Source organism: Ascidiella aspersa, chromosome 9 (genome assembly GCF_963924565.1).
Source record: "Ascidiella aspersa chromosome 9, kaAscAspe10.2, whole genome shotgun sequence".
Classification (NCBI taxonomy): Eukaryota; Metazoa; Chordata; class Ascidiacea; order Phlebobranchia; family Ascidiidae; genus Ascidiella; species Ascidiella aspersa.
This window is the reverse complement of record NC_139455.1, coordinates 13,306,741-13,367,688: the sequence shown is the minus strand read 5'-3', so window position 1 is coordinate 13,367,688 and position 60,948 is coordinate 13,306,741. Positions and strand designations below refer to the sequence as shown.

General features: G+C 35.3%; 3 protein-coding genes across 4 annotated transcripts; all 3 read right to left on the bottom strand.

Annotated features, from left to right (window-relative positions):
- Positions 1 to 1,520: 1,520 nt before the first annotated feature.
- LOC146133068 (transmembrane protein 163a-like) lies at positions 1,521 to 5,950 on the bottom strand. The gene is made up of 9 exons (XM_083397377.1): positions 5,727 to 5,950; positions 5,613 to 5,667; positions 5,271 to 5,414; positions 4,860 to 4,903; positions 4,503 to 4,594; positions 4,340 to 4,439; positions 3,803 to 3,923; positions 3,277 to 3,418; positions 1,521 to 2,049 (listed from the first exon to the last, which is right to left on the bottom strand). Exons 1-9 carry the CDS (start codon positions 5,814 to 5,816, stop codon positions 1,989 to 1,991), a joined length of 849 nt encoding a protein of 282 aa, XP_083253503.1. The 5' UTR covers positions 5,817 to 5,950; the 3' UTR covers positions 1,521 to 1,988.
- Positions 5,951 to 7,724: 1,774 nt separating this feature from the next.
- LOC146133067 (polycystin-2-like protein 1) lies at positions 7,725 to 31,046 on the bottom strand. 2 transcript variants are annotated; one of them, XM_083396535.1, is made up of 21 exons: positions 30,859 to 31,046; positions 28,981 to 29,082; positions 28,778 to 28,897; positions 28,042 to 28,155; positions 27,382 to 27,512; positions 27,006 to 27,140; positions 26,761 to 26,879; positions 24,814 to 24,901; positions 21,363 to 21,502; positions 20,897 to 21,008; positions 20,619 to 20,735; positions 19,421 to 19,608; positions 19,043 to 19,207; positions 18,759 to 18,879; positions 18,367 to 18,465; positions 18,164 to 18,297; positions 17,861 to 17,978; positions 15,791 to 16,002; positions 13,646 to 13,793; positions 10,613 to 10,748; positions 7,725 to 9,322 (listed from the first exon to the last, which is right to left on the bottom strand). In XM_083396535.1, the coding sequence occupies exons 1-21, from the start codon at positions 30,923 to 30,925 to the stop codon at positions 9,213 to 9,215; spliced, it is 2,676 nt and encodes an 891-aa protein (XP_083252661.1). In that variant the 5' UTR covers positions 30,926 to 31,046; the 3' UTR covers positions 7,725 to 9,212. The 2 variants fall into 2 exon arrangements, with proteins under 2 accessions (XP_083252661.1, XP_083252662.1); XM_083396536.1 differs by lacking the exon at positions 24,814 to 24,901 and adding an exon at positions 24,633 to 24,711.
- A 7,145-nt stretch (positions 31,047 to 38,191) lies between these two features.
- LOC146133066 (glutathione S-transferase 3, mitochondrial-like) lies at positions 38,192 to 44,470 on the bottom strand. The gene is made up of 3 exons (XM_083396621.1): positions 44,298 to 44,470; positions 41,846 to 41,968; positions 38,192 to 39,834 (listed from the first exon to the last, which is right to left on the bottom strand). Exons 1-3 carry the CDS (start codon positions 44,415 to 44,417, stop codon positions 39,661 to 39,663), a joined length of 417 nt encoding a protein of 138 aa, XP_083252747.1. The 5' UTR covers positions 44,418 to 44,470; the 3' UTR covers positions 38,192 to 39,660.
- Between the last annotated feature and the right edge of the window lie 16,478 nt (positions 44,471 to 60,948).

Sequence of the window (60,948 nt, the reverse complement as noted above, 5' to 3'; positions counted from 1 at the left end):
ATACATGTTTGATTGACATTGGTCTATAAACGATAACGATTGCATAATAAAAAGGAGAATGGGTTATTTTGAGCAAGTTAATGAAAAAAAACTTGTAAATAACAAAAAGAACACAGATTTAAAAATTGCCCATACGGATTCCTTACACGAATTACACATTAAAAATTGCCCTTACGGATGCCTTTACACGCTTTGCCTTCGTGCAGATATTTTTCTGACTCGTCAATATTATATTTGCGTAAGTAAAACAAGTATTTTTTATGCCGTCAGAGTAGACACTAAATTGTTGTCGCATAACAAAAGTTCGGGAAGTTCTTCATTATCTAGATAACTAGTAATGTCGTGAACGATTTTGTGGTTAGAGTTTTAAATGACTGTGATTTTTGTGTGGTTCCACTCCAATAACTGGTAATGGGACCGCCAAAAAAGTTCCGTTTATCATTGTTGGTAATAGATCATGAGGGGTTAAATATCACAGGCCAAGTGAATTTACTCAGCAAAAAAAGCCTTTCTGGCGTATATGTATTTTTTAGCGTATAGCATTTATGTAAACGTGTAAGGCCTACTACTATTTTTTTTAAATCACATTGTTTGTAAATCTTTAAGGATACTCTTTTTGTAGTAGCCTACTATTCCGAAAAAGCAATTAAAATTATTACATTGCGTGGAAAACATAACCTAGTTATACTACAATCAGTTTAACTACGATAAAAATTACACTACGGTTTTCTTCAAATAATATTAAGAACACCCAATTACCTAATGTGTCCTTGAACCTAATATAAATAAATTTAGGTTATGTTTTAATATATTGCTCAAACTACATATTATAGAATCGTATGTATGTATATGAAATAATTTAAAATTTGGTCAACAAATCGTAAAGTAAACAACAACCTAAGTTTTAGGAGATCGAAACTTGCTTAACCGTCTAGTACGTTACTCGTGTATCTCCGAAATTTCTTATACGTACCATTAGGGTACGCGCAGCCTACCCCATATTGAGAATATAGCTACTTTAGTCTAAATCTCAAAGCACTAAGCCACATAAAACACGTGGCTCTATCAATTTGTTACGTAGATAGTAACACAAAAAATGCTCTTCAAATAACGCAACGCACATTATTTGGGTTACGGTGCGGGTAAGTGTTTGGGTTTGGGTGGGTATTATTATTAATAATAAAATATAAAAATACTTAACTCACCCATATCAAAACGCTAACCTGCACCCTAACCCAAATAATGTGCGTTGGGGTATGCGATATTTGTAGACCGTACTTTTTATTTATTTGTTTGCGTTACTTTCAACATACCAAATTGAAGTAGTCCCTAAAAAACTTTTAAACCTAAACCCAATTTCCTCCCCTAGTGCGCAAATATGACTACTTGTATAAACGCAGCAGAGGACCTTCCAGAAATTTTCTTTCCGTAATAATGCAAACAGCATCTGACGAGCATATAATAGAAGAACCTACTTGAACGTAACATTTAAGCGAAAACCTTTGTTGACGTGATAACTAGCAATAGTACAAGTAACAGCAAATTTACTCAAGGCGAAGGAGTATCAACGATCGAATTAAACAAAATAATTTCTTAAAGCTTTTATCGGACTGAGGTTTTGCAGCACGGAATTTCCAGCGATAACCCTCCTTTGAGAGGTCATATATATATATTTAACAATTGTGACCTAGCAGATGGGATTAACTTTGATGTCGCACGTAACTTTTTAATGTAATTCAATTTGGGAATTATTAAATGATTACGAACAGTAAATTATATTTTTTTGTTAAACTTTGGCGATAGGACATTAACACAAATTTTGTTTTTATAATTTCCGTCCCACTTGCCAACATAAAAATAGGTTTGCCCGCATTCTAAAAGGTTCGCCTACTCCTGATCTATGGTATAAGCATGGAAACAAAGTAAGAGGAAATGCAAAAGAACAATACTCAAATCACTAAAACGTGTTCAAAAAGCGTGAAATGGCATTACTTGGTTTCTAAATAGCTGGTCGTTTTACGAAGCTCTGGAACGTGTTTCGTCAGGAGCCTGAATAACATTTTATAAGTCAGTTATTTATGGTATTTCACACTTGTATAGCATATTTTAAAAACAAATAGCTAAACCGATAAACAGCATTAGCGCTAGCCAATTCATCAACATCCTTTGATTATTTCAATAATTGATCAAAGTCCTAAAGCAAACATCGGCGTGAATAAGCAGCAATACGGAGTCTAGAACCATGTAGCGCTCGCGTGGCAGCAAACAAAGAAGTTCAAAGCACAATACTGGCTGGCAGCGGAAAACTACAGTTGTGGATAGTTGAGGCGTTAAATCTCAATGAGCCTTAATACGCATGTTGTCTAACCCAAAGGTTTCCAAAATGTGCCCCGAAGCGCATTGGTGCGTCGTTTTAACTTTCCAAGGGCGGCGCACAAATATCAATTATTAATTTCTGAAATGTCCTTTCGAACTTGTTTTTACGAAGAATTACAGTAATTAATTATGATTTTCTTAAACAAACAAAAAAATATTTAACTCAAAATTAGTAAAAGTTCTCGCTGAGTGCGTCGCAAGCCAAACAAACTTGACCAACGGCAAAAGTTCAAGAACCACCGGTCTTAACTCTAACCAATTCAAAAAATAATAAAAAACTCTTACATCATGCTTCTTATTCTTTATTACTTTGGTGGATGGCGTTAAACGCAGCTTGTTGTTGTCTATGTCCATGTTAGTTTTAAATGTATTTTATTTATTTATTTTACATTTTTATTTTTTACGATTTATTTGTACAGATAGACTGATTATGTCATTCACTTATATGACAAGATGTATATTTATATTAAACGTTTTAGACCTTGCTGACTGATTGTTGTTCGAAGCGATGCGATTTTCAGGCTATTTATAGATTTTTAGAACTGTTATCGTCGGCATTATGTCTTCTGTTGGAGGGCCAGATTCTGTAAAAGCTTAACTATCATTGTTATGATTTAACAACCATTTCGTTATCGTAAAGTTTTAAGCCTATACCCATTACAGCAAGTGACAATCGTGGGTCGCGAATAAACCAAAAAAAAACACTGAAGTAGCGAATCGTGAAAACGAGGTGCCCATTATTACCGGAAAAGCCATGCAATTTACACATATTAAGTCTTATAGCTTATACAGGAAAGTTAACAAAAAGGTCATCGCAATTTAACAAAATTTGATCCGTCTTAAACTAAGCATTTGGTTTAAAAACGCATGAAATAATCACTGAGACACTGTGTAACTTACCAGAGTCCGTAAACTAGTAGAAGCAAGCTGACCAAAAGTCCTACAGTTGAATCGAGGAACCACATGTTATGGTTGGATTTGGTCACCTCAGAAGTCACAACCATCGACAGCGCAATTACAGCACCAGCCATTGAGTTCAGAGCTGAAAAGTTAGGTTTGGGAGCTTAAGTGCGCCGAAGCGCTTAAATTTGCTCATTCATAATTTGACAAAATGTTTTTTTGTTTAAACAAAAGACAACAAAAGTAAATATTTATTTTATAGGTTGGCCAAATGTACATATTTTGAAATTAATTTAATTTTTTTAATTTAGTTGGCCTGAATTTGTAAAATATTGAGCTAACACAAAAAAACGACTAGCACGTTAAGGAAAAAGGAACATGAATGTCATATAGTCAAAATATAAAGGAGGAACCTTATATCGAGGCTAGAACGGCACCATTCGTTTTCAGAACTTACTAATTTCTTCTGTGTTTTAACGCAAATGTTGTCAAAAATGGAACAAATAAGGTGTTTGCTGCGACTCACCATCAGTGAATACGGTCCAAGTAGAAAGATGCTTGGCAATTATTATTTTGCAAACAAACAAACTTGAACACAAACAAGTTGTGATAATAGAGGTTATAACAAGGGTACTGAAGCCATCTTCCTAAAGTGCAAATGCGGTTTGGTAAAAACTTCATAAAAGCATAATGCAAAACACTTAATATAAAATATGACTGTTTGCTTCTTTTTTCAAAAGTGGTATAATAACGTCAACTACATAGGCGTATATGCAAGATTGTTCAAAGTAATATATGTTCCTAAATTTATCTAAGAATTTATAGCTTTACAAAAGTATGCTGAAGTAATTACAAATGAAATCATGTAACTAGTAACATGGCTTTAAACAGCAAAACATCATCTACCAAAATAAATAATTCCTGTATAGCAGTAAAAATGGAAATTAAAACATAGTTGTAGAGTAGACGAAGGTACAAACAATTGTGTTTTTAATATAAACAAGAACACAATTTCATTCATTTCGTACATAACTGACGTACACTCATATTTTAATTGACGTACACTCATATTAGGAGTTTCTCCATCAAGTAGACCGTATATCGCTTTCCCGGCAATTCCGATAGATGAAACAATAAATAGAACTCCAAGCACAATACAAGATCTATAAATATAGAAGAGACACTATTTTATTATCTGGTAACCATTGTTTTAAACAAAAACTTACATGTGTTCACGGCGCATCGAAAATGTGTTATATGAACGGTAGAATCTCCACAATACAACTGCTGATGTAAGTAAATCTAGTATCGCGCTAAACTGCAAAACATGCAAATTTTAAAATATCGCATCTAAAGGAAAGTTGCACAGACTTCCTTCCATAGAATTGAAATTAGCTATTTAAATAAGGCAATCGCCTTAGGAAGGATGAATGCTGGCCTGACAGTCAAATAACGATATAAGGATTTTTTTGTATTGCAACTATATGAGTGAATATCCTGCTGTCATACAACTGTATAATCGCTATTAAACTCTTATTAGTAGTGGTAAACCTAATCAAAATTACTTTACGCCACAAACTTACCGCAAGTCCAAAAGCTGCAGAACTGTTCTCTTTTTCGGCGACCACTAAAATATAATTTTAATACTTGAACATATAGGAGAACTAATAATTGAAAAAAAGTGCGTTAGCCAGCTAATATACTAAAAATAAAAAATAAAACGACTATAGATAAAAATTATTAAATCTAGACGTCGCTAAAAAAAAAATTCAAATAAAATTGGGACACAGGTAAAGTTGGAACATAAGTAGTAAAAAAAAAGTTGGGACATAAGCATCAGAAAGTTGCTTATTGCATTAAAATTGCCCAGAGCAAAACGCCAAAGTTATAATGTCAGTCGAACTATTTTTAACAATAATTCTTTTTTGTGTGTGTTTTTAAAGAAATTTTAACTCAGACGTCTTTAATTTTACAAAATTAACAATTTAACCTACCAAATTCAAATATACCAATCGTAAGGGTAGCAATAATTGATATCCAAGAAACGATCATGGCTGCCCTTCTCCACTTATTTGCCTCCTTTGATGACATTTCTACTGGATAGTTATCTGGTGCGGTGTCTTCGTCAGGTATAAGATCTAGCATTAAGAAAATAGTACGTTACTACATTTCAGTTATATAATACTTCTTCGACAGATTTTATTCGAAGTTAAATGAGCATAGGGAAAATTTTGTCGCTGACTAACCGCACTTTTACTTGTAAAACATAAATGTTTCGCTGACTACAGGTTTTAACGTATAATTATTCAAAACGGTAAAAATTATATTATACTCACATTTCTTATCAGTGAAATCGAGCTTAATTTTTTCTGATGATTTTTCGTTGTTACTCTGAAACACCACAAAAACGGTTTGTTGGTTGAAAAAAGGTGTAAAAACTTAACACTTACGTAATTTGTGTTTGCACTGTGTGTAACAACATCGGTAGTTCTTGAAGTGGCGTATTTTCCATTTTCAGTGCTAGGTTTGCCAAAATCCATTGAGATGCTGTTCACATTGGTCGAGATGATTGTTATGACTCTTTCATTGGCCTTATTAAACGATATATACTTGCGGTATGTGCATACTACCTTTGCATACTATTCGTAGAAACACTTCTTACAGATTCCGTTAAAGATTGTATCTGAATGTAACATTTTATATTACGAAAGAATGGCATAGGCCTATCACTAATTTTATAAAAAAACGTCGTAACGTGATGTTTCAAAGATAAGTTATTATAAGAAATCTGAGGTTTTTAAACGATATTGTGCTCAAACATACTGCTGAAGTTTAATTTTAATCTCGTGACATGTAGGCCCTAATCAACTTTAGTTAATTTCGTTTAAATTGACGCAAGTTTAATGTTTATAGAGACTTCAACTTTCAAAGTGGGGCACGTTAACTGTATGTCGTGAAGCATTGAGCAAATACTAAAATTTGATATTTGAATTCCCTGTTTTAGCTGTCACCACAAAAAAATGCAACAAGAGCTAAATGGTCGAATTGCAAATTCATTTTTTATCACCGCGATTAAGTTTAGATAAGAAAGGGAATTATGTACATCGCCTTTGGAATATAGCAACACTGCAACAGGCAACATAGTTTGAAAACCTTTACAATAGTTAAATGAGCAGTCAGGGAAAATATCGAAGTATTGTATTTCCTCATCTCCTATTTTTTTCTCCGATTTTCAGTTTGGTATATAGGTAAAAAACATTGTTGTTTAGGTTGAAAACAATAAACCCCTACAGTACCGGTAGTTGAACTTTCGATCTGATTCTGGGGAATTAAACACAACATTAGGTTGTAATTTTTGTAAAGTAGGATTTTGATGTTGAACATGGATTGTTGTAAAGGTTAATATGGATACCTGGACCTAAGTTTATTTTGTTACTTTTAAATGATTGATTTAATTATAACATATAGAAAAGTTCAAGCAAAAAAATCGGTTGAACCGTAGCACATCGGTTGCGCTAAAGTGGCTAAACTAAAGAGATTGACTTTAACCTTTTCAAAGGACAACTATTGAGCTATTAACATGAAAAACACATGCTAATAAGATAAACAACACAACCGCCTACTACATTATTCTTTCTTGTCTGAACTCCATATGAGCGTGTTGTCGAATTCGCAAAACGCGTTATCTATTAGTCCACGGCTAACTATATAACTATTTTAAATAAAAAGGCTTTTTTACAAGTCATCGAGTAAAATTCACAGCATGAACCCACTAAATTCGCTAGTCCTAAGATAAATTTTCAGTGGAAATTCCTAAAATCCACCAGGCCACTTCATTTTTGCTTACAATTTAACTGATTAGCTGGAATAAGACGGGTTGGGATTGTTATCAACAAAAGTGCTACTTACTGCAATACACTAAATCACGCCATTACTAATTGAATGCAACGCTCCACTTCAATCGAGGCAAATATATAGAGAGATAGGCTGCCACGTAAGCTTTTAGCAACTTAGTTTAGTTGTATAGCTATTGACGGCTCAATGCAGTAAAACGTATTCCTTTAAGCAAGGAGTTCGTAGTCGTAGTAAGTGTTAACTGCTCCGCATGCTGCTGCTTTCCGGAGTTACACCTCTGTTATGAGGATAAGCTCACAGCAATATTTGGTCATGCAAGAATGCACTTTGATTGGCCGCTGGCGTGGGCTGGAAACAATTGATTAAATCATGAAGGCCAATTTACAGTGAAAAGAATAATTACTGCTGCGCACAAGTTGAACAGAAAGCAAACTAATGCGTCGATACTAAATATAGTTACTAATTCTGATTTAGTAGAAAAATAATCTTTATTCGTATTAAATGATTTTAAACGTACTTATTCTGAATTATTTTGTTGAATGCACCTCACGATGTGTAGATCCCTGATCAAAACAATAACTCAACACTAAATGCAAGTTGTTTACTACGGACATTTATTCAGCACCGAACTACAGTACGTTGAGCATAGCACCCGATGAGCACCAATTGTACAAATATACCGCAAAAAACTCGCATGCCACGAAGGACAGTGAAGCTAATCCCTCTCAAATATGAAACATTTTTTAAATCAACAACTATTAAAGTTTATAAAATCTCGTACATTAAATCTCCGTTAAATTACACAAAATAAAATAATATAAAAGTAATTGGAGATATAAACAAGGGCGTGATTAAGCTCAGTTTGTATATAATTTTGACCATAAAAAAAAGAAAAAAGTTTAAGACGAACAAAATACTTTTTAACAGACCGGGGTGGAATATTTCTTTAGATTGTCATGTGTTTAGAATAAAGTATGGCGCAACTATTTGTAAATCTAAAACTAATTTTAATCGATTTTAATCTACACAATTAATCAAGGTAAAACATTCTTTATACAATAGTTCCGTGTTAAAATGTAAGAATTTATGTCATTTAGATGTAAAAACTTGATTTTTCCAAAATTAAATCAAAATTTAATACTGCGTATTTAAGACATTTAATTTGTTCCACATTCGTTGGAAACATAAACGGCTATGAAAATGCCAAGTGGTGTCGTTTAAATATAAGTTTCGGTAACCTTCAATAGATTGATCAACTATAATTAATAAATAAAATAGTTTAACGTCTAGTGGAAACAACGACAACACATTATGTTGAAAATACATAATAAAATATATTAAGATGTTTATGTGAGGTGGCCTAGAAGATGTGTTTGACTTTTACGTCACAATATTAAAATGAAATCTTGGGGAAACGCCAGCTATATCGCTCTTCTATAAAAACTTGATTAGAAGTTATCACTTTCAAGGTTAAAAAAATTACATAAGATCAACTTTCTTGGGCAATAATAATGGACTAGCAATGCAATATGAAAGTATAAGTGCACGGTGGTTTAAACTTTTAAGTAACGGTGACTATGTATGTGCGTTTGTTGGTTATGTACTAAGCAGTCAGTAAGTCATATACCAAAAGTAATGCTGTTGAGATAAGAACAAAGCGATGTGCAATAGGTACAAATACGGACTTACAAAACAACACCTCGGTAAAAAACAGATATATAATACGGTAAAATCATACATAGCGGTTTACGCAGTTTCGCAAACTAAAATCATCGACTTGGTCCCTTAGACAATAAAGTTGCACACCCAATTGTTTGTTAGATAGTTTGGCAAAACACTCAATTCTAAAAAAACGAGAAACCAAAGCCAGTATAATGGTAAAGAGATCTGAAAACGCTAACGTGGTTTGTGCATTACGCAATGACTTGGAAAGAGCTACACAGCGAACTAAGCATGACAAAACAAAATACATAACAACTAGCAAAGAACAGTGCTAATAGTGTTTGAACGATGATTGGTACACGTATACGCAGGATTAGCGTGACAACGGCCTGTACACAAGGGACGAGTGGTTGGCCAACTCAGGCAGAACTACTTCCAACATTTCCTCCACGCACACGAGCTTGGGATACGCTAACTCCAGATCCACGAGAGGTGGATGCCCCAGATGAGGATGACGTCAAGGAACGACCTGAAGGGACATATTTTGCTGAATATTGAAGCTTTTTCGGGTTTATCAGTGAGAGGTTAGGATTTGAAATTATTTTTTAAGCAGTTAGTGAGTAGGGCTTAGACTAACTTAAAGGGTCTCAATCAGTGTTTTTTTTAAGGTGTTTTGGGGGACCGAAACGGTCCCCCAAATTTCTCCAGCGGTTTCCCAAATTTTGGACTTGCAACTTTTTGGTATTTAAATGAAACACTTGCGGTCTCTTAAAACTACTTAGCGGTCACCCAAACCAAACCTTAAAAAAAAAAACTGGTCTCAATCACGCGGCCCATAACGCACTTTGAAGTACCATATTATTTTTTATCTATTTCAGTGCCTCGTGTGTTTAAGTTCTTAAGCCAATAACAAATATCCCATGGTAAATTTAAACCTAATATTAAAGTTTGCTAAGCGTAACATCGTTTATTTAGAACATCGTTTATTTAGAGATGGCAAACTTCCAATCTTCCGTACAAAAAATGTCACAAATTACACAATTAAATTAGGAAGGATTTAGGGGTGAGCCACCAGGCCATGACCCTTCAAAATATTTTTTTGCTATCTTAACCTTTTCACACTTTGTGCAAACCTTTCAGCCCAAGGCGCCACTTATATGATGGAATGGAATGCTGTTTTGCGAACTTAAACCGAAAGAACTTTTTTACGCCTTTTTTTTGTGTGATAAAGGGATACCGCCAAAATATGGTGATTAAATCGTAAATGACATCACAACTTTGAAAACAGAATAACGAATTTGCGTCTGTAACTTTTTACTTGGTTTCTGTACAGCTTTTGTTTAGCCTCAAAGCGTTAAATCAATGCCCTAAAAACTTGTTGCAAATATCATCTTGGTAAACAACATTGTATTGATCAATGTACTTTTATATATGTCCAATGCGTCAATTATCTTTCTACACTGAAAGCTTGGCCAATTTAAACCAAATGAATGCATTTTTCGCACCTCGCGCGAATACACTTTGCTCGGGAACGTGTGTTATTCTAGGATTACTTGTTTTATGATGTCACCTTATGGCGTACAGTTTAGCGGCTAAACTAAACTTTAGCCCGATAGCTACGCAAATAATATTACGCCTCAGGCGATGGCAATTTTGTACCACCCTGATCTATAGTGTATTGGGGCCCGCGGGTTAACATGGCTTCGTTTAGCCCTCAGAGCAGTTTGAGCTCCTTGGGCTAACTGCACACCCCTCCAAAATACTAACGTAGAAAAGGTGGGTTTCCATACTTTATGTTTATAGATATATTTAGGCGCACCGGATGCTGGTCGATTGACACGACGACTCGATGATGAGAGCGACGCATCTGAATCCCACTGCTCCAGCTCCTCTCGCACAAGCCGCTCCATCTGCTCCCGACGCAGCTCATCATCCGATCTTCCCTGCTTTTCATCCTGCATGGTTATAAAAAAGGTTAAACGAACGTGGCACTTACCAAGAAAACAAAATCAAACCTCCTCTCCTGTAAGGCAGACGAGCTTTCTTCTTTCTTATAACGCTCTTTTTCTCATAAAAATCCAACCGGATTTAACGTTACATAGAACTTAAAAAACAGTATATAAACTGTTAATATAGCAAACCAGTTATTACACAACTCATGCTCCTTTGAGTAACAACTAGTTTCTTTCTGTATTTTTTCTTGTGTTCCTCTATTCTTCATTTGACTTGACTCGTGCCTCTCTTCAGACGAACAAAAAAAACGTTAGCAAAAACATAACTAATTTGAGTAAAACTTCTGAAAGTTGACAACACACACAAGTGCGGGATACTTTATTTGCTCTCATAGTTTGTTTACTACGCTTTATTTTGGGGCGCCCTATTCTTTTCACTCTTTTGTTTCTTCTTTTTTTTGCGCTTACTTTCATCTCTTTGTCTTCTCGATTCTTCTAACTCGTCAGTCTGCAAAATAATGCTCACCTAGTTAAACATTTTAGTTGATCTTCGTAAAAAATGTAGACAAGCAGTCTTCCTTGTCAGAACGTATGTCGACGTACGATAAGAATTCTGTTTATGAAAAAGTTTCTATTTGGATTTTTTGTTGTTGTTTTCATGAAGTGGTTTACTGTATATATTTCAAATTTATAAAGATCGTACTCTGTGAAATAAACTACGAAGCAAGATTCAATCTGGCTACATCAGTAATGTCAGGCAATGTCTATTTAAACTACAAATTACTTTCTATCAGTAAAACAGTCTTTCAGCGCCTAGGGACTTAACAATTCTCACATCTTAAAACATCGTTTAGTTTCCTCAGTAATTCTGTGTCATACAAGCTTTCTAAGAAAACTTTTTTCATTTACTTTTTTCGTTTACAACACACTAGGGTCATCTATATTCTATTTGATAACACGTTAACGAGAACTTAATGTGGCATCTCAAGTTGTTGATCTTGGTTGATAATTACATCATCGATAAGATTAACTTTTGACGATACCGTGTGATTGATGAACAAATTCAGTTGCGAAAATTAGGATTTGCACGAACTTATAAAACCAAATAAATTTACCAAATCTGCAACAAATTCTTTTATGGTATGAAAAGCACTTAGCGGGAAGATACATGCTGTAAAGATGATATTTTCAGCAGGCTAAACCAGTGCTTTCAAAAATTTTCAGTTTGCGACCCCTTTTAATTTCCTTACAACTTTTCGCGACTTATCACGTTTAAAAAGAAAAGCAAAACGTTTTTAGTTGTCTATTTTGCACACATTTGTTGAGTGATCTGCGACATAGTGCTTCATTGTGATTTTTACAAGTTTTACATTGCCGGATTAAAAAAAACGGAAGTAATGTAGGTCTACTTGGGACCATGAGAGAACCACCAGTTTACGAAAGGCTGATTTCAACAGTAATACCCAAATATTTGATTATATTTTAGTATATCTAGAGCAGGGGTTCCCAACCTTTTTATGATGCCGTACCACTGGGACTCTCTGTACTGCCCCGCGTACCACTTCTTGCAGACTAATTTGATCGAATTATTATTTTATCTATTTTTAGCTCACAACTAGCAATATTCAACGCTATTTGTAGCTTAAGCTATAAAACTGTAGAGGGCATATATTAAGAGCAATCATTTGACATAAATAACGCCCACTGTCCCACAGTGTTGTACGGCTTTTTAAAGCAAATGTGCTCCTTGTTGACAATTGACATGACCTGTATTTTGTAAGATCGTAATAACACTAAACAGCAGGAATAGTTACGTACCAATGAATAGACTTCGGGATTTTTTTTTTGTAAACAAAACCAGATAAACAAAATATAAAGTTGCAAATCCAAGTTTTTGTAAAAAAACGGAAGCTACTCGCGTAGCACCTGAAAGACCTTCGCGTACCACTAGTGGTACGCGTACTACAGGTTGGGAACCACTGATCTAGAGAGACAAGTGGGTCAACAAAAATCTGTGATGGACCACGAACGTGCTACAACTTATAATGAACTGTGAATAAAGTTAAGTTTTATAGGGAAAATAACAGATGTTTTTAGTCAGGGCGCATTTATTGTCTGAGCATTTAAGTTTTTGTTTAAAAGTTAGTAAAAAAAAATGCCATCTTTACACGGTCATGCATAAGTAACCCCCAATATAAGTTTTTTAGTAGTTGACAATTATTCACAGTGTTGTAAAGTTGGATTATTGCATAACTTTAAAAAGACTGTCTTGGCCAGGTGATTTCAGAGTTAACTTTACTAACAGTATCTAAGAAAACACAAAGCATTTAAAACAAATATAAACATACTTTCAAAGCGGACACCAAACATTGTTTCCTTTTTTGCTCAAAATCTCATTTTCTTTCTAAAAAAGACAATTCTAGTCTTTACTTTTTATGTCAAAAAAAAAAAGTTGGTGTGAGGGGCGGCGCTAGTCTTTAATTCTAAGGCAAGCCATGGAATCCACTTGAGTATCTGTGATCTAGCCTTGTGGAAGTAGTACTGGCCGACGATTACGGCTTACTTAAAATAATATACTGGATGCCTTCAGAAAAGCTATTGCTGAAATGGGGTTGTCTTATCAGAACGGAAAAAGGGAGAGCGAAAGCAAGGCCAAGGTTAGAAAACGCTAAGTTCTAACTCACATTAGGGCGAGGTTTCGGGAATCAACAGCCTGGACCAAGCACCCAATCCACGAAATGCGAGTTATTCGGTATCGGATCACTGATTTTAGTATTACAACAGAAGATACTTTTTTTAGATGAAAGTTGAATGGGAAAACAACAAACTAACTGTAAGTGCCTAGTTTTAATGTAGACAAAACTTAGTTTTCTTACTGGAAAGGAAAGCCTGGCATTTACCTCTGTAATGTTGTCGAGCAGCTTTCCCATGGTCTCACGTCGCTTTAGCTTGGCGCGCTCCATCGCTTCCAATTTAACGATGACGGCATCAATTTTGGAAACGATCGATCCGATACTGTGCTCCATACGATCAACGCGGCGATTCAAGCTGCCGATGCCGCCAAAAATTATAGAACGTATAGATTAACACAATTTAAACAGGCCACATTTATGCAAAATATGAAAAACATTTGTGGTTCTCAAATATACTACAAATTTAACTCAAAGGTAAAACAAAAGTAAATTATTTAAGTTTTAAATTTACATTCTTATGAGTCTAGTTCAGACCTTTGCAAAATACGGCATTTTAATCCGGTGCGCGGATTGTTTTTCCTAAAACATTTTTCTCGGAATTATCTACGCTACGCTATAGTTCTATAGTTTGGCAACTGGCTATATCATCACGTGTTTTTATTAGAAAAATGGTAACTATAAAAAAATACACATTATATATACGCATCTTACCAGGTCCGGATACAGGCGTGACGTCTTTTTTTACCGGTTTGAACTACTTTAATTCAGTTTGTTTTTTTCTAACCCACCTGCTAGTATGTTTAACGCAGTTTTTTACAAAATTAATATACATGCATTTTTGGGATTCATAAACAAAAATTACTTTAGCGCCCTTTTAAAATTTCCCAAAACATCCTGATTCACATTTTTTAACCTTTAGCTTGGAATCTTAAATAATGCCATTTTAGTTTGTCTTGTCTGACTAAGTTATGGGCTGACACATCTGCATGTCATAACTCCCAACAACTTAACGTTTTGTGTTTTTTTACTTCGCGCCAACTTTTTACATTTTTTTCTGTGCGGCCTTACAAACGTTCAATAGCCCCAGGGCCCGGGTCAATAGCCCCAGGGCCCACAACTTAATAAATGGCAATAAATCGAACAATGTGTTGTAGTTAGTGCGTTACAGCTCCGAGTGCAATAGCAGGTTTCTCAAGTTCATATTGTAAATAGGTTTTGAAAATTAATATACAGTTATATTTTTCCCTAAAAGTTAGGGATATAAAATTATTAGGCAACAAGGTGTTATTCCTTTTTGTAAAAAAATATTTTTGGAGTTAGTTAATTAATTTCGTACGGTGTGTGCTATAATATTGTGTTAGATCAGGGGTCGGCAACCTTTTTCTAGTCGCGGGCCAGAATCAAACTCAGAAAGGTCTCTGCGGGCCGCACAAAATGTTAACTTATAATTGTTTTATAACATGTTAGAACTGTGAATCAGGCGGGGCTCGGATCGTTTTTCCACTTGAAAATTACATTTAAGGAGGCAGTAAAGTGTTGACGCAAAGCGAAAAAAAGCGTTTGTATGTTTTAAAATTCGAGTTCACATGTCGTCATCTATACTACTCATGAAAAGTGTAATAAAACTACTTTAAGGGAACGCGATAAAATTGAAAGGTAACCTAGCTCAGTGTTTGTTAACCTTTTGTAGTGAAGGCACACCTGGCGAGCGAAGCGAGCGCGATTTTTTTTGGTTTACGAACATTTCTTGCAAGTTTTTATTACATTGCCGAAAACAAAAAATAAATAAAATGATAAAAAATATATGTCCAATATTTTAGAATACGCTTTTTTTCGCGACGCAACGGTAAAGAAGCGCTGATCTAGTTGAAAAGACAGCATCAAAACGTAAACAAACCGGACGTAGAATGATCATTAGAATGATCACACAAAATTTTTCGCACTTACGTAGTTAAAATAGTCAAAAAGTATGTGAAATGGACTCGTGTCTAAGTTGTCAAAGAGGCGGCGGGCCGGATGAATTACATCGGGGTTGCCGACCCCTGTGTTAGATCATTGGTCGTAATTTTATGTCAAAATAATTAAACAACTAAATGAAACACTACTAAACAGTTTGTCTCCAATCTTGCCGGCAAATATACTGCTACACTCATAAAAAGTTAGGCGGCCTATCACTAAGCATTAAACAAGCCAAAGAAAGTATTTGCCGCAAAAAATAAATGAATAACAAGAGGCAGCCAGCAAAAATTCAATCGCTATGTTGGCCCCTATTTTTATCTAAAACGATTAATAAATCCGGAAAAACGTAAAACTCTGGAGTCGTATGCTTTGATTGTGTAAAAATTATCTTACATTTGGAAATCGTCTTTAGAAACAAAGTTCTTGGAGCTCATTCGTCGATCGTCATCATCATCGTCATCGTCGCTCTCATTGGCGGAATCGTTGCAGCTGACATGACTCATAGCACCCTTTGAGCGAGCAGACACAGGTCGTCCACCGCCAGGCGTCGCCCTATTGTCGACTTTGTCGCGTTCGATTTCATCAAGTTCGTTGCTTAGTTCGGCCTGCAACATGAATGTAGTTAAACAACAAAGGATTTAAATATTTTAGGCGTGGACAACACATCGATCGCCACATCCAACTGGTCGAATGCATCGATCATGTTTCCGATTTCTAAAGCAAAGCGTTCGTCAAGCAATATTCATACAAATACAACAAAAAAACAGTCCATAAACTTGGATAATCTCAAGCAACAAGTAGTGTATTTACAGTAGGTGTTCCGTAAACTACCAATATGTTTTATTATACCGGTTAACTCAAGGATTTTTTATGGTCTCGTCATTACAGTAACGGTCGCACACATGAGGATCATTAAAATGGTCAATTGTTGTGTCTGGGCAACCGAGGCGTATTATGACGTAACAAACTGAACTTCATCGCAGACTTGGAATCTTACGAAATAATAAATAAGTGGTGGACATTCTTTTCGAGTTGTTTTTATAAAGTGTAAAATAAACTCTACCTAAATTATAGCTTACGATTTTTAAAAGTGAAAATATAAATTTATTTATAGTATAAGACAGTGGTTCTCAACCGCCGGTCCGCGGACCGGTGCCGGTCCGCCAAATATTTTACAATTTTATATCTTACTTGCAAAATGCAAGATGCTAAAAGCTTGTCCATCAAATGTAAAACTTCGTCAGTTCCGTAATTTGCTACATTGTGACGCAACATAGAGTTAATGGTCTACTTAAATGGTCAAGAGGTACGAAGGCTGCTAAAAAAGAATTGTACAGTCATTCAAAAGAACCTTAGAGTTACATAAAAGTAGAACGAAAATTTAGAACGAAATATTAATTTAAAAAAAATTGTAGCACGCAATACGACGTCGATAATACTATTTATTTTATCAATTATCGATCAAACTGTGGGCCGTTTAAGGAAAGGTAATATGTTAATCACAGTCGAGCAGTGCGGAGTGCACCACTAAATAAGGTGGGTAGGTTGAGCATTCTAGGACCTACTTCACAAACAGTCGAAATTTGAAAGAAAATATAGCCTATTCAAACACGAGCGGCGAGCGACGGGCTTTGAAATAAGAAAGGTGCGTCAAGCCGGACTCAAACCAAAAGCTTTCGTCGTCGGCCAACTGTGAAGCACACAACGAAATAAAACAACACACGAAACCAACGACCCGCAGTAACCGCTATGGCCAAATGTGAACCAACTGCTTGACAATGACAATTGTTTAATAATACAGCACACCCCATGTAACAAGTTAAATTACCACCTTATGCGATGTTATAAAGTTTTCATGAGCGATCAAAAACGCTTGACTTATGTAAATACTCGCTTGGATAAATATACGTATGTGTTGGCCACATAAATAACAAACATTTTGCAGCATTGATTTAGAAAGAGACGGGTAACATTTATGTTATATCAGTTGCAAACGGTAACTAACATACAACAGTAATTGCTTTTCTTTTAACTACAATAGAAGAAACGCTAATATTACTTCGTAGGTGATGAACAACATGAGTGGATCGTAAGTAGTCGTGTACTCGCGACGGAACAACAAGCGCTGAATTTCGTGGTATAAAATTGAATATTAATTATTGAACGATGTCTCATTTAATATTTATGACTTGCGTCAAAGACTTATTATAGCAGATAATCCCTTGAATTTATCAGCTTACAAACGCACGCAAACCTAAGAACGAATTACCTGAAATGGTAAAAATAATTGCGAGCGGCATATTTAAATAAAATATATATTTTCTGAATGGTGTATCCTGTGGCCATAAAACCGTCCGAAAACGCTTTGAATTGTTTCTACTTTAAGTAAATGTCGTTATACTAAGTTTCGTCAAGTGTGCGCAGCGTTACCTAAAAAAACAATTTTTTTTTTTCATTGCGAACCTTCTGTTTCTCTAAATCAGCCTGCAGTTTACGCTGTTCTTCTTCATTGAGCACCATGTCCCCATCTTGATCATACTTCGCAAACACAGCTTCGATCTCAGCATCAGGAATTCCACGCCTAACAAAATCCAGTAAAACATTTTTTAATTAATATATGGTTGATATTTGATTATTAAGGACTTGTATCTTTCCAGTCCAAAACAAACAGAAAATGACAGGAAAAATATTAAAAATAGTATTAAACAAGTATCAGGAAATATAAAAATGACCTAGAAGTCCTACAATAAATAACAATGATTTTACATTTTTAGGTCCAGTCTCCATTCCTCCCAGTCAAGTTGTTTGTCTTGATTGAGGTCCGCAGAGTGAATTGCGTCCTGAATGTCTCGGATACGATCTTTCTTCAGTGATAACTTCTCAAGGACTTTGTTATAACCCTGGAAAAACATATATTAGTACCAGCTAATTTAAAAAGAAAAACGGATACAACAATATCGTTGACAAACCCGTTTGATGTAGTCGGATATTTCGAATTCACTCTTTTGCATTGATATTTCAGCCTTCACCTCAGAGTAAGTATCGTTGATAATCGCCAAAAACATATTCTGAAAAGTAAAACACGCGATCAAATAATTGAATGTAGCAGCTAATATATATTTAAAAAGCAGTTCGGGTGGAAAAAGATTGGAGTTAAGAGAAAGATATAGAAAAACCAGAACATAACACGATAGTAACCGGACTTCAATATGTAAAAATATGTTAAAATGTAATTTTCCTTAGGAAAACGAAAAGTTAAATTTAAACCATAGAAACATGAGCGCCTAAATATAACTTAATAACAACTTTTAATAACATTAAAATAATGCTTAATCCGGCTAATTTTTTCAAAATAACTTACCAGCAATACAAAGAATACAAAAAAGACGTAGGTCATGAAGAAAGTCGGACCAAGAACGCGATGAGCTGCTTCCAGCTCGTGAAAGTCAAAGTCTCCAAGAATGATCCGAAACTGAGTAAAACTAAAAACAAGTCAGTCGTTAAAAAGAAGTATAGTCATTGTGTTGTTGTTGTATCAAATAAGCTAAGGTAAAAAAAATAATATAAGACATACGTCAGACTTGATAATTTACCTGCTAAAATTATGACAAACGACAAAGATTTGTTGCCTTTATGGTTACTCACATGCTTTCCGCGAAGGTGCTGAAGTCTTTAACCTGAGTGCCGAACACCAAGTAGCCAAGTTGGGCGTACGCAAGGAAAATTATAAAAAACATTATCGCAAAGCCAGCAATGTCCTTGGAACAACGGGATAAGGTTGACTGCAATTGCGTCATCGTTCGATTAAAGCTTTAATACAGAAAAAGTAGGATAAAATTAGCAAACACAGAGAAAACGGAAGCTAGTTATGTGAAATGCCCAAATACCACCAAAGTAACTTATATGTCTAAAACTAGTGGCAAGAAGCTAAGTTATTTTAAAGTTAAAAAACGTAAGTTATAAAATTGCATAATTTACCAAAGATTAAGGTTTATATTTATAAACATTTCATAGCATACTAACCTGATGTATTTAAATATTTTGATCCAAGCAAAAAATACGACCACAGCTACCATGTCGTTGTACTGCATCTGCCAGTAGGCGAGAAACTCAAAGTCAGGGTAAATGTAAGGGTCAAGCAGAAGATTTTCAAGAAGATTGTCCACTTTAATGGTGCGGTAGACATTGAACGAAATTGCTACCAAAGAAAGCTAGAAAAAAATAAAAGCAATAGCTTATAATTTAGCTTCTTTATCTGCCATCATCCTGATGAAAAAAAGTTTTAAGTTTATGCAAACAAAAGTCAGGCGAATCCAGGATTTTTGTTTGTGGGGTCTCTGCAATTTTTTTTTTTTTTTAAGAAAAATGCGTTTATTTGTTTAAAATTGGGCAGCTTTTTAATGTAAGAGAAGCCACGCCTCAGACCAGTGATTCTTAAACTAAGATTCTCAAGTGTGCCGCGTAACATATCGTTATTTTGAAAAGCAGTTTTTGCTTCTATTACAAATAGGCATACAACCAAGCATGTGAATCTACAATACACCTACACCAGATTCAGAAGTGAAATTTCTGCTTTAAGAGACAAAAAGTTAGTAGCAGCGTACGCTCGCCGACCCTTGTATTTTCTCTAAAATATACTCGACCTAAATAACAGTCAGAGGCCGCAGGATGTGTAACCCTGCTCTTGTCTATGTCAATAAAACTTGAGATAAAGTTGGTGTCACTGTTTTTTTTCTAAATTCAATATGCTTGCTGACAATTTTTTTTTAAACTTTCAGAATAGAGAAGCAATGCAAAGCAATAATACACAACGAACTAGCGGATTTGGAATTGTATTCGATTAGTAAAAAAATCAAATTGTTTTTGGTTTAAAACTTTGTTTTGTTAGTTTAGTTTTTCCATGTTCTATAAATGTGAAAATAGATTCAAATGTTCACCTACATTGGAGGCCAAAATCCAATCAAAAAATTAGGTCAACAAACCTCATAATAAAATGTAAAGTGAAATCAAAAATGGAATTGCCTCAAAAATTATTCAAGTCAAAACATGTTAAACATCTTTACATCTAAATATCTAAAGACAATTTCAAGCAAAAATGAATATAAATGTATGTTTTTTTTTCGATCCACCTAACATTGTGAGTTATATTTGTTGCACAATTTATTACCAAACACATCAATCGAACATGCATGTAAAATTAAAATAATGATTTGCCGTTTACCGCAATAATAATGACATCAAGGCAGTTCCAAACACCCTTGAAGTAAGAACATTTGTGTTTCTTGATTTCGAGAATTTCTTCAATCACATAATAAAATATGAAGAGTATGTATAATATCTGAGGAAAAAAACTAACACGTTATAATAACCTTAGTCAAACTAACAATAAAACACCTGATTATCACAGTTATTTTGCTTTTTTATCACAGTTATTTAGGCAAGTTTAAATATTAAATAAAAGTTTAGACAAAAATCCTTTTATATTTAAAAAAAATTTACCTCACAAGCCATTAGAAAATAGTCATAGTTTGTGACATATCTGATCAACTTTACAGTTCGAAACTTCCAAGATGGCACAGCCCCTCCTGTCGGGGGAAACTCAACAACTAACCTGCAGTAAGAACAAGATTGAATACAAAACAGATGACTAACTGGTTGCTGGTCTTAGTTTTTAGCTAATACTCAACAGCATTTTGCAATCTTGTTTTAAACAGGCTAGAACCACACTTCCCAATTGGGATAGTTTTGGTTGATGGCTGTTTTGAAAAAAAAAAAGTTTGAAATTTTGCTGAATTTATGTACTCAAGTAGTTACTAAATTGTTAATGTAATTGTATTACAGTCCGCTGAAACCTTTTTGAGCATTTTATGGTTTGGGTCTCAACAAAAAAATGGTTGCCATCCAATCTCCCAATAGAAATTTGAAAAAGTATTACATGTTTTAAAGTAGGACACTGCATACTAACCGGACAACACAGAAAAGGTTGATGTTGGCATTGTATACTGTGAAATCAACAAAAACAACTCTTGTTCCACGATCCAACCATAAGTTTTCCTTAAGGTGCTGGATGAGTGGAAGTGATTTTGCCTTTGTTGTATTTAAATCCTAAAAAGTACTCAGTTTTGTAAAAAATAATTCTATGACACAAGCATTTTTAAATCTCTTTGTTGTTAATAAAAAAAGCCAAAATTAATTTTAATATTGAGTTTTAAGAGTTAAGACAGTAAAGCATTTAAAAAATATATATTATCAAACAAAAATATCCATTAAATGGTAAAAAATAAACCTACATAACTGGCGTATTATACATATCATGCAAAATTTCAAAGTACAGTTAATTATATTAAATTATAAAACAGTGGTTCTTAACCGGGAAGCGACCCTCACCTAGAAGGGTGTCAGTAATTTTTATAGAGTACATGAGCTCTACTACACTGTTTAATTTTTTTGTATATATAGTCATTTTAAAGGTCCTATGCTCCTTATGCTTGTATAATCAGAATGAACTGGTTTAGTTGATGTTATGCAAAGTGGCAGACGCCAAGTCAAGTACCAGGCCACGCTCCCAAACTATACTGATTGTATACTTTTAAAGTAATGCAAATCAGGGTTGGAATTAAAACTTGCACATGCCAACAGCATAACTGCAGGTTTCTTTGTATAAAACACGGACAGCTAAAGAGAGCCATCTCATCAACAATAGGTAAGCCATATTCATGGAGAGTGTGGTGGGTAGTTTTCTTTTAATCCGATTTAATTCGTGCTTATATACAACTATTATTTCGCAATATTTTGGTATGTTATTTCCACAATGCAAATCCTTTAGGAAACAATATTGAACAAATATGATGTTTAGCAAAATAAATAACACCTACAGCTACTAGAGACGATCTAAAATTCTAAATTGTTTACCGCACTATTGAATGCAAACAACGTTTTACTATATGTGATGCGCTTGTTAAATTTATTTGTTATTGCAGCATTTATGAAATTTATTGGCTTTAAGAAGCATAATTTTTCACAGGAAAACAAATTAAGACCAATATTAGGTCTGATAATAAGAATGATAATAACGCAGGCGGCATCCAAACATTTTGGCAAGTGTTATTTTGTCCAGGTTAGTACTAATTCGAAGACACTCGCCCGACTGGCAAGTGCAACTTTTAATTCAATATCAACCCTGCAATGCAAAAAAATGATTCTGACTCAAAACTAGTTGCATATTAGCACAAAAGTTCACTTAACAACAGCAGGTTTCTTATAGTTATTTGTTTTATGACGTCATGTTACAAAGTTGAAAAAACGGTAGAATTCTATACAACAAAAATCATAGATCCAACCCTGGATGTGCATTCTAAGAAACTGGGCTCGCCTAAAAAATCAATTTGTCAAAAGTATTCAATTGCCCTCAAAGAGATGTAATTGCCGAAAAAAATAGAATAGCTTTTGGTAAGTTACCTATTTAAAAAAATGAAGGTGTCCAAAAGCACAGGACAATAATAAATAGAAATAAGGTTAAGAACCACCTCAATAAACTCTCTAAATTACAAAAACAATTATTACTATTGTTTTAGAACTAACAGCATGCAATTAATACAGTTGACAGATTTAAATTAAAAAGAGCTGTTTTGTTAGTTAAAAAGTCATAAAAATTAGGTATGTATAACTTTACCATACAATTTTTGTTTTAATTTAATTATGTTCAAAACAGGTACAGTAATATTCCAGTTAAGTTCTCAACTTGAATCTGAGAGGTTTGTGCAAACTTAAAAGACATTTAAAGTCACAGTTAGCACAAAATTTAGAGCAATCCTTGAAAAAACAAAAGTCTTCATCTATGGGTTAAATATTTAAGCCATGTACGCTACATTGGACACAAATTTGTCACAACAAAGCCCTTATCAGTTAATAAAGTTTACTCATTTTAAGTTTAAAAACACAAGCACAGAAACTAAATCTACTACCAAACACAAGTATGATAAGGGTTTTTTCTCCTTTACTCGGCTAACAAAACCTTTGTGACTGCTTTCACTTCGCTTAACTACAAGGTAGCACATTTAAAGTTTTTTGAGATACTGAATTACATGTGCCAAACAATTGGCTTGCCATACATTCTCGTAATTAAGGTGCAAAAAAAAGAATTATTTTTCTCGTTTTAAATGATGGGTGGTTCGTTTGTTGTACTGCAAATCTCAGTTGTTCACTACTGTAAGGAAAGGTTACACTTGACTACTGTATTGTACCGAAGTATCAACAGACCCAAGCAAATACAAATTCAATAATTAAACAACAAGTCTTGTTATTAAACAACACTATATTTTTAAAGCAAATAACAAAGAAACAATCAAACTGGTGATAGTGGATAATTACTTGCATAAAACAAAAGTTAATTATGTCCATTAAGTTTTACCAGTTTTCTACTGGTGTTTAATTGAACATCAGTTAAGTTGAAAAATTTGTTGCAAAATACCTGTTGATATTACAGAAGTTCGGTTGAAAATGACTGTACTGTATCCAGATTAATATATCACGATTCACTGGGATGCATAATATAGTTGCAACAATAAAGATTGCATAAAAGAGAAAAAACAAGCTTAAACTGCTAATATTGGCTGGTGGAGCTGACCAGGATTTAATTAATTGTTGATTTATTGTACAACTTTAGAGCATGGCATATTCCAAGAGATGTCAGCATTTTAGTCGTTTGTTGATGTTGAAAACAATAAAGAATCTCTCAAAACCTTTAAGATGATGTTAACGAGTTGGGAAAAATGCACGCAACAAACAATGTTTTTTTTAAGAATAAAGTTGTCATATTGTTGCCAACCAACAGAGAATGATGTCATTTTTGGTGAGTTTAAGCATATGTCCAACAAAATCTGTAAGATTTAGGATTTGGGTTTGAGAACTTAACTGGGATATTTCAGGTAAAAAGCTCATATACTTGTGTAAGCACAATGTTTCAATGATTTATTGTATGGGTAAAGTTGATTTCAGTATTTCAGAAAAAGAAAATTTCTATAAGCCACATTTTTGTTTAATTTTTAAAATATTATGATCATTTTCAAGCAAATGCATGATGAAACAATTAATGGAAGAACAAAAAATTATGATTAGAAAAACAAGTCATCAAGGTAGATTAATGATTGTTGACAATGTAAGATGTAAACTACCAACGCCACAGAAAATGAAGATGAGAATAAAATGATTTTCCAGCAAACACCATACCTCATACCTGATAAAAACCACTAGTAGGATATTGGGAGATTTGGCCATAATGTGACTGCCCAGTACAGCAGTTATGGTGAACCCAACTATTTAAAAAATATATATTTAACTTTGGCCTAAAATAGTCTGGCCTTAGTATTGTGATATTAAAGGGAGGGGGGTAGTGTCTCGTTAGTGCGTGTGGATACCTCATAAAATCCGCCACCAGAATAAGTATAATCAAGCAGTCCCCAATGGCTTGATCCATCCAATTCCTCCTCAGTAGAATAATACCAACTTTTCCAAGTAAGCAGGAAAATAGGACCAAGATGTAATTAGTTATTGTTTTTATTTAACCAAAAGTAAAAGTAGTTAAACATCATTAGCAATGCATTAAAAAGGGGTTCTCAAACATTTTTAATCTGCATATCGTTTCAATTTATCTGTATGTGTAGTCAACCCATGAAGAACAAAAAAAAATTAAAAATACACAAATTATGTTTTTATGTTTGGAATTGGAAGTCAAAACTTTGGTCTTTTTCAGTTATCTGTGGCACACCTACAAAAATATACTTCAAACCTAAAAAACAACATGGGCAGATCTTCGATGCAGAGGGGGATGATAGATTGTGTATGCCTATATATGAAGTTTTGACATAATATATTTCCTTTTTTTTTAATTTTAAGCTTTAAAGACGTAAAACAAGCCACTCCAAGTGCCAGGAATTTACCTTGGTTGTTCCCCTCAATGTTAAAGGTTTTTAAATCACGTTGGTAAAATGCAACTAGCTTGACATTGTATTGTACTTAATATCCAGATTGTATTTTGAAACAACCACTAAAATAAATTTGTTGTACAACAATCAAAATAAAATAATCACAGTGTCAACCGAGACATATAATAAGGACAAAATGGCTATTTTTAAATAAAAAATGTTGTATATGCCATACTGGCATACCTGTAACTGGTTTACATCATCAGCATGGCAGAACAGAAACTAATACTCAATACAGTTGCAGTTAAAGCCAGTACACTAACAAAAAATTTTAAAGCTTGATTGTCATGAAGCAGACAATAATGACTGTCAAGGGTGAGAAAATAGTGTCAAATCAAAACATTGATTATAGTCAGGGTTGCCATACCGTGCTTATTTCTGAGATTTGTGCTTATTTTTGGTTGTGTGCTTAGTTTGTCATATTTTAGAATTTATTAGGCCTCGTAACAGTTTTAATTGCATGGTTTCTTATATTTCCATCGTTTAACGATAATCAACTTAATAAAGTTACACAAAATAAATGTTATACCTGACCTGCAATCGTAATCCCTAACAGTTATCCGGCCCCCCATGGTCAGTCCTTTATTTGGAGCTTGCCAATTCATAAACACATTTTTGAGCGATTTAGCTGCTTTGGTGCAGAGAACAAAAAGTGTTTTTAGGAATATTCGTATTTGGATGCCGTCATCAGTAGCGTGATTATTTTATCGAAGTAGCATGCTTATTTTATGGTCTTAGTAGATGGTAACCCTGATAATAGTGGTAAAATTTAACTTTGCTACCTATAAAATGTGGATTTCAATAACAGTGATTGGTTAAATCTTAAAGTTTTATCTTGCTTTAAAGATAAACATAAGCAACGATTTTTTCAATTTCAAATCACTGAATACATAAAATTGACACAGTTATAGTAAAATGAACTTGCTTGCATATCCATAAATTTCTCTTGTGGGTTTGAGAACCCCTGCTTTAAAACATTGCCACAATAATGCTTGATAAACAATTAACGGTTTTAGTAAAACAAACATTAATTATTTTATGATATTAATAATGAATATAATATATATAGTTACAAAATCCTTTCACAGGAGATGTTCAAAAAATCAAGTGGTTGTTGACCATCTTCTTAAGACTAACACTTAGGCAAATAGCTTTTGAATTATAACGACAGACCCTCAACCAAGACTAGACACTTTACACATCCGTGTTTTAATATTTTCAGTGACACATTAGTGTTTCAATATTTTCTATTTTATGTATTTATTGCATTTAAATATATTTAACAGTATGGTTTCAAAATAACAAGTGCCAGACACAATAATCTTAATTGTATAGCTAGCGTTACCTTTTAATAAAAAGTTATAATTGTAATAAACTTACGCAGTTCCATTTTCTGGACCAAAGCTTGATGTATCTTCTTTTGACTCAGCATAGGAATCATAACATGATGTGATCTCTTCTTGAAAGTCTGGATGAATTTCACACGAACCGTTTCTTACCTAAAAGCACCTGCTTTTAGGTATTGTCAAATGTAAAACTATTATATATATTACCAAATTAATTATTCAATTAATTTTAGCTTGAGTTTGTATATATATTATAATTTAGTTTTTGTGTAACATTACCTTTAGTTGCCTAATTCTAGGCACACCAAGCAACTTGTTTTCATAATAAATGTAACCAAGTTCATCTTCTGAAACATTTTTGTTGTTATACCATGTTTCCCAGTACAAACCATCCATCAGTGGACCTTCAGAAAACTAAAACAAGAATTTAAAGCTTTAATTCAGCATTTAATGGTTTCTACCAGCATCTTATTAACTATACTAATGAAATAACAAATGTGCAAACTATTGTCATAAAACCTTAGTAGGCAACCATACAAGTAAAAAGCTACGAGGCATCAACAACTATTAAATATTTAAAATGTATAGATTTCAGTCTCACATGTTGATTTACAAAACAGCAATACTAAGAAAATGCAAATTTGTTTATCCATACCCTCCAAAAATCCTGCATTGTCGTCAAACCTCTGAAAGTGTTTTTTGTCTCTGGAAATTGGGAATCAAGAAAAAGTTCTTGCATGACTTTGGTGTAATAAAAATGTGTTGAGCTAGTCATCCCAAAGGTCACTTAAAAATAAAAGTTTTTATAAATATTATATCTACATACCAAAACAGATCTTGCAAAACGATTTAAAGCTAGGCCTTTGCTAGTTTAGTTTTAGAAGGTGCAAGTTTGGAGGCCTCATCTGTTTTACATTTAAGGTCTACAAAACAGGCATCCTTCTCAGGAAAGAATCCAGTCAACGCCAATCAAAAATCAGGTGGTAAAAACATAACCAAAGATTTTCATAAACCCTTTCCAAGGGTCAAAGGTTCCTAATCTTAGTTAAGAGGATTGTAACCTAAAAAAATAAATAATAGAGCCAATTATGTAAAACGTTTAGGTTTTAGTCATTGCTAAAACCCAATTAAAAATTACAAAATGTAAGATTAGTCTGGAGTCTAGACTCTGTTCAACTACATTGGAGAATGATCATAAAATTAATAACATTAAAGTGAGACTCCCCTTTAACCTTCTAAGTTTTCTGAATGCGGTAAAAATGGTTAAACAAATAAATTTGTTAATGAATAAATCTTTGTTACCATAATAACTTACAAATACACAATGTGATAATGAAGAATATGTAAATGACAAGTTCTCGTATGGTAGTTCTAATGTAAAGTTCTCTGTCTTGATGGATGTCTTCTGTTTGTCTTGTACCCCATAAACCTAGAAGGAATAATTTTTGGTTTTAAATACTGTATATTTATATAGATCAAGTATATATTTATGTAGATCAAGTGGTCTTGTGGTCAAACAAAAAACAAACAAACCTTAGAGATACCAAGTTAAAACACACAACAAAAAACTTAAAATTGAAATAAAAGGAAACACATTTAATTTGTACATTTGGCATTCTATACTTTGATTTAGGTGGACAGTGACAGAACCTAGGTTTTGTAATACCGATATATAAATGAAGACGATATAATCTGAGCACATGCTTCCTAGACTCCAGGTCAAGAAACTTGAAACCACTTAAATAAATCAAACAACAAAAAGCCTATTGTGTCCCAACAAAAAACGGCAATTAAAACTGGGTGATAAAACAAGTGTACATTGACACCTCACAAGAAAAGGAGGAAACATGACACTAAAAAAACTGACAATAGAGACACTGGCATACACACAGTGCCACAGAGAGAAATCCATTTAATAAATACAAATTAGAGTGCAATGAATATTGAATGTTCTATTAAAAACAGCAAAAATACATAATGCTGTTTGAAACAAATTACATTGTTTTTGAACCAAGAAACACATGGACTCTTACAAAATCAAAATCTATTACCTCTTAAACTTGATTTGAAAGTTCCCCAAATACCCTTTTTTCTTTCTTCTTCAATACCCTTGTTTGGCCTGTTTTGGTTTCCATCATTAACATAAATGTCACTAGATACATCTTCATAGTCTGGAAATGCAAAACAATTTAAGCAAATAACACCATTTTGTCTGTTATTAAGCTAAAGTTCATGCTATGCAATATAAGCTTACCATACATTCCATCAGAGACTGTGTTAATTACACCAGGTTGTTCATCGAAAGCATCATTGTCCCAGGCTGTCCTTGAATCGGCACTACTTGGTCTGCTCCTGCCTGAATAACAAAAACAACATCAAATATTTTTTACTTATAATATAAAGTGCTTTCCAATTTGCCAAATACATCTTTTGCAATTAAACTCAACCGTCTTCTACTTTTAAACTAAAAAAATCCTAAATAATAATACGGATGAAAAGGCCTACAGAAAGGCCAAAAACTTTACTAAAATCAGTGGCAGATAGAAAGATAAATAGATATATGATTTATTTGGAACATCAAAAACAAAAAACGAAAGTCGTCAAAATCAAAAAGGTTTAGCAATATTTGACGTTCCCAGGAGACAGCAAAAGACCGTAAGGTTCATCGAGTCAGCTGTCTCCTGGTTTAGATTCAATTCAGAAAACTGTAAAATTAAAATTCAAAATTTAAATTACATACATTATATATATATATTACTTGCATTACCTAAAGTGGGCTTAATCAAGAGTGTCATACAATCAAAGTAAGGCAAGTAAGTCTGGCCTGCAGTGAGGTTTGAGCTCACAACCTTGGGTAAACTAGAACCGCAGTTCTACCGATTGGGTTATGAGGTTTAGCCGAAGCTGGTCAACAAACAGGTCTCCCCTGTTTGTACAAATACCTTCATCTAAGGAAGTGGTTCTTAAACTGTTATTACTGCTCACCCCTACAATTTTTTTTGCTTTGCTCGGACCAGGATTGGCAAGAATTTTTACAGATTACATAATAAATCGATGTCACACTACGAATAGACGTCAAAAATCTGCTATTTGCAATCCAAAATATGTGAAAGTGAAACAGAGTTGAAATACATTCAGTGCAGAAAAACTTTTAATTTTAAATTAAACCATTTTCTTTGAAAATTGATTACTTTCCAAATATATATACACTTATCTTTCTATTAGGCTTTCATAAAACCCTAAAACTAGTTTATATACCCCCTAGGGGTCGATGCCAGTTTAAGAACCCCTGATCTAAGGGAATCTGATCAAGCAACCAAGCTAAGGAAGTACATGTATGTAGCTAAGTTTTTCACAATTTGAATTTTTATGATACCTGTTGTCATTCTGTGACGACTTTAGATAATTGTATGTACTGCTTGGGTCAGGGTTATTTTTTTTATTCTATAAGATACACAATAAAGTATTAATATGCATGGTTTACTGTGGATTTAGGAAACAATTATAAAGCAAAATATAAATGATAGCACATCTTGATAACTAATATAAATAAAAAAGTAAGACATATCATTTATAACCAATCATGTAGCATTACTAAACCACAAATCACTTATTGTTTATCACCGCAAAGTTTAGGGTAAACATACAATCAATTATTTAAAAAAAATGTATATAAACGATTTTAAGTAGGCTTATTCTACTATCAATCTACAACCTAAACAATGCTAGGTGAATGACCTACAACAGGATATACTTAACTACCATAGATTTATTATATGGCATTTCAATGATAATCAGCAAAAACCTAAACACTTGTAAAAAAATTCATGACATCTTCTGACTTTACATATCATACTTTAGAATAGCGAACTGAACAATATGATATACAGAACAGAAATAAAATTTAGGCCAAGTGTGGTGCAGTACAGCTGTATCCTAATGAATAATTTATCAAGCATTCACCAGATAATATTTAATAATAGATCTTTACCAACAAATAAATAAGATAGCACACAAAACATGTTGCCAAGGAAAACAAGGTTGGTTTTTCTATATAAATTTACACCTGGTATAAAAGATTCCGAAAAATAAATTTGGACTAAAATTAGAATAAAACAAATGACTATATAACCTATTTGGTCCATTTGATAATCTTCTTCGCGACTTCCACCAGTTGGGCTGACACGTCTCAAAGACATTTTGAATCACCAAAATAGGTGCATTAATCTTTAAAAGTCTTTTTCCTTTGGTTTCAAAGTTGTTTATAGTATTTTATAAAACAACATGTCTAACAGCATTTTTATATGTTTTAATGTTTGACTAAAAACTAATATTGTATTAGAGACTTAGTGTCGTTTTATAATATATATGTAGTATGGAAGAATTTTTTAAAGAGTGCTGGTCTAGAATCCCACCAATTTTTATTCAAAAGAGCAAGGTGAGTAAACCGAGATTGTTTTTGTGCAATATCTTGGAAAGTTGTAATGTTACAGGGTTCAAACCTGTACACATTTCTTATTGTATGAGCTACTCCTTTCCAGCAAACACACTTTTAGCGAAAAATGTACCTGAAGGCCAGGGGGATTATACTGCTAACAATATTTGGGGTAGGGTGAGAGTTAGCATTTGGGTGGTCAAGTATTATTATATTTATTCTTATATATTTATGCTTCCTTATAAATTCAACTTTGACAACTCGCTTCGTTAGTGTTAAAATAATTGTGTGAGGATTCCAAACCAGCGTCTCTACCTGATATAACAATATAGTTACCAATGGTTGCAAGATTTCGTAACATAAATATCACAAGAGTACGTTTACCAATGAAACAAGTAAAAATGGCGCAATAGCCAATAAGGGCTGAACCACCATGAAAGAAGACATTCAAGTCATTCATACTCATTAACTCGTACATACAAACACAACTGATGTAGATAGGTGGGTACAAATTTGTCACGCTACCCCCACCTAACGGATATTTTTTTTAATATTCAAGCTGCGTTAGGATGTTCTACATCAGGGGTCGAGAACCTTTTTTAGTCGGGGGCTAAAACCAAAAAAAAAGAAAGGTTTATGCGGGCCGCACAAAATGTTAACTAAGAATTTTGTTATTTTCATGCTAGAACAACTGTAAATCAGCCGGGCCGGCTGAGTTTTTGCACTAAAAAACATGTTTAATTACATTTAAGGAGGCAGTAAAGTGTTGGCGCAAATCGCGAAAAAAGCGTTCGTTTGGTTTAAAATTCGCTACTTATAAAAACTGTAATAAAACTACTTTGAGGAAACGCGATAACTTCAACATTTAATCTACTTCCGTTGTTGTTAAGTCAGGGCAGACCTGGCGAGCGAAGCGGGTGTGGGGCACGAGTTTAGTAGTTGAAGTTTTTGACTCTCGTTTGAAAGTAACTTGAAGGTTGCGTGTGTATAACTCGTTAGCCAACCACAAGACGTATAGGTTAATAGAATTGTATTATCAGATAAGCGAACAACCAGTTATACTATAGAAGGCCGACAAGTTAGCATATAGGAGATGCTACTTGCAATATCAAAGTTGCGAACAACAAGACGATAACACTTTGGAGCGAGTAGGCAATAAATCTGTGGCATAAGCATCTCTTAGTCGGCAAATTATAGTCGTGCGCTCTACACGGGCTCGATTTTTTTGGGTATACCAAAATTTCTTTTAAATTTCTTGCTTTTTATTACATTATACCGTAAACAAAAAATAAAAAAAAATAAAAATATATGTCCAATATTTTTTATACGTTTTCCGACGCACTTGGCATCCTTTCACGGCGCAACAGTAAAGTAGCGCTGATCTAGTTCAAAAGACAGCATCAAATCATAAACAAAGTGCGACACACTGGTGACACTGGTGTGCCGCGCTGCCGCAAGACCGTGCCAGTTGTGCCGTGACGTTCCCGGAGGTATGTTACTTGCGTTTTAAATAGCAGCCTACTTTTCAATAATTAATTGGACGATTTACCGCGAAAAATGTCTTATAAAGGCAGTAAAATCTATTTTAATATTTGATTTCCGGTAAAAAGGCAACATAGGTTTTTAAAAAGTTTGAAATATTATGGAAAGTTCATAAAATTACACGGCCATTTTTTTGACAACCGTAACCGAACCTGAACCGTTTTTTGTAAGATTTAAAAAAGCCGAACAGAAACTAAACCGAATATTTTAACTTAACCAAACCTGTCTATGGGACGCGGTTTACTCCCGCGATGTCACAAATTGTAGGCTCTAATAAAGAGTCAAGTTATGCCATGCTTAAAATTTTATAAAAAAAATAAATATTCATTAAATAAAAGGTTGATATTTTGTTTTATTGTTTGGATATTTAAATGATGAACTGTTTGTTTTGTAAATATGAGATACAAATTTAATAATCATTCCCTACATTTATAGACTCACAATTTGAGGTGTATGGGAAAAGCGGGGCAAAACGGATCCCTGGGGCAAAACGGAACCCTCACTTTTCTCCCTAACGAAAATCGACTGCGGCAATATTCGTTTGCTAAATAGTGACTATATAGCAGGGCTGGGGAGCCGGAGCCGGAGCTGGAGCCCGGAGCCCGGAGCTAAGCATTTTCTCTGGAGCCAGAGCCGGAGCCGGAGCCATTGTTATTTTTTTTTGTGGAGCTGGAGCCGGAGCCGGAGCCATTTTTATTATTTTTGTGGAGCTGGAGCCGGAGCCGGAGCCATTTTTATTATTTTTGTGGAGCTAAAGCCATTTTACAATTTGTGGTGCTAAAGCTAAGAAATTATATTTTGTTCCATCTCCAACGTTATTTAGCCAAAAGCAATTTTTAAAACTTGCCATTGAATAAGTGACTGGTGGCACCGGAGCTGGAGCCGGAGTCATTGGGTGTGTGTTTGATGGCTCCGGAGCTGGAGCCGGAGCCAAAGGATTGAGTTTTACGACTCCGGAGCTGGAGCCGGAGCCATTTAATAATTGCCTGATGGCTCCGGAGCTGGAGCCGGAGCTAATGCTATTTTACGGTGGCTCCCCAGCCCTGCTATATAGCCTTTATCCCTTAAGGCTTAAGGGGTACGTTTTGCCCCGCCTTCCCCTAACGCATGTCATATTTTATCCCAACCGGAACTTTATAAACCGGTTTTGGGCCAAAATTTCCCGAACCGTAACCAAAACTGAACCGTTTATGTAACATTGTGAGGAGCCGAACCGGACCTAAACCTTAACCGAAGCTGTTAACAAAAGCGGTTCACTCTAACATGACGTCACAACCTCTTTTTACAAAGTCAAGTTATGCCATGTTCGAAATGTTATGAAAAAAATGAATACTGATTAAATAAACCATTGATTTTTATTAATTTTTAGATATTTTAATAACGAGCTGCTTGTTTATGCCAAGTAACATCTACATTTATTGACCAACATTTTCATCTCATATTACATCCAAACCGGAACTTTATAAACCGGTTTTCAAAAATAAATTTACGAACCGGAACTTTTAAAATACTCGAAACCGAAACCGGAACTGAACCGAATTCCCAAAAAATCCTTGAACCCGAACCCAACCTGAACCGGAAAAGTCAAACGGTTTGACTCCCTGAGCGTGACTGATGCATATTATTTTATTCCAATCACTTCTATATCCTCCAATATCCTCAGTGATATATCCTCTTTGAGAATAGTTGTTTTAGAACTTCGCGTACTGAACTATGACGCAACACCATATTTCACTAAGCGATGTTTGTATTGATATGAAAACGCTGCTTGTATAATGCAGTCCTTTCTACATCATAGCCAAGTAAGGTATAAGTGGGCTTTGTGGCTCCAAATTAAAGTAGCCTGAATGTGGTACGATGCGTACTAGTCCTACTTTACACAGTGTTCCTTCTAAGAAAATTTTCTACTGAGTTTTAGTAGTGCGCAAGAATATTTTAAGGCTGAGTTGACAGGGGGGCGCGGTAGTTCAATGTTTTTTGTATGGGGGCGAGTCGTGAACTTTTAGAGGTGACGTTACAAAGCGAGACATTATGAAACATATATTCATAAGAAAGTTGTATGTGCAATTGCAATCGAGTTTAAATACGTTCAAGGGTAGGTAACACAGCGGTCGCGCGAAAAAATATCCGACTATTTGGGTCTAATTTCGAAAGATAGTATACGAGATCCCTTTAGCACACATTCAAGATTCATTAACTACTCGCTCATTGGTGCTTATCAAGATGATTTTGTATATGCATAGAAATGAAATTGCGATTGTATTAAAATATACGTCTTCAAAATGGATTTCGGTTTCACGATCCTAAATTATTGGCAAGCACTCCACCACCGTGTTCAGCACTCTTTTAAACTCATTTTTTATTTTATTTTAGCTTGATTTTACTGAGTATAATTAATTCAACATAAGAAAAAAACATACACAGCATGGATGATGAAACCCGATTAGACAAAGTAGTTTACAGCCAAACATCTATTACGGTACGTCACAAATCAATGCGGGTTTGATATTACTTGCTTTTAGCAACAAAAATCAATAAAAAAAAGGTTGTGGCAAAACATTATAAAGAATTTCTAGTTTTAATTTGGGAATGATGTTAGTGCGCAAAAGAAAAAATTTCTGCGCCATTGAGCAGTTGCGCACCTTTATGGGTAACACTGACTGTACCGACTGTATTGTACATGCAGTAATGGTGAAGTAAGCCGGAACGGTGTTTCGGTAAAAGAATTGCTTCCGGAACGGCGTTCTGGTAAACAAATGCAGCAGGTTAAGCTGTATCCAAAAGATATGTGACTGAACGGGGTCCTTTTTTCACCAGCCATCCCACCATCTCCTTTCATGTATTTGTAGCGAAACTTCATCACATTGTTGTAGCGACACTTCATCACATTTGTCCACAGATAATTTTTGTATTATCGCCTTTCAATGTTTCGTCATGGAAAATAACTGTTAGAAAACCATGGTATTATCGCCTTTCAATGTTTGTATTATCAGCAGAATCTGCAGCGAAACCTTTTGACACCAATATTATGCATCAGAGCAATTTCTGATATAACGTATATCCGTTTCAAAAAAATACCATGTTTTTAAAACGCCGTCCCGCGCCGCGGTGTAAACAGAGATTAGTTTTCCCCGGTTGCGTGATGTGTATATTGTTGTAATTTGACTGAAGTCAGAAATTGTTTCGCAATCGCGTTTTGACGTAAAAATTGTATTTTCGCGTAGGAAATAAGTGTAGAAGAAGGTTTGAGTTAACGCCCTTTGGCACGTGATCTTTTGTTGTATTGTAAGAATTAATAACGTAAATCTTTCTTTTGTTCACAGAAATTTTACTGATTTTCGTCTATAAATAGTGTGCACAATCAACAAAGAATGCCTAATACTCAGACAACAAATTCGAGTGCTTTTGTGTCTGAAGCAGATAGGGGTTATTCGCCCCAACCGCAGCAAGCGGACAGAATAGGCTTTTCACGCCGATTACCAGAGTTCTCGCCAATAAGTTCCGCAAGCTCAGATTCAAGCAGAGATTCTCCAGTCAAGAAGATACTTCAACCTTTTGTAGATCTCGACAATGATATACCATCTACTTCAGCAGATCCTAGAAATACAGTGAAAAGACAATTGAGAAAGCAATCCCGTGGGCCTAGAACTCCTCCGATAATCAGACGAATTTCCAGATCCAGATCACCTCAAAGAAGAAGATCACCACCAAGAAGAAGATAATCATCAGAAAGAAGAAGCACTTACGGAAGGAACAGCCACGAACGTTCTCCGGAGTTCGAAGCTTCTTACGAACTGCATTGCCCATCCGCTCCAAGGCCTTCCTGGAGGATAGAAGTTCCATTCAGCGCAGGAACATCAAGAGAGCAAGTAGCTTACGACCGGCTAACTGAAAACAGGGAATTGTATCCTTTAATCGATTCCTACATCAAGGTTCGTGCTATAACTGCTCAACAGATTAGATTACGAAACGGCTCGTTCGAGAACATTGTGAAGAGGACGGCGTTTGATCATTTTGCTACGCCTCCCATGAGTGAATTTCGACACATTAACGAAATAGACAATCTTGGAATTACGGCTGTGCATACTCTGCAAGTCAACAATAAACGTGGAGACGTATTTGTGTGGCAATCAAGTCATATTCCGACATCTATTGAAGGCAAGGTCTTGATCGAGACATTTTTGACACTAAGAATATACATTAGTGTTCCTGTGAGGCTTCGTGGTAAAATTATATTATTTAAAAGCCCTTGCAAAGCACCGCTATGTGTTTACGTATAATCGTTTACATTTCTAGTTTTTTTTATTTTTTCTAGCTTTCAATAACCCAATTCGCTCCATCACAAAAGCTGCTACGTCGAACCATACCTCACCTCCCTGAGGTTTAGACGTCTCGTTATGTAACAGTGTGATGTTATCTACTTATCTCTAAAAATGTGCGCTCCCGCGGTAACTATACAGCAAAGGTGAAAGTAACAAACTTCTTTCCGGAACGATGAAAAATATCCTTACATTGGTCCAGGGGCGAAAACAGGAAAAGGGAACCAGGCCTTATATTTTGCTAACTTTTTTAAGAGGGACAAGTTTTTGGCGGAAACTTTTTTCACATTTCAGTATATTATGTTTTTGTACGTTTTAGAATACCTTTTCAGTCTAATCGTGCCCAGCACATGATGCATGGTATGTTGCGCCGTATGTAGGCTACTCTTATAGAGAACGACATTTTTTCCTATATTATCAAATGCGATTAAATCAAGTAATATGCGAGTTTTTATTGCAGCCTATCTATCCAAGCCGTTAGGGATTTTTTAATAAGATCTATTTTAACCAAATATAAGCATTTTTTCGCGCATGGAACTTAAATTCTGTTGTATATTTGAGAACGAGTGAATTTAAAACACTGATTTTCAACCTATGCTTGGCGCCTCAAAATTGGGTCGCCGGTAGATTTGGCTGGGTCTCTAACGTAGTTCACATTGTTAGATTTATTAATATTTTTTCTTAAGAAAGATAGTTTCGTAAATGCGCTTTTTTTCACTGGGCGCTAAATTTTAACGTGATATCTGTGCTTGAGGCTACAAAATTAATTTTTAGAAATTACGAATGGGGGAATCTTTTTCCTTCATTTTTTCAGAAAAGTATATTTTCGAGGTTTACGGTCAACGTGTTAAATTGACATAAGTCCAAAGGTTGAGTCGGCCTACAAGGCTGCAATAAACGAATGTTTATGTCGCACAAAGGCAACACATAGAAAAGTAGATAGATCTACAAATACTCTCTATTGATATGTGCCTTGTGGAGAAATTCTTAACCCGACCTGTCAAAACGACCAAAAGGAAGCACGTAGCTCGAAATTTCATCGTGTAATATCTCCGGAACTAACGATTTTTTACACATTACTCAAAGCAACCTAACTTGGCCATCACAACTTGTATTAAACACTGACCACCGTATTATCTGACTACATTAAATCGAAACCGAACAAACTGTTTCAGGATTTCAAATGCATATTGTCAGATCATTTGAAGTATTTTACATTACAAAAATCAACATAACTGCGCTTTCAATGAACATAGTTCATGCAGGTCTCACAAGTATAGCGTGGTTGAATGTTTCAATGACATTTGATTAATTTAATATAGCGGAAAAGGAAATACGTTGGAAAATAACTGGTCATCTGCCGACTGGATTTGCCAGACCGGCCCAGCAAACAAAGGGAAATCGCAAATAAAACTTTACCAAGCGACAAGATATAATAACATATACAAACAATTGGACAAGCATCGCTGTTACAAGTGCTTACGAAAACGTTCAATCGTTTAAACTTTTATTTATCATCATGGTTAATTACAGTATGGATCTATAGGCGCTTATAAGTGATAAACATAAAAAGGGGTACGGCCTTTTTAAGCACCTTAAAACACAAAAAGCGTAAACTTAAATTATAGCCCAGCTAAAATACTTGCCTTTGTCCTAGAACAGGGGTGTCCAACTCAAACATGCCGGCGTGCCAAAGTTTAGTTATATAATTCTTTCTAATAATAAAAGCGTTTTTTTACAAATAATAAAAACGTGTAGTTAGCAGTGCGCATTACTGCATCTAAATGTCCGTCGGTAAGCTGACTTTTTGTTTCTTCATACCAAAATATATAGTTATGTGAATGCTAGCCTCCACTACAATATAATGTTATAGTATTAGAAGTAATTGTTAGTTATCGTGATTGCAGCGATTGTTTTATATTGTGAATAAACAATGGCAATTTACTGTATAAAATGTAGGTATTTTTTTGGCTGAATAGCAAATTAACTAATTTAGGGGGGTTTGCGTGCCATTTCTAATTTGGTCGCGTAAAAAAAAAAATTAGATGTATACTTTACTGCCTTGTATATTAGTAATTACTTAAACGTTTGTATATGTTTAAATAGATAAGGTGTGTGGATTTAAGTGTGCGCACTGCTACTTCAATTTCCAATGGGTATCTTTTAGTTTTTCTATTTGTTTACGGTTAGGTTTTTAAATCAAGGCTATGTTAAGTTCTGATGGTTGAATGTGGATTTTTCCAATTAGATTTATCTTTGCATCTTATTAAAATTAAATAGTTGACTATCTTAAACATTGACATTCATACAAAAATTATAAAGTTATCAATCTGTTTAGTGCAAACTTTAGTTGTTTAGGATATCTATTTTTACAAAATAATAGTAGTAACAATAAGAAAAAAAACATGCCAAAAATCATAGCTTACATTTTTTTTTTTAAATAGCACTTTAGTAACAAGACAAAAAGGACATGATCTAGAAAAATTGAAAACTACCTAATATTATAATAAAACGTTTTCATGGAAAAACTAGCAATTTCCAAAAGTGAATTGCAAAGTTTAATTTGGAGAAACCATAAAATAAGCTAAATAACAAATAAATCACTTTGATCATCAAGATACTTCATACAACAAAAAAATTAGAAAACTTCAAGCTTTTTGAGTGCAAATCCAACAGTTGTTCCAAGAAGGCCAAGAATTCCAATGTGACCAAACCCACCCCATTTTCTTTTGTCTGGATCTCCTGTTGAATAACCTTTGGCAAAAGCTATTCTTCCCAGAATCCAGATTGTCCCGAAAGCAGAAGCCATTTTCTGCAAAAATATTATTATTTTTGTGGCTCATTTTTACATTTTCCGAATTTTTCTTTTAGTCCAGTCCTGAAGTTGTTTTTCAGGGAGGTGAAAAATTGACCTTGTTTCTGCTACTGCATTAAATAAACTTAAACAAACAATTTGATTACAAATATGATTTAAGCAGTCAAATAACTGGCTGTTACAACTGCCAGTGATGTATTACGATTGTTTGACAGAGTTGTGCTGTATGTAGCAACCCCGGATTTTGGTCTCAAGTTTGCATTGGGTAACTTATAGCGCGATTTGCCAATGGCCGGCAAAATTTAACTGTGAATTTTTTTATTTAAGACATAGAAAAATCTCTGCAAAAAATCACTGTGATGAGCATTATTAGTAACCAATTGCCAAAAAAAAAAATGGTTTGACACTTAATATTAATTGGGGAAAGTCCAAAAAATAGCAAATTAGGATGGGAATTCCACATATGATTTGCGATTTACTGCAGTGATTTTTCTTTGAAAGGTATAAATGAATTAAAAAATAGTAAATGTCAAGTCGGACATACCTAATGGCAAATATTCCTATGTGGCCAGTGGCGTATCCAGGGGGGGTTTGGGGGTCGGACCCCCCCCCCCCGCCTTTCATAGTTGATATTACCGGTTTTTGTTCGTTTTGTGAGGTTTAAGGTCAAAAGTGGCAATGTTTTCAATGTAATTGGGTCACGCATCTAACGATAATGCGAAACTAAAATTAAACGCAAAACACCATTTTTTGTCTCTTGTTTGTTCGACAGTAAATGCAGGATATACTTTTTTTCGTCTTTCGTTATTCGTTTAGGTTGACTGATTAGCAAGGGTGTATTCAACGAATGACAAAGCTAACACAAGCCTTCTTTTTTTCTAAAAAAACTGTCAAGTTAGGCTAAAGTTCATGTTCGTTGTCTGTCCGAATGTCCAATGCTGGACGTTGGTGTAACAACGGCTTTTTATTTAACTGAAGCAGATTCTCATAAAATGTGGTCTAAATGTGACTGTTTAAAGTTGTAAGCATAAGACCATGTGTTTATTGTGCAATTGAAACAACTTATTTCCTCTCAACCGCAGCTTGTATTTTAGCTGACTTGGCACACAGTCAGCGCATGTGTTGCGCCAATTGTAAAATAAAAATACCAGGGAAAAACAATCTTTTTTCAGTACTTAGGAAACTGTGCTGCTAATAGCATAAATATGATTCCACCAAATCAGTCATACATATTTTCCTGTCTTGGTTTAGGTTTTCGCCTGAAGTTATCAATTGCAAACTAAGCAGTTTCAAACCAAGAGTTTGCTTTGCGTCTTAAAGGTTCGCTTTTGCTGAATGTGAATTGGCTTTGTCTGATTAGTTTCGGTTATGACGTTATTATAATCACTATTTTATGAATAGTTACCATTCAGGTGATCTGCCTTTAGGCGATCTGCGCGTCGCTCTGGGGCAGGGATGTCTAACCCGTGACCCGCCTGATACTTATGTGCGGCCCACCACTTTCTCGCTTTCAATATCCTTTATTTGAAGCAATTGTTTTGACTATCATCAAAACGTATAGAACGCGCAGTATTTGATGAAGGCATAATTTCATATTTTTTTGTGAGACTATAATCAAGTCTAATGTCGCATTTTAACGGCCATCGAATGCTAATGTAGCCATCATTGTTAAGGAAGGTGTGTGTTTTTCTAAATGTGTGTTTTGGGGGACCGTTTTAAGGATTTTTTTTGGGGGGAACTCGTTTTTATTCGCGCGATTAGGCTGACATTCATTAGCATATTTGCGCACAAGTTCACTCTCGAAGAGCGAATATTTGTAAATGAAGTTATTTTATGACATGACGTCACCCCTTTTATTTAATGGTTTTGCGGCCCATCAAAATTTTTAAAGTGTCAATTTGCGGCCTATTCTGTTAAAAGGTTGGACATCCCTGCTCTAGGGGAATCCACCACCTTGCATGTTGACGTCAGCAGCAGACCAAACAAAAAGGTTCCTATTGAAACTTACAGGATATTCCATTCCACCAATAGAAAGCATGAACAACATTGATGGATAGTGTTCAAGAGTGTTCTGGTGGGCACGTTGAATGCAGTTAAATTGATTTTCTGTCAGGCTGTACATCATTGGGTACTAAAAATTGGTAGGTTAAACAAGTTATTTCAGTGACGGGCTTTTGTCAAAAAAAAAGGGATCTTAAATACACATAAAACACTGTGTAATTTCTTTAAGTGTTGTAAACAAGTCATTTTGAAATGACTTAAGTCCCAGTCAAGTCATTTTAACACAACTTAAGTCTAAGTTAAATCTTTTACAAAAATAACAAGTCAAGTCCCAGTGCAAGTTATTGGTTGCCCAAGTCAAGTCATTATGAGAGCAATTCAATACCAAGTCATATTATTGACATAAAAGTAAACTGTTGAACTATAAAAATTGGTAAACTTGTCTATAAGCAACAATTTAACTAAAAAAAATAACACAAACGCAATATACAGTAATAAAAGTGTTTAATGGGCAAAACTTGAGATAAATTTTAATGAAAAACACTTAATTTAATCTTAATTTAAAGTTATTTGAAAAAGTGACTAGTCCAAGTAAGGTCATTTGTCCAAAACACTCAAGTCAAGTCAAGTCATTTTGGTCAAAGGACTTACGTCAAGTCAAGTCATTTGACAACAGTGACTTAAGTCAAGTCAATGATTTAAGTCATTACAACACAAATTTATTTTAAAATAATGTTTTAATATCCTGGTTTAGACAAGCTGGTAAGAGTAGGAATAGCTGACAAGAGCAATGTATTCAATAAAATATTCTAAAATCAAGAAAAAAATCGTAAGGTTTTTTTTCCTTAAATATTTTTAATGAGCCGCGGGCTGGATTATTATTGCTTGGTGGGCTGGATCAGGCCTGTGGACCATAGTTTAGCCAGGTCTACTCTACAAAATGGAATTTTCTGCAATATGAATATCTTTTTTGGTCTGCTAGAATCTATAACGTCTTTGCATTACAGCAATTTTATCATTATAATACCACTGGAACTTTCAAGTTTGCCAAAGACCGTAATATTTTTTTGTTACTTGAACGTTTTACTTGGTTTCTGTCAGGGCTGTGGAGTCGGATCGGGACTCATGGAGTCAGTTAGTTTTACTGGGGTCGGACTCGGGACTCGAGTAAGACCAAGTAAACCTACCCCGAGTCCCACACTATGTTTGGCCTGCTGTATATTCCAAATTGAAAAGCAATGATTTAGTGCAGGGTGGTCCAAATGCAGGCCCGCCAAGTATATCAAAGAAATATTGTGGCCCGCGATGCTGTCAACCTCGGACCACCCTGATTTAGTGTATGTATACCTCAGTGACATATTCCTGTAAAAAGGCAATTCATCTGGCTAACAAGGTACTTTAAAACATTGTTATATGCACTAAGTAGTGTTTGGGTACTTGATCAGGTTAGACAAATAACTAATACTTTCTCAAGCTATTTATACATCTAACAAAGTATTTAAAATTGATCAGTAAATTAATTGTAAAAATAATGCTTTACTTGAATAAAACCACCATTAAGTGTAATCCCAACATAACTCAAACAAAAGTAAATAAATCACTAAAGGGTTATGCCTATTTGAGCCGGTAAATAGCTACTTTCTAATGCTTGTCCTTGTCAAAATACAGTTAGGTATAGAACTGATTTACAGTTCGGTGTGAAAAAAAAACTCTTTGTATGTCACAAAGGCTGTAAGGTTAAATTGAAAGTGAACATCACACCTGGCTGCTGTCCAAATTGATGAGCAAATGCGTCCTAGTTGCTGTTTTACCAATATATTTGTGAACTGGTCATGTTTTGAATCTTATCAAAAGAGACATTTAAGTACACCATCAACAGGGAGCACATTAAATCCTAGCATTTTAACAACAGACAATAACAACAATGCCAGTAACAAGCGGTTCATTTAGCATTCAGCAGTATTATGATTGAATCAAATCCAACTCAAATATTTGATGCTCTATGGGCTGCCTAAAACCCTTGCGTCTTGCATTCATTCACATATGTTTAATGCTAGTTGCCATAACTCATTTATGTAAGACATCTGAAAAACCACAAGACATTGAATATAGTGGTTGTGGTTGTCTCATGGGTCACAACCTAAAATGAAGTCACGTCATTTGTTTGGTTGTTGACTGAGTAGGTCACATGTTAAGAATTAAGTTAGATTTAGCAAAACTACATAAATGTGAAAAAAAATTCAGAAGCTATACAAAGCCATGGTTTATATTAGGTAAATTTACAATAATGAGAGCAGTATTTTTATGTTTGTTTCCTTAGGCTTACAACAAGTTGAGTGAAAAAAATTGGATTGCAAAGCTTTAATGTAATACCCTGCTTGGTATTTGGGCCAACAGCCCACCACACAAAATTAAAAGCACGAATGGACATACCAGTATTGAAATTTATGTTTATATACCTTAACACCAAACTTTTTTCTGGCACGAACTACATTCATGCCCAATCCTTGCACCATGATCCAACATCCCACTCCTGTAGCTACAACAAATCCATACTCTTTAGGTAAAGTTGTCATCATCAAAGTTCAAACTATTCTTTATTAGTAAAAGTAAAAAGAATCAGCGTCTAGTTAAGATATTTTAATATTTGCAACAGGGTATAACCGTATAAGTGCCAGATTGGAAACTTCGGATTTTGCGCGGGGGAGACAATTTTGCAGCTTGAAATTGCACGGCTGTAATAAAATTTCTGCCCAAATTTAAGCGGCTGAAATAACGTAATTTGTAAAATTTGCACGGTTAAAAATGGAGTACTATACTAAAAACCAGTAGCGCAACAAAAGTTTTGCGCGTTTAAGCGATTTTTCTGACCGCATCTTACGTTGATTTTACATGAAATGCGCAGCTATGGCCGCAGCTGAGTGGGAAACTTTATCGCCCGCGCAAAAGACGGGCTCAAAACCAAAATGTGCACATTGTGCACTTGTCATATGTGCACACAACGCGCACTTGTTATATGTGCACCGCATTCGAAGGTGCACATTGTGCGCACAATGGGCACTTGTCATATGTGCACGAACCAAAACGTGCTCATTGTGCGCACAATGTGCACTTGCGATAAGTGCACGGTTCAGTGCACATTTGAAGTGTACACTAAATCTGCATCTAATGTGCACCTCACTTGAATTTAATGTGCTATTAATGTGCATGTGCGGCAAATGTGGCTAAAAAGGTGCACACTCTGTTTTCCGTGATCACTTTTTGCACCGCGTGTGATGGTAAGGCGCTATTTGTCCGGCAGCAGATTATTATTATCGAACTTAAAAACAGACAGACAAGCACATGTAAGATTTGTACTTTTCTTACTTACCAGAAGATATACAGATTGTCACAAATTTAATTATTGTAGACCCTTTGTACCGGACTGCTGCGTTTGTCCGCGGGAATCGCCGTTCGGATCAGCTACCCACCGCCTTGGTTTTCCCTCAGGGATAGGACTTTGTGTGAATTTCGAAGTCTCAGTTTTTCTAGCGCTGCGTGACAACTTTGTGTGCGGTTGCGTTTTGGATGGCGTTGTGTTGCATCGTCATTCGTCGGGTGGATACCGAGAGAATCGGACGTATTTTGAGCACGGTTTGCAATCTCGTTGGTTAGAGGGCAAGAATAATTTTTGAATTGTAAAGTCATTTAAGCTAAGTTACGTGACGTATTAAACAAACACCAACTCAATGATAATATATCAAAAAAATGAAAAATCAACGTTTTATTTAATCAATATTCATGTTTTTGTCATAAAATTTCGAACATGGCGTTAACTTAACTCTGTAAAATACAAGTTGTGACGTCATGCTGGAGTGAACCGCTTTTGTTTACAGGTTGGGGTTCGGTTAAGGTTTATGTTCTTTCAAATTATTCGGTTTAGTTCCGGTTCTGGTCCTTAAAATTAAAAAAAAAATCGTTCAGATTCAGTAACAGTTCGGCATTCTTTACCTTTTTGGATGTTGCATAAATGTAGTCCTATGCCTTTACTTTATTTTTAGTAATTATTTTTTCTCTCTAATCTAACATTATATATTTTTTAATGTTTCTGTAGCATTTTTCTACGTTCGTCTTTAACTTCCCTTTAGTGTATTGATTTTTAATTTTTTTATTTCGATAGCCTTTCCTTTTTTATTCATTTTTCATTTATTTTTAATACAATTCCATTTACCATTGTCATTTGAGGTTATATTTAATTTGTTTCTGTCGCATTTTCATATTACCTACCTATCGATAGTATTTCGTTGATAATCTTGCTTAAAGTATTTAACAAATATTGCTGCTGCAGTTTTCCGTTTAAAATTTTTCTATTCAACCATTTCCAACTTTTTATCTTACGATTGGTATTTCGCCCTGAAGCGAGTATGTTTTTGTTCCCTTAATTGCTTTTGTGCTATATGCGTGCCGTGACTCCTTCAATTCTCTGGTTTTGTAAAATAAACTTTTGTGTTGAAGTTTTTTAAATTTGCGCAAATATATGGCCTGACTTAACGTTGTACAATCACTCATTTTGAATGTATTTCATAATAAAAATGCTTTTATTTTTTAAAATGCAGTGAATCAAATAGGTCGATAGAGCCACTAATTACGAAAGTTATTTTTAGGATTCATTGATCATTTAAAAACAAACACAAACAATCTAAGCAGACGTATCGCTATTCAATGTTCAACTAATTCTAACAATTTTTTTTCTAAGTTAACAAAATTAAAATGCAATATTGCAGTTGAATTAGATTAAAAATGGTCAAACATAGATCTTTAAATTATAGTAGCCACTTCGTCATATTGTGTTTACACAGAGAATTTTTGTTTTTAATCAATGTGTCGTAACGGAAAATTTTCAGTAAAAATCTATGGCCTAAATTCTTTGCAATCCTTTCAATGTTTGCGTTACTCCTTGCAGCCAATGTGCAAACGATAAACGGAAAGATTTCGGTAAAATTCCGTTACGTAGATTTCTTGCAACCACATTCTAATGTTTGCGATATCCTTGCAGCGAATTTGCAAAAATTCAAATTGCTGACACCAATTTTTATGCGTCAAGGTATTTACATCCGTTTTTTTGTATATGTTTCAAAACACCGCGGTCTGAACATTAGTCGGTTTCCCCGGTCGTGTGATTTTCAAACTGTTGACATTTAACTGGAGTCAGAAGCTGTTTCGCAATCGCATTTTGACGTAAAATTTGTATGTTTCGCGTCAGAAATAAGTGAGAAAAAGGTTTAGACCACGCCTTGTTATCACGTGATATTTTGTTAAGTATTATAAGAATTAATGACGTAAATCTTTCCTTGTTCGCAGAAATTTTCTTAACTGATTCTCGTCTATAAATAGCGTGTTTAATCAATATAAAATGGAGAGGCTTTTACAGCTTTGACTGAAGACAGCAAAATTTACTGTTCATGTATCTGAACTAAAGGAAAGAATTGGACCTGAATGGCCTCACGAAGACAGGCCATCTCAAATCTTGAAGGAGTGTGGTCGATTCATCTTGGCAATTATATAAATGATGACTCATTAATCCGATCCACATCCCCTCAAAATAAGTGTTGCCTTACGTTTAAAAGGTCCTATCAACATGCAATTGGGTAGGGGTGCCCAAAACGTGACATTTTATTCCGATAACCAATATCGTAAACAAAAAGTATCACAATCCGATACCCAATGACGTCATAACCATGCCCACATAAGCAGAGTAGTTAAAAATTATGAACGTTTAAAAATACTTTTACAGGTGTTAAGGCTAAATTTGCAGGTTTAGTTACCTCAAGTTGTTAACTTATTTGTTTGGTAAATTTACCCCATATAATCGAAAATCCATACAATTGGGACTCAATTATAAAAAATTAAATTATAAAAAGAATCGATCGAAAAATAACATGCATAATAAGTTCACTCAATATAATCGGAAATCCATAAAATTGGAACTCAAATAGAAAATATATCATAATAAAAAGAATTGCACCAAAGATAACATGCATTACTTAATCTTTTCCATACAAAAACATCATCGGAAAATCGTTTAATATGAAGTTATTTATTTTACTGTGTAACGTTCACTGATACATTGTAAGTTGCACATTGTGCGCTATCACTTAATCGTCACATATCGCACAATGTGCACGTTTAGGTTTTGAGTCCTGTTGCCGCGCAGGCCTTCCTTTCCAACCTGGTATTAGTGTAAAACCAGAATAACATTAGAATGATATGTATGTTACTGTAAAAACAGTAATAGGATTATAGACCAGCGCCAAATAAATATAATAATACTTGACCTACCCATACCCAAACTCACACACACCTAAACCCAATTAATGTTAACATTTATAAACCCTGGACGGAAATGTGGTAGAATTCTAGTTCAGCGCCAACAACTTCCCTGGTGTATTCCTACTTCCTAGTTTCTGTAATGCTTAAATAATATATTTTAGATTAGTGGTTCTCAACCTTTTTAGTTTACAGACCAGTAAAATTTCAAAACAAATGTTGCGGACCGGTGTACATTCAAAAACTAAAATCGACCCAAAATGTCATTACGACAAAAGTCTGCAACTTAAAAGCAAAGAATAGAAACTTCAATTTAATGAGCAATTTGTTGCGGTCTTTTTTATCATTATTATGTGGTATACATGGTTCGATTGAAGTGTTTTACAACTAGTCTTAAAATTTAAGACTTATACGAGTTATAGTCTACTTTTAAACAGCTGTGCACAACACCTGCATTTTTTTGATGCAGTATACAATCTAAAGCAGACCTGGGCAACATACGGCCCGCCAAGCAGTTTAATCCGGCCCGCGGCTTATTTTCAATAAAATACATAGGCTAATCGAAAACCAGGGCAAGTTTGACAGATCTTGTCAAGACCCCGCCAAAATCGATTTTTAGCCTGTTCTAGATGCTAAAACGGATTTTTTTTTCGCGCTTCGCGCGAATCTCTTCTGTGTTGCTCGTATGTTCCACGCGATTTTTGGGAAACTTCACAGACAAATAGCGTCCTCTGCTCAGTGGCACTCTCTCCAACGAAAGTTTAACAAACTTGGCCTAATACTTAAAATATATATAAATATTAGGCTAAGTTTGTTAAACTTTGTAACACATCGGTAACTTAAAGTTTTAAAAAAGAAGAAAAAACATATAGGCCAGTTTTTCGTACGAAATTTTCACGTATTTTAATCTTAAGTTTTGGGTCAACGCGCCCCACAACTTAATAAACGCTAATATATCAAGCAATATACATTTTTTGTCGGTGCTCAATGCTTCACGTACCATCTAAAACTAAATTAAAGTTTGCATTTTCAAACAAACATAGTCGCAAATTTTTCGCGCTTCGCGCGACGTTTCGTGACCTTTTTTAAATCCGACTTAAATTGCACATTTTCGCACAACTCTAAACGTAATAACAAATTGGTTGATTATTTGTTTTACACCGTCAGAGTATGACATCATATTCTATGTATTTTAGAACCTATATTTGACGCCACAATATTTTAGGTTTCTCATGCGGCCCGCGGCTAAAAATAATTGCCCACCCCTAGTCTAAAGCAATGCTGCCCCACCTTTTTCAGTCCGAGACCCACTTTTAATGCAAGTTTTATGGTGCGACCCACTATTAGATATGACCAAACGAATGAAAACCAAATTAATGAGAAAATAAACATGTATACAGTACACACGCAATTTACTAGCCTATTAATGCAAAAATTGGGCTTGCAAATTGAATATTATCAGATCAAGTCGATCAGGCTTGATTGGAGACAAGCTCACACGTAACATAGCATTAAGAGTGTCCATTTTCTCATCAGGGTTGGTAGCCGATGTCGCATATACGGGCGTTTATGTCGCATATACGGGCGGAGATGTCGCATATACGGGCGTTCGCATAATGTCGCATATACGGGCGAATTTCACTAATGAACATACTGTGTGGTGTAAGGCGACGAAATGGTGTTCTATCATATTTTAGTTGGCCAATATGAAGTGTTTGTGTTCCCTGAGAGTTATTACGTCATATCATGTCTTCATGGTGACGTCACACTACTCAAGTGCTGTAGTAAATAGCTCATATTTGGCTAGGTCGCATATACGGGCGTTCGCATAATGTCGCATATACGGGCGAATTTCTCTACCGAACATACTGTGTGGTGTAAGGCGACGAAACGGTGTTCTATCATATTTTAGTTGGCCATTGTGAAGTGTTTGTGTTGCCTGATATTTATGACGTCATATCATGTCTTCATCGTGACGTCACACTAATCAAGCGGTGTATCAAATTACTCATATTTGGATAGGTCGCGAGAATAATTTGTGTTAGCAAAAATTATTTTTTTTATTTTCCTAATCCTTCATGTCACTTCAGTCGCGGTCCTTAATTTAAGAACCACTGTGTTTAATCAATACATCTAGTTTGATATATACGCCTGTTATTTATATTTCATTTACTTATCTGTTGTTTTAATAATATACATACTGCATGTGAGAATACTATTATTATTGCAATTCCGTTGCGTTGTTTTAAGGATTCCGCGGTATTTTATTTTACGTTTTACAGTAATTTTTTAGTAATTGATTTCTTTCAATGAAAAATTATACGATTTTGCTGCCAAATTTTTTTTCAGCTAACCGACAGAATATTAAGCAAAATGGTAAACATAATACCGACGGATTTAGGACTTACTCCGATTTAGACGGTACTGATACCAGTAGGTATTGGTCCTATTTTGGCCTTATTTCGAATTGTGTTTTATTCTGACGTTGGTGCTGATCTTATTTCGATCTTAAGGCTGGAGTCCGCCATACACCTCTTCGTGTACTAGTTACACAAATTCTCCCGTATATGCAGCAACATGCGACTGCAACGTATATGCGACCTTTAGTGGTTAACGAGTCAGTCCAATAAGGGTAATTTACTACAGCACCTGTTTAGTGTGACGTCACGATGAAGACACGATATGACGCCATAACTGTTAGGCAACACAAACACTTCATAATGGCCAACTAAAATATGATAGAACGCCATTCCGACGCCTTACACCACACAGTATGTTCGGTAGAGATATTCGCCCGTATAAGCGACATTATGCGAACGCCCGTATATGCGACCTAGGCAAATTTGAGCTATTTACTACAGTACTTGATGAGTGTGACGTCATGATGAAGACATTATATGACGTCATAACTATCAGGCAACACAACCACTTCATAATGGCCAACTAAAATCTGATAGAACGTCATTCCGACGCCTTACACCACATAGTATGTTCGGTAGAGATATTCGCCCGTATATGCGACATATGCCAACGCCCGTATATGCGACCTAGCCAAATATGAGCTATTTACTACAGCACTTGAGTGGTGTGACGTCACCATGAAGACCTGATATGACGTCATAACTCTCAGGGAACACAAACACTTTATATTGGCCAACTAAAATATGATAGAACGCCATTCCGACGCCTTACACCACACAGTATGTTCGGTAAAGAAATTCGCCCGTATATGCGACATTATGCGACATTATGCGAACGCCTGTATATGCGACCTACAGCCGCCCGTATATCTCCATTTTCTGGCTGTTCCGAGTCTTGGATTTTCTAATGGTTAAGTTGCTGTTACATTGTTGCATGAATGTTACATACTAATAATGCAATAATTTCCCGATCTAATCGAATACCACCCGATCCGTTAGAAATTAGTGCATTTTTAAGCAAAAAGGTCTACGACAATTAGTGCATCCAAAGGATCAAAAAGTCCGACTTTTAGACTTTAAGGTCTCGGACAATGCACTAATTTGACTTAACAATGTGCTTCAAAAAATTAAGTTTAATAATACTTGACCTACCTAAACCCAAACGCTAACCAGCACCCTAACCCAAATAATGTGCGTTGATTTATTAATTACATAAACGCTTTAGGCTCCAATACCTCAATTTGTGACGTAACAATCCTATGACGAGAAAATTATCTTATGCCCACCTGAGTTAGGGCTTTTTCACCAGCATTCAAATAATTATTGCATCAACGCACATTATTTGGGTTAGGGTACGGGTTAGCGTTTGGGTTGGGGTGGGTCAAGTGTTATTAATGCCATCTCACACTTTTTGTAATCTTTTGTAAATGTTCAACGAATATTTTCAATTTATCTACGCCGAGAGTTTACCTAAAGGTCCAAATTAGTGCATTGCCAGGTCCTCAAGGTCTAAAAGTCTAGAATTTTCTGCCATTGGATGCCCTAATTGTCGTAGACCTTTTTGCTTAGAAATGCACTAATTTCTAACGGATGGGGTGCGAAAACTGTAACATTTAGAAATTCTTCGCGACCCACTGGTCAATGTGCACGTTTTGGTTCGTTCACATATGACAAGTGAACATTGTGAATGTGCACCTTCGAATGCGGTGCACATATGACAAGTGCACATTGTGCACATTTTGGTTTTTGAGCCCCGTCTCCTCTGGTTGGGAAGCACTGGTCTAAAGCAGTGCTCCGCAAGCTTTTTCCACTTGCGGCACACCAACAGAGCTAAATATATTCGGCGGCACACCTACGAAATATATGACCATCGACCATAGACAACAAAACCAAATAACCTGGGCTACTCAGAAAAAATAAGCAATCGCGCCGAAGGCGCCGACAATTTGACCTTTTACGTTCTATTATTAGCAATTTTTGTGTTTGTTTTAAGTTCTTTCTAAAATATCCTAATACGGCCAAAGGAACACCAGCCATAGAAATAAAATTAGGACAACATCAACGTCGGAATAAAACAAATTTCGGAATAAGACCAAAATAGAACTATAATACCTATAATCGTAACAAAGTCTAAATCGGAATAAGTCCTAAACCCGTCAGGAAAATGCCTAAATGGCTAGAATAAGGACAATATATATCTTTAACTAACCTCAAACGCTACCCCTAAATTCATCACTAACTCCCCCAATAAACTTAATTTCATACCCCACCTATTACCCACCAATAACACCAAACAGGAGCAAATAACTCGATGCCAAACCATCCGAAGCCAGAACAATTGATCCCCAAACGCCCCATACCCTCTTAGGCAGGGGCGCCCGCAGAAAATTTTCCAGGGGGGGAAATCAGGGGCATAACCAGAAAATCAAAAAGTAGGATTTTCAACTTAGGGTATTCCCCTATTTTTCGTCTGACGTTAATGAATAATGACGTCATAAAACAGTGACAGTATGACGTCATAGAATGGTGATTGCAAGACGCGATAAAAAAACTAATCAGAAACACGCCAAATACGTCCAGCAAAAGCGACCACGTGCGTCGTCGACAATCCTGTCAGGCGCCAGCTGCGAAATCACGGTGTACAATCGTTAACTTCAGGCAAAAAAACAACCAAGACAGTGAAATACGTGTGATTAATTGTGGTAGAATCACACATAATTCGACTATCAGCAGCGCAGGTTTCAAGTTCCATGAAGGGAATGAGCGCTAAATTACAAGCACGTCCTTCACCACCGGCAATACTAAATGAAAATCGTTTTTTCCGGGTGTTATTATGCCACGATTAGCGCAACATCTGCGCCGAGCTGTGTGTCAAGTCAGCTAAATTACAAGCTGTGGTTGAGGGGAAAAAAAACAGGCTCAGAATATGCTAGCTTACTTGTTTCTGTTCATTTGGAAGTTTATAAGAAATTTTAAAGAGTAACTGAAACTACTTATTCAAACCTGGCATGAATTTGTTGATTGTTGCGCTATTGGACGTTATGCATTATACTAGCTTAGTCAATTTTTTTTCTCAATGTGGTCAGGTGAAAGATATAATTTTAATTAAAATGGAACCAGGTGGTGAAGTATGTCAACACATTGCTGCTCAAATGAGTAGCTGGACATAATGGACAATATTAGTCTAGACCTATAGGCTATAGGCTACACCAGGGTGGTCCAAACCCAGGCCCGCAACATCATTGTTCGTGGCCGCGAAGCAATGTTGAATTAATTATTGCATGCGCACCGTTGAGGGTTGAATCAAAGAACTCTAAGTGACCAACGAACAGTAAGCATACTGCAATTGTTTGAGTATGATTACATTTTTCCGGTTATACCATGAAATAAACCATTTTTTCCGCGATAAAATTTTTGTAATTTGGCGATTGTGTAGTTTGCCACACCTCATTTTAGTAAGGTACGCATGGTTTCCGCAAATATTCTCACTGGTGTGCCGCGAGACCATGCCAGGTGTGCCGCGACGTTCCCGGAGGAGTTTACTTGCGTTTATAAGAGTACATTTTACAGTAGAATTAACACGAAAACGGTACATCAAGGCAGGAATTTTGACCTTATGCAATATTCCAGGTGTAACTTTTGTTTTAAGAACTTTTCTCAATTATAAACGTTTTGTAAAATCTGTGTTATAGGTTCAATCGCCGTAAGTCTATTTTCTAAACGTTTTTTGACTTACTCAACTAGCAGGAGTACAAATGAACATCAATTACTTTCAAATTTTACACCAAAGTGGAAAAGGAGATTGATTTAATTATCCATATACTTAAAACCAATGAAATATCATATCTAACGCAGAATAATCTACAATGCCATAGTTTTAGGACAACCAAACTAATAAAGCCAAATACGCATAAATATCACTGACATAATAAGATCTAACACAAAAGAACTAAACCTGCCAAAAAAAATTCTTAGTTCAAACAGATCCTACATGGACAAAATATCGCCTGAAAGGTGTTGACGTTTTGGAGCTCTAGTTTGAACGGCGGTTAAGGCGCTGTTGGAGCCCGGTGTTTAGACATAGAGCTGTTTGCCCCTGTTAGAGGGTAGTGGTGGGGTAATATGTAGGGTTAGAAAAAATATTAGTGTTGGAATTATTAGGGGAGTTAGTGATGAACTTAGGTTGAGCCGAGGGTTTAGGACTTCTGATTTAGATGTTATTAAGGCTAAGTGGTATTCGTCCTGTTTTGGTCTTATTCCGAACTGTGTTTTATCCCGGCGTTGATTTTGTTCTAATTTCGGTCTTATGGCTGTAGTCCCTTTGGCCGTCTTAAAATATTTTAGGAAGCCCGTAAAACCGCAAAATCATAAGATAAAATTTAACATGGCTGTAGGGATTTTCTGGTTTTCATTTGTGAGAGCCCTGGTTTAGATGGCAGCCAGCTACAGTATAGCCATAGCCAGCTACAGTAGCTGCTAAGACTGGTGTAAGCTCAAACAAGCCACGCTGATATTATAAAGGAAAAAATTCAGTTTCACCAATCACACTAAAATAAAATCATTTGATTGTAATCAATCATTGTTTCATGGTTTTCTGTGTCTTTTTTCTATTTCATGCATATCAGAAAAAGTACATTTTTTGATGTTTGAGGCTTGGGTCGTGAGATGCTCATAAAACTCAGATTTGGGTCGCGCTTAAAAAAGTTTGAGAACCACTGTCTTAGAGTATGCTTAAATAGCATAATTTTGCGTTAACCATCATTACTTAAAAATGGAGACTTTGAAACGCGTACGATAGTCACCATTATACCTCCTTTTAAGAATCTGCTTCAGTTAAACAAATGTCAATGTTACACCAACATCGGATATTAGCACAGAGACCAAACAGCGAGGAACATACTGCGCCCAACTCGACGTTTCTTAGCGTGAAAATAAGGAAGAAGGTTTGACTTAGCGTTGTCAGTTGTCGAATACACACTTGCTGATCATAGTCAACCTAAACAAATAACGAAAGAGAAAAACTTCCAGCGTTTATGGTCGACCAAACAAAAGACGAAAAACGGCGTTTTGCGCACGATTTTGGTTTCGCATTAGATTAAGACGCGTGACCCAATTACTTAAAAAGCACGCCGCCTCGAACAGTTTGTTAAACCATGACAAAAACGAACAAAAAACAATAGCATAACTTACAAAAATGGGGTAAGAACTCCCGCCCACCTGGATACGCCACTGGGGGCAATGGATAATGTATAATATTGTTAACCTCCATAAGTAATACATATTACACCTACAAATAATACTAACAATCGCATTTTGAAATTCCTGGGGTGGGGGCAAGCCCAGACTCTAAGCAACTAACTTCAATTTTGCGATTTGAAATTAGAATTGCGTTTTAAGACGATCATTTTCTGCATTATAGGCTATTCAAAAGTGTTTTGCATTGTTGTTTATTGTGCCTTTTAAGTACCATTTCAGACGTTACATCGTGTCGTACAACCAGCTACCCCTGGAGTTGTTCGTGGGCCGCCAAGACAAGGAATTCATGAAACCTCTTCGCTCTATTGAACACCACGATCCACAACACGTGCTGTTTCCATATTGCACAAATGTCCGACGTTCTGCGTTTGTTGGTCGACTTCTGATCGGATCCTGGGAAGATTTTAAAGAAGAAGCGCGGCTCAACGAACTGCTAGGAACTTTTTTCGTGTTCCTGGGGGAAGGCGGGTGGTGTAGCGAATCAGCGTCTGTTTTTGTTATTTACAGTACTGTGTTTGTTGGGCGTGTGCTGAAGTCTGCTAAAGTCTTTCTGGCGTATTTCCTGTGCGCTGCATCCTGCTAGTTAACTGGCCAGTTTTAATTCTCAACGCATTCGCTTTGAATGCAACATTAGTCGTGTCCTTTCTACTGCAAAACAGTCAACGATGCGCTCCTTACTGGCAACACGTGTTTTTACTGCGCTGTAAGCTCTTTTATTGAAAGCGAAATATGCTAAATTATGTGAATGTACAATAAATCTATAAGCGACCTGACAGTATGCACTTTGAAATGCTATGACAGTTTGTTTAGTTTTCGATTTAGTGGAGTTTCAGACGGTGGTCATGTCTCACCTGTTGAAATATACTACACCGAAAAGCCATCGCAGACTCGCCGAATCTGTCGATCTATGATGCAAGCAGAGCAAGCCAGAAAAACAACTGGCCTGCAGTGAGGTTCGAACTCACGACCTCCGGTCAAGCCGGGACCGTCGCTCTACCAACTGAGCTATGCAGGCTCAGAGAGGAGCGAGTCGAGAAACAACCATGCGCCAATACTTGCACATTTTGTTAGTACAAGCAACTTCACACTGTGTGTGTCTTTCACTGTTTGTGTGTGTCTTTCACTGTTGAAATATACAATTGCAACCCTATCACGAGTCAGAAAACATTAAAGGCTTTTTATAAAATATTTGAAAAATGATGTGACAATTGAGCGTTGCACTCCTACATTTGTGCCGATGTTATTTTTTAGGACAGCAGACAAGGTTAATTTAGCAATCAAAAAATGCCAATAATACATTTACAGTGATATTTCATTATGGTTTCGCGCGTTGATAATCTCCCTTTCCACTTTGTAGTCTATCTTTTCCACTTTGTGCAGAGTTTGAAAAAGATATATTTATACTCTTGATAGTTGTGTTAAAAAATGTTTTGAAGTTCGCTTTCCGGCGATTAAACGTAACATAGGTTTAAAAAGTTTTAACTATGAACGAAAGTTCATAAAGTTACATCTGGATTATTGCATAGGGTCTAAATGCCTGCCGGGAAGTGCGGGACTCATGGAACATGGGGCCCAATGGAACACTGGCATATTGCGCCCCCTGTTGACAGAACTAAATAAAATTTTGATTGTGGGAATGAGATTTTGTGTACGGAACTTTGTCCAAAAAGTTCTACAGCGTGCTTTTGGAAATGATTGATTTATTCTAAATTTTCACTTTTCTAGGTGAAAAATGTACTTTTTAGCTTGATATTCGTAAGGTGTTTTGATATTCTTTAGGTAATTGTAAAGCAGTTAATATTTTTTTGTGGAGAGAGGGGACATCTAGGTACATGTTGAAAGTAAGTTTGAATAATTTTATTCGGAGTACTGGCTAGCCATGAGTGTTTTTATTAAAAATGGCAATTAGAGGACCTTTGGAACAGTCTGTTCCATCGTTCATTTTGTGATCATATTCTTAGATTTTAAGGATAGTAGTATGCCAACTTTTAAGACAAGAACATCGAATAAGGGGTTGTTCACTGAAGACCAGGGCTGTGGAGTCGGATTCGGGACTCGAAGGAGTCGGACTCGGGACTCGATTAAGACCACGAAAACTACCAGAGTCCCGAGTCCGACGTGCGCATGCGCAGTACCAAAAACTTATATTGCCGTAAATTGCAGTTTGTAATAGCATATTGTGGGTATATTTTCGAACCATTTATTTTGAGTGGATGAATTATATGACATCCCTATGAGTGGATTGCTAAATATCCACCGTATTTAGTTACGTAAATAGGCGGAATATAGGCTGTAAAGTCACAGTCGGACTCGGGACTCGACAAAATCGCACATTTGACTATTATTATATTTGCAGATATGTTCCCCTAAAAATAAAAACAACTATTATCATAAAACCGGGTTGCAAATTCTACCAGAAATAAAAAAAATATCATTTCAGCATTTTGTGCTTGTTTCCATGTGTTTTTATTTTATTTCTTAAAATAAATTTTATTGTGCCACTATTTCTACACCATTAACTGAGTAGTTATACTTCAGGAATACTCAGCGCAGTGGTTTTAGATGCAGTCATGCTCTGTTCCATAGGCCCCATGGGGTGTTCCATAGGTCCTGTGGGGTGGGACCAATGGAACAAAAAGTTACGTTTTTTTATATTTAAAAAAAAACTTAAAAGGATATGTCAGATTTCAATTATTTTTTACATGTAGGTACCCATAGATGTAAGCTTTCTAAAGAAAATAACCGCAAGTGTTTCTAAGTTGTATTTTTTAACATCTTGCAATTGAGATGTAAAATTGCAATATATTTGGCGGACTTGCAGAAAAGTTGACGCGGACCGTGCCGGTCCGCGGTTGAGAGCCAGTTTTAGATAACAAAGCTCTTAGTTTTGTAATTTGTTTTGTTGCTTCCTACGGCTACATGCAAAAATCAAAGAGCGCCAGAATTTCTGTATAAACGTTCAAAAGTTTTTATTTAGTCATGTTATGACACCGTGCTACCTTTGAAGGAGGGGTGTAACAATTTATTATTTGTCTCCCTACAGCTAAGCAAAAAATTCAAACACAGAATACTTTGTACTTTTATTATGCACAAAATAGTGCTTACGTGCATGTTCGCAATTTAGCCGCGGAGTTTTCTTATTGTGTATCAGACCTTGACTGGGTTGTATTAGAGCAGTGGTTCTCAAACTGGGGTCCGCGAGACAATTTTCTGGGACTGCGAAGCACCCAACAAAAAATCTACAACCCGACGCTCCTGAAGAAGAAAACCTCTTGTGCAAAAAAAAATCAGGAAACTTACTTTTCCAAAGCAAGCTGAATAGTTGTTCATTCACGTTATTGTACACTTTGAGTTGAATTGTCCATTGTGACGTCATAGTATTGCATTGTGCTAATGAGAGTTACGTTTTTACGAGAGCAGTGGTTCCCAACCTTTTTGTTTTCGCGACCCCTCTTCCAGTTTTCGAAACTTACGCGACCCCTCAATTTTAAATTAATGATACATTGACCGAAGTAAATTAGAGTCACATTTAAATTGGTAAAACGATCACATTTCTCGACCGATTGTTGTAAATTTGTTTTTTTTGGTTAAACTATACGGATTAACGAAAAAAGTATATGTACTAGCTTATAAAGTTACGGTTTAAGCCTGCAATCGCCGCATTAAGATTTTTATTCGATAACACTATTTGACTAAACTTTAGTTTAATCGTTAATGTGATGTAATAATCATTATTGTGATGTAATAAATATGGTTTTTGTCACAACGGTTAATAGTTTTTTGCTTGTGATTTCTGTCTTTAAGGAGTCTGAAGATAAACAACGTGCAATATAAACAATTGCAACTTGAATTATAGGTTTAAGTTTTCACCTAAAGTTCTTTAGTAAACTTAAGTGTGTACCTTTGATTGATACCGGGAACTCAATAGCAAGCCTACATTGTTAAAATAAAATTCTATCTCGCAACTTCCTTCCTGGCAGCTCGATGGATAACACATTTTAAACAAAATGGATAAACGAATTATCCTGTCCCGGATTTTACGCGGCATGGAATGAAATTAAGAAATTGTTTCTCAATAAATTTAATCCTGCGACAAATGCGCTCGAATATACATATTAAAATAATTAACTATTTTTTCCTTGTCATCAATTTAAAATGCAAGTATTGACCACAAATTTGAAAAACGATGGAGGTAAAATAATCTGGCCTAACCGAAAAATTGAAAATCGTGCCTCGTTATTTATAATGGAAAACTTCATGACCGCAGGAGTAACCGACCTTGGCCATTTTCTTGACAACGAACGCCTATACCAAAATATGAAACTGTTATGTATTCGCGAAATGAAACTTCAGCATGCAATCTGCGAAAAGTTAATCAAACGACAGTATTAGGAAGTAAATTTGTCATAAAAACGATTGACAAAGTGTAGAGCTTCGTTTTTGAAAAATACAACAAAAATAATGCACATGCTGCCAATAACCAACTTCTTCCACGATGAAATATTCTTTTTTCTTACCATGTCCACTTGGGTTAGCTGCAGATTCACATTTTTATTTGGCAGCTGTTGGAGTTCATTTCTAAGACTTTTCAATGAGCAGCAAAGTTCATGTGATGATTGCAAAATGTCGTCAATCTAAACAAATATTTATATTTCAAGGAGTGAAATTTTTCAGACTTTAGTGATTATTAAGACCCGCAAAAGTCAATAAAGTCAACATTTTTTAAGGACCTCGTCTGTCCACGATTCAAAGAATAACGTTGTTTTCAGCACCTAGGGGACTGTTTCCAAAAAGTTTATAGATCAAAATAAAGTCAAAATTTTTAATAAAGTCAAAATTTGTCAAAGTTTTTGTGTATCTTGAGAGTAATTTTTGTAAAAATCGTCGTTGATGCATTGTAAATCAGGAACTGCGATACAATTAAACCATATTAACCCATAAGAGCCGGAAATATGTCACAATGCTCACTTGGATCAGCAGTAAATTTATCGTAAATTGTCTATTGTTTATTTATTATTACATATTTAAATAATTCTTATAAAACACTTCCTCTTTATACACATGGTCTTTTCAAAGATCAACAGTTTGGATTTTAGAAATAGCCTACTGAGTACTGACATTCTGTAAT

Coding starts and splice junctions, on each gene's coding strand:
- LOC146133067 (XM_083396535.1), bottom strand. CDS start 30,925: ATGTCTTTGAGACGTGTCAGCCCAACTGGTGGAAGTCGCGAAGAAGAT. Junction 20,736..20,896: donor ATTTTCTAATGGCTTGTGAG/GTAAATTTTTTT, acceptor TTTTTTCCTCAG/ATATTATACATACTCTTCAT. Junction 19,208..19,420: donor AAAATATTTAAATACATCAG/GTTAGTATGCTA, acceptor TCTGTATTAAAG/CTTTAATCGAACGATGACGC.
- LOC146133066 (XM_083396621.1), bottom strand. CDS start 44,417: ATGATGACAACTTTACCTAAAGAGTATGGATTTGTTGTAGCTACAGGA. Junction 41,969..44,297: donor GAAAAAAGTTTGGTGTTAAG/GTATATAAACAT, acceptor ACCAATTTTTAG/TACCCAATGATGTACAGCCT. Junction 39,835..41,845: donor TTGGTGGAATGGAATATCCT/GTAAGTTTCAAT, acceptor ATATTTTTGCAG/AAAATGGCTTCTGCTTTCGG.
- LOC146133068 (XM_083397377.1), bottom strand. CDS start 5,816: ATGGATTTTGGCAAACCTAGCACTGAAAATGGAAAATACGCCACTTCA. Junction 4,595..4,859: donor CTGCAGCTTTTGGACTTGCG/GTAAGTTTGTGG, acceptor CATGTTTTGCAG/TTTAGCGCGATACTAGATTT. Junction 2,050..3,276: donor CTACTAGTTTACGGACTCTG/GTAAGTTACACA, acceptor AATGTTATTCAG/GCTCCTGACGAAACACGTTC.